This window comes from Lytechinus pictus, chromosome 12 (assembly GCF_037042905.1).
Source record: "Lytechinus pictus isolate F3 Inbred chromosome 12, Lp3.0, whole genome shotgun sequence".
NCBI lineage: Eukaryota > Metazoa > Echinodermata > Echinoidea > Temnopleuroida > Toxopneustidae > Lytechinus > Lytechinus pictus.
Genome location: NC_087256.1, coordinates 27329650 through 27401738, shown reverse-complemented (window position 1 = coordinate 27401738; position 72089 = coordinate 27329650). Strand labels below are relative to the sequence as shown.

General features: G+C 37.4%; 3 protein-coding genes across 3 annotated transcripts; all 3 read left to right on the top strand.

Moving 5' to 3' along the window:
- Positions 1-14945: 14945 nt before the first annotated feature.
- On the top strand, positions 14946-15488 carry LOC135156084 (uncharacterized). The gene has a single exon (XM_064107212.1). The coding sequence runs from the start codon at positions 14946-14948 to the stop codon at positions 15486-15488; it is 543 nt and encodes a 180-aa protein (XP_063963282.1).
- Positions 15489-19693: 4205 nt separating this feature from the next.
- Positions 19694-20572, top strand: LOC135156083 (uncharacterized). Its single transcript, XM_064107211.1, has one exon. It carries the CDS (start codon positions 19694-19696, stop codon positions 20570-20572), a length of 879 nt encoding a protein of 292 aa, XP_063963281.1.
- A 7498-nt stretch (positions 20573-28070) lies between these two features.
- LOC129272665 (glycerol-3-phosphate acyltransferase 4-like) lies at positions 28071-57958 on the top strand. The gene is made up of 13 exons (XM_064107976.1): positions 28071-28224; positions 29675-29717; positions 30963-31017; positions 39851-39916; positions 42944-43018; positions 45938-46027; positions 47635-47728; positions 49337-49455; positions 49821-49876; positions 51212-51297; positions 52776-52904; positions 53356-53435; positions 54054-57958. The coding sequence occupies exons 1-13, from the start codon at positions 28141-28143 to the stop codon at positions 54139-54141; spliced, it is 1065 nt and encodes a 354-aa protein (XP_063964046.1). The 5' UTR covers positions 28071-28140; the 3' UTR covers positions 54142-57958.
- The last annotated feature ends 14131 nt before the right edge of the window (positions 57959-72089 follow it).

The window sequence follows — 72089 nt, the reverse complement described above, 5'->3', positions numbered from 1 at the left end:
AGAAGTCCTAGAAGTTTTGAAAGTTGCACAAGTTAATCCAGTGCTGAAGAAGTCAAAACTGGATCCAGAGAACATGAGCAACTATCCAGTGGCGTAGCTAGGATTTTTTTCCCGGGGGGGCACTGGGGGGTCCTTGCTTTTTCAGGGGGGCACCGGCCATTTTTCCGGTGTGTGTGTATGTGTCCACAAGGGCGGATCCGACTTTCGCCAATAGGGGACGGGGCCCGAAATTATCTTCAGACTTCCCCTATATCAGTCACTTCTTAGTTTTATTCTTACAAAACAACATAAACATAAAATAATCTCATAAGCCTTATAAAAAGTGCGAGCGCGAAGCGCGAGCGATTTTTTTTTTTACTTTTATGTATTTTTTCCTGAAAATTTAATTTTCTGGGCAATGTTATAGTAAGATCCTGAACAAGATTCGTATGTAACTAGATGGTTACTGTGAACGCCAAGCGCGAACAGAAATTTTTATCAACTGTTCTAGCATTATCGAAAAGGGACCCGTGTTAAGGACTGCTTACAGTTACCCACGAAGACGGTATATATTTAAATAATGCGAGCGCGAAGCGCGAGCAAATTTTTTTGACATTCCGACCTAAAAAATGGTAATTCTAAGCACTTTTTGTATTAATAAATGGGATAGGTATGTAACTAAACAATTGATGCGAGCGCGAAGCGCGAGAGAAAAAAAATTGAATTTTAGACCTAAAAGCAGGACACTCTATTCATATTTTGTAAGTCATAAATAGGATATAGTCAATTGGGTATCATTAATAATGCGATCGTGAAGCGTGAGCAGACAATTATTGATATTCTGATGTGAAACTGGATAATTTAAGTAAAGAACATGCAGGGTATCGCGCATGTTTTCGATTTAGACCTAGAATCTTGGCATTCTGCATACATTTGTTTAATGGAACATTATGGAATACGCGTAGACAATATGAACTTGGCAAATCAAACAATGTGACCACGCAGCGTGAGCTTAAAATGCTGATATTAGACCATAAAACGGACATTTTACAGAGCACTTAAATTTGTAAATGAAAAAAAAATAATGAAAGCTCGATGTCCGAGCTAAAATATGTTTTGCATATTGACTTCAAAACTTGTTCCATATCAGCCTATTGAGCAAGATAAAAATCCCATCGAACAGGCAATTCTGGCGCGAAGCGCCAGCAAAAATGTTATATAATAGCATGAAAAGATTTTTTTTTTAATTGCAAGTCTTCCCCTCACATTATTTCATTCACTCATCTTCCTCCTCTTATTTTCCTCTTCTTTTTTCTTCTGTCTTTCTTCTTCTTTTCCTTTTTTCTTTTCTTCTTTTCCTTTTTTCTTTCTTCTTTCTCCCTTTTTTTTTTTTTTTGGCTCTGCCAATTTTTTTCTGGGGGGGGCACCAGGGGGGGCACACCAAATCTCAGGGGGGGGCACGTGCCCCCCCAGGCCCCCCCCGTAGCTACGCCACTGCAACTATCGCCCGATCTCCAACCTCAGTTTCTTGAGCAAGACACTGGAGCGCGTCGTGATGAACCAGTTGAGTTCCTACATCACAGATAATTCTCTCCATGATACATTCCAGTCTGCCTATCGTGCCAATTATAGTGTCGAGACAGCAATCCTCAGAGTCCAGAATGATCTACTTTCCGGCATGGATCAAAAGAAGATATCGCTTCTAGTCCTACTGGACCTTTCAGCAGTATTCGACACTGTCGACCATGATATTCTTCTCCATCGACTTAGTGACCTATATGGAATCAGCGGAGTCGCACTACAGTGGTTTCGATCGTACCTGATAGGAAGGACGAGCTATGTTTCCGTCGACGGTGCCAGATCCGACTCATCAATGCTGAAGTATGGCGTTCCTCAAGGCTCAGTCCTCGGCCCGCAGTTGTTCAGCATGTACACTTCGCCCATATCTCACATCATCAAGAGGCACGGACTCCAGTACCACCGATATGCAGATGATACACAGATTTACTGTACCGTCAACTCATCTCAAACTGAGGTCAATTTAGGACTTCAGCGCATTGAATCCTGTGTAGCTGACCTCCAGGAATGGCTGTTTAATAACTATCTTAAGATGAATGAGGACAAGACGGAATTCCTTGTTGTGGGATCTCGTCAACAACGAGCCAAAGTTACAATAAACCATCTAATAATTGGCAACTCTTTAATCAAGCCTTCTGATCAAGTGAGAAACCTTGGAGTAGTGTTTGATTCCTCACTTACAATGGAGCAGCATGTCACAGGCACTTCCAAGGCTGCCTGTATCTCTATCCGTAATCTTGGAAGGATTCGCAAGCATGTAACTAAGAAAGTTGCTGAACTCCTTGTTCATGCCTTTGTAACAACCCGACTGGACATTTGCAACTCGATTTTGACTGGTTTGACTCAACATCAACAGCACAGACTTCACCGTCTGCAGAACATGGCCGCACGTCTTGTGTCCCTTCAAAGAAAGAGAGTCCACATTACTCCAATTCTGCGTGACCTACATTGGCTGTCTGTCAACCAGAGAATAGCCTAAAACTTTGGGTCCTCGTATTTAGAGCGCTTAACGATAAATCTCCACCCTACATATCAGAGCTCTTATCTCAGCATAGACCAACACGCAGTCTCAGATCAGCAGATCAAGCATTGCTGACAGAATCTCTCAGCCACACAACTTGGGATGACAGAGCCTTATCTACATCTCTGGACCAAAGCTGTGGAATAGCCTTCCCCAATTCATCAAGAGAGCAGAGACCCAATCAACTTTTGAGTCTTACCTGAAGACTTTTCTGTTCCTCACTCCAATATTATTGCAAGAATAACTCAATTGTAGCATTACTAGGACAGTACTTGAACTGAATGATGATCCTAAATACTGTTTGAAGACATTGAAATTTGTGAGATATTTCCTATTTTTGAGCAAGCGCCATGAGCGCCCAGCTGAGGCGGATACCGGCGCTATACAAGAACCCGTCATCATCATCCATTTCTTTCACAAAATATTTAAATAAAAGAGTTGCCAAAGCTGTTGTACATGTAAAATTTCACACATTTGTATACTATCTCTCATACGTGTATTGTATCAAAGCAATAGCTTTGATCCAGCTGAGGCATGGCGGCTTGCCATTGTTCAAAACCCACCTACACCCGACAAAGGAAATTGTAATTGGTTTAGTGTCGAAAATCTGTCTATCTGACGGTCAATCGGATGGGGGTCGCCCTAGCAACTAACCCGTCTCTGTGGTCTAGTGGTTAAGGCACCGGCGTTCAAAGCTGGGGGCCCGGGTTCGATTCCCGGCAGAGACATTTTTTCGGCATTACCAATTTTACCCAGATAGCTCTGGGGAACCTTGATTTAAGCTACGCCTACCATTGTACTCATCATCCATTTCTATCACAAAATATAAAGAGTAGCCAAAGCTTTACGTTGTACATGTAAAATTTCACACACACATACCGTATATATATTTGAGATCAAGAGTATGGAGAGGGCCGTAGCAAGGTCATAACACCGTTTTTTCATCAAGCTTTCGGGCACATGCCCTTCATCAGGATCGTAAGGTCCGTAAGTAAGTGTATTGTTGACAGTAAAGTTAAGTGTGAAGACTTCACACTTAACTTTACTGTCAACAATACACTTACTAAAAAAAATAAAATATTATATGATTTAAACAATAAAAAACAAAAGAAATAGTGAGGAAGGGACATCATCGACAAATTGCATGTCACTGAGATGCGGATATCACTTTGTGCAAAATGTCATAACTTTCTTATTTTACATCCGATTTGGATGAAATTTTCAGCGTTATGCTAGTTTGATTTTTCTCTCTTATTCAAATGAACATTTTTCTGGGGTGAACTTGACTTTTAAGGTCACAGGGTGCTACATAAGCACTTGCCCAATTGCCTGGGGCAAGTAAAAGTTAGAGTCGGGCAAGTGTTTTGAAGTAAATACCAAAACTACTTGCCCGAATTGGGCAAGCAAAATTCACAGAGTAGAAAGCAAAATTCTCACAGTAGAATGACCAAAATTGGGGTCGATATAATATTATATTGACCCTAATTTTCGTCATGGCGTGCAGGATAAAATCACTTTGGAAAAAGAAATGTAATAGATCATCAGTTCATGTCAAAAGATAGAAAATGTCAATGGTTTATAACACAGCAATAAGAGGTAAAACCTTTTTTTTCAAGGATTTTTTCGGGCAAGTGAAATAGTTTTTTGGGCAAGTATATTCCAACTATTTAAAGATTTACTTGCCCGACCGGGCAAGCGCTTCTAAAAAGTTATGTCGCACCTTCGATAAGTTACCAACTCAATGTTTGCAAAGTGATGACGCCCTCTCTCTACAAAAACTTTGGCAGACCGTCACCGTATGCGTATAGCGTACCGTGCGTGTAAAAGACGACTGGGTCAAAGTAGGGAATGGGTGAACACTTCGCAAATAAACTCTCAAATTCTGAAACTGAATTAGACGTAACATCATGTAATTCATCTGTATAATATCAATCTGTTTGAAGGCAGGAGTAATTCCCTTTTCAAATTCGTCTTCCTATATTAAAATGGCTGTTTCGGAGCAATTTATTTTCCTCGTTCTTGGCTTCATCGTGTCGCCTTTCTTGTTCGTGCTGGCTATCATTATCGTCCCCGCCTGCTTTGGCGTATCTCTCGGCATCAGGAGACTCTACATTAAAATTCTGCTGAAAATATTTGAGGTTCGTAATCGTATCGGCTTATTTAAATATATATATAGGCCTACCGGTATATGTATTCATAATTTGATCATGTAGCTTTAGCTTAGTTCTATTTTTTCCTCTTCATGAATAGGATCGGGTTTACATTGTACTTTGTAGGCATTAATAATAGCAAAATAAATTAGGAGGATTTCTAACAAAATCTAATTCTATTTCTAAGTTTAACTTTACTTTTGCTTCACTTGTACTGTAGTGTACTACCGTAAGGGCACTAGTATTCAACCCGTTTGGAGAGTTTCCTCAAATATTATAGAAATATGGAATTTACCTTAATTTCGGACCTGTCTTATTTCCAAGAGCAAATGCTGGTCATGCTGGTTATTCTTTTTGCGTTATTTTTTTTCTCTAACCCATCGACTGTGTGCGCGGGTGATCGAATTTAATATACGGCGATGGTTTTTTGCACTAGTATTCAACCTAGCAATGAAAGATGGCCCTGTCTCTCCGACTATGGACTAGACCATTTGAGATGAGACCAAACAGGGATTAGTCAAAGCCAGAGACTTGCATAGATCTAGATCTAGTTTTGCAATCTAAACCATTTTGAGATTCGCTATCTATCATCACTAGGTTGAATACTACTACTAGTGCAATTCAGAGCAAAAGGTCATTGCCGCATAATTCGATCCTCCGCGCATACAGTCGACAGATTGATAAAGAAAATACCAACAACAGATTACCCTGGCAATAACAAAGGTATGAAATTTAAGATAAATTCCCTATTTCTAAATATTTGGGGGAATTTATCCAAATCTTTGAATTATGCCGGGTTGAATACTAGTGCCCATACGGTATGTTGTAGTTGTATAGTGAGTGATTGTATTACCGACCGGCCTTGTAAGTATTACCGAACCACGCATCGGTACGCGTCAGAAAATAATTTCATACGCTCAAAACTTTGCAACATCCTTCCAACTTTAGGGAACTTGAATAGAATTAGAAAGATGATGAAAATGGTTAAAAACACATTTTCAATGTATTAATATTTTAAAAATAATAAAATATGGTCAAAATAGCTCATCTGTGATTTTGTTGTTTTCTCAATTTTTCCCATAGAACACACGTTCGGTAATATGATACCTTTTCCAAATAACCAAAATGTTTCACATGCGAAGAGGGGTCCAAATGGAAGCCAATATCGTCAAAAGGAAAAAATGATTTTGGCAAAATTTTTACATATTTATATTTTGTAGGTAATTGTGTATTTAATAATGGTGAAATTTTAATGAATTTTATGAGAGTAATGTGTTGATATGATTGAATTCAGGAAAAGTATTCGGTAATACAATCCACTACCATACTTGTCTTCAGCCCGGGGCGGTATTCTGAAAGCACAATTAGCAGTCAATTAGCATTTTGGTATTCTGAAAAGTCACTTAAGTGTCCCTCTCCTTATTTGGTAAATGCCGTAATGGTAAGGCCCTATTAAAGGGTGCGTTGTGGGCACTTGCAATATGCGTCATGACCACTCAAAGACTTAATAATTGAGTAGAACTTTATACGAGACTTGTACGATACTCTGAAATTAAGTCTCGTCGTAGACGTAGGTCTAACTTTTTTAGCGCTTCCAATGGGAAAAGATATTAATAGTGATAAAAGGTCCATTAAGCCTCATCATCTCTTGCTAATTGTGGCTTTCATTTCTGGGGCGGTATTCTGAAAGCTCAATTAGCGCTCAATTAACATTTGCCTTTTGGTATTCTGAAAAGTCACTTAAGAAGAACTAGAAGAAGTTAAGTGACCCTTTCCTTATTTGGCAGGGGTGCGTTGCGTGCACTTCAGGGTTGGCGATTTTTTAATTATTTTTTTTAATAAAAATACAAATTTATTTGATTTAAATCATATTTTTTTATTTAAATCAAATAAACAATATTTTCTAAAACAAAGTGAAAACACCAAAAATATACATGTACCCTTACATTGAAATCATTTTCAAAATCATACATTAGTAACTAAAACTATTAACTTATTCTATTTCATAATTAAATCCAGTCAAAATAGAATTTATATAGAATATGTAAGTCATAACGAAGATGCTGTTTCTGCATCCTCTCATTGTAGAGTATTAAGCTCCTACTGACTGGTTTTGTCCAAGTTGAGGAAAGTATTAAACTACCTTGCTACAGCTAATACTGCAAAATTAGTGTTCCTATTCAAACATGAAATAAGGTTCAGTTTCTTTGGAAGAATTCCATGACTCAGAGACTCACAATCTCGAAAGAGAAACTTGATTTTCAAGCCTAGTACTGAAAATCATGTGTTTAATAGAAAAAATTACATTTCTTTTTTTTTTATTAATCCTCCTTTGGTATTTGAGCCATGGTTGGAGCTTTTTTATTGTTTAAAGTGCTCATTGATTTGCAAATCTGTGACTTATTTGGAAAAAAAGTTGAAAGTTTATTTGAATTATTACTTTTGGTACAATAAACCTGGAGTTGTACATTATACACATGTATACATGTTTCAATGAAAGTGATTTAAATCAATGATTAAAAAAAAATCATAGTGAAACTGGAGTAGGGGGCTAGTGTTAACCACCTATGAAGGATTTAATCATGTTTAATGATATAACGTTGATAAAATCTTTCTATTTTTAGTAAAAAAATATATTAAAAATCTGCCACAAATAAAAATATTGTCAATCATTTGTACATGTTTGAATGGAAGTGATTAAAATCAATAATTCTTTTTTTTAATCAAAGTGAAAGTGGAGTAAGGAGCTTTATAGTGTGTATGTAAACAGCTAGATGAAGGATTTATTTATGTTTTGATGATATAACGTTGATAAAATCTTTCTATTTTGAGTATTAAAGAATAAAATAAAACTGCCACAAATAAAAATATTGTCAATCATTTGTACATGTTTCAATGGAAGTGATTTAAATCAATGATTTAAAAAAAAATCATATTGAAAGTGGAGTAGGGGCCTAAGTGTAAACCGTTTATAGGCTACATTGTACAAGATCAACCTGATTTTATTGACATGATTTCAATTGTTTTTTAGTATAGCATTTATTTATGTTTTGATGATGTAAATTTAATAAAATCTTTCTACATGTATTTTGAGTATTAAAAAAATGAAACTGCCACTGAAACTGTCAGTCATTTGTACACGTTTCAATGGAAGTGAGTTAAATCAATGATTAAAAAAAAAATCATAGTGATTTAAATCAGCCAACCCTGGTGAATAATTATTTTATAGTCATTTTCAAAGTCAGCTCTGCTGGCTTATTGATTTGCATAATGCAGGCGAGACTGCCAGAGGCGTTCCACTTGTTAATATAGATATGCATGTAGGCCTACCTACACTAACAGTTGAAATTCTTTAACTCACTAAATTATAAAAGCACAGAGCAATAGCTTTGGTCCACTGAACCTGCAGTACTTGGTCGCATTTCATAAGTTGGGTATGCAAAAAGGGTGGCGGATGAACAAATTTCCACGCAGTGCCATGGATAAATTGTAGCTACATCATATAGCCCCATGGCCAAATTTGTTGTGTAAGGTCTCATTTTGAAGCTAGAACTATGGGCTACATGTAAATGTATACATTCTCCGTCTTTATAGTGTAATACAGTAATTTAGTGAGTTAAAGACTTGTGATTGGTAGTGTACTTACAGTACATGTAATAGATCTACATTTATCCCGGGGGGGGGGGGGCCACTTACATTGACGAGTGGATACCATGCGCGACCAAAAAAACACGTAAAAAGGATGTCTTTTTCAAGATAGGGCACGTTACGTACGTAACGTGATAAGGGTGTCAAAAACACAAAAATATTGAAAAAAGGGTATCTATTTCGCTCGGAAAAATATACGTGTTTAGGGTCAAATATGCGGGGATGATAAAACAAAATCAAAATGTTTTATAAAGGATGTCCTTTTTGCCCCAACACTACGTGTTTAGAGTCCGATTTGCGCAAGGTGTGGAAGGTGGGGCCGTTCTAAACCAAAATAATGGTGTCTAATGGTAAAACCGACGACCGACGGACGCGTGACATAATAAAACTTGCTAATAAGAGTATCGTTTTGTTTCCAATACTTGTTAAGGGGTGCATTTTCAGAATATGGAAAATACATCGCTGAACTTGTTTAGGGGCTCAGTTCTGGGAATACTTGCCAATAGTATTTGTTTCCAATACATGTTAAGGGTAGGGTTTCACACGCCAATACTTGTTAGGGGTGCATTTTTAGAATATGGAAAATACGTGTTTAGGGTGCTTTTCAAGACCCCGTGGTCGCGCATGGTATCCACTCGTCAATGGAAGTGGCCCCCCCCCCCCGGGACATTTATATGTAGAACTGAGAAGCCTTGATCGCTTTCTTTTTAGAATTATGAAAGGGGGGGGGGCATTAAAACAGTCAAGGCCCCTGATACATGTATGTAATTCACTAAAATAATATCTCTGAAATTCCATTAGAGTACAGTACATTCTGAAAAGCTACATAGTCTAAGCCCTGTCTGCCAATCGTTCATGTACACTCCCAGTAAATAATTTCTTTTCCACGATCTATTTCCTTGTATTTTTAATGTACATGTTGATCCTCTTTGAATGTAGCTTGCAAAGCAATCAAGCTCCACAATCATGACATCAGTGAGTAATTTTTTTCATGTTTTATGTTTAGATATTGTGTCGTATGAAGTCAAATGGACTTTCTTTTTTTGTTTTACTGTGTAAACCTCTCCCCCAGTTCTCTCTGCTGCTACATGTATGTGATTTGTAGCATGTTACAGTAAGATTTATCGTTAATACTGTAGAGCTATAGACATTTCTGTGAGATCTTTGCTTTGAAGTTGCATGATAGTGTGATATTAAAGGGGAATGAAACCTTTGGAACAAATAGGCTTGTGTCGAAACAGAAAATTCAAAGAATAATATCAAAGAAAGTTTGAGAAAAATCGGACGAATAATAAGAAAGTTATGAGCATTTGAATATTGCAATCACTAATGCTACGGAGATACGCCCATTGGCAATGCGACAAGGATGTGTGATGTCACATGTGAACAACTTTCCATTTGATGGACTCTAAAATACCCCAAAAATGTCTCTTTTTGCTTTTTCTTAAGGTGATACAAACTCTTTATCCACGGATGTATTTTTAAAAATCTGTATTACATGCCCTCCTATAGAAAGAACACATGATCTACTGATTAAATGTGATAAAAGAGGCAGTTTAAGTGAAATATATACTAAAGTAATGGGGAGAGTTGTTCACAAGTGACATCACACATCTTTGTCGCATTGCCAATATGAGGATCTCCATAGCATTAGTGATCGCAATATTCAAATGCTCATAACTTTCTCATTATTTGTCCGATTTTTCTCAAACTTTCGTTGATCCTTTTTTTTTCTTCTGTTTTCACACAAGCTTTCTTGTTCCAAAGGTTTCATTCTCCTTTAAGTAATCTGAATGTATTTGTATGTTTAAGTCAAATGTGCAGAAAAAAGGTTTATTTTCAATTGTCTAATGCCAATCGTCCAATTACCAAAAATTTGGTCTACCATCAGTCCGTCCAGCTGTCCACATGGTTTAATTGCCATTTTGTCCATTCACCAGTTTGTCTAATGACCAGTTGGTCCAATAGCCATTTAGTCCATACCATTTGGTGTAATTGGACTAAGTGTTTATTGGGCAAAATGAGTGAAAATAAAAGGGATTTTAGACCAACTGGTTATGAGACAAAATGTTCATCATAGACAAACTGGTGATTAGACAAAGTGATGATTCGACCAAATTTTTATTAAAACAAATGGTTGTTAGACGAAATGTTGATGGACAGAATGGCATAAGAAGGTGGACGAGTTGGCAGTATATGGCTATGTCAAGCAGCTCCATGCAATTACTTAAAAATCGGAAATGGTTCAAAGTTTAAATCATAGTCGGCCATAACAACACTGGGGGAAAAAACTTTTAAAAAGGGCGCGCTTGATTTGACCTCGCTTTCCTGCTCAACAAAAATAAAGATGTGAAGCCAGCTGCCGATCTCGATATCGCCTCTGAAAAACTAAGCATAAACAGCACAGCACTCCCAGAACCATGTTTGCGATCAGTGATCTGAAACGACGTTTGAAAACGCTGATTCTGTCTCCGCAATGGAAGCATAAACACACCCTTAACAGAACATAAATTTGGAGACGGGGGGGGGGGGTGTTTCACAAAGATCTAAGTATGAATTAGGTCGCACTTACATGCCGACACGTACAAGATATTCAACGCGCAATCTTATTGATAGATACGCAGTAGTGCGCGTCCTCATGACACGATCTGACCAATGCAGTCAAGCCTTTCATACCATACGCAACCCCGTATTTACATGTAAGTGCGACTCTAAGTCATACTTAAATCTATGTGAAACACCCCCCACAGGTTTCCAAAACTCTGGATTTGGCGATACTTACATACAGGACCATTTCATGAAACAAACTAGTCTAGTCACTTTTATTTCCCCTGACTATTTGTTTATATACATGTAGGTATTGAAATCCTTGTATCTGATTGGCTCAGAGCAAACTAGATAGTGGAAATCACCCACTATAGGCGGTGCTGCACCATCCCGAGTTTGCTCAATCTTGAGATTTTAGCCCGATTGGCCCTCTTCGCGATTAATCTCGAGATTCAAGAAACCCCGTCTCCACCATCGGAAGAAGAGCTATTCCTGCTCGAGCGAGGCATTGATGCTTTATGGTCTGACGCCGTGAATAAATAATCCCGAGTGCGTCTGTACCTACGAATTAGCGCGATAATTCGTAAAATAGCGCGCTATTTTGCAAATAATCCCAAGTTGACTTGGGATTGCAATCTCGAGATTAATCCTACGAACTAGCGCGATAATTGCGTCTCCATTGCAAATAATCTCCAGATTGTTCAGATCGGGATAATTTGCCAGATCAGAAATAGCGTGCTAATTTGAAAACTCGGGATGGTGCAGACGGCCCTTCTGTGTTTGTTTCATGACCGAAAGGACCCTGGTTTGTGGATTAACCACCTACATGTACAGTACAATGTGCATACTCCTTCCCCACTTTCATACAAATGTATATCTTGCTGTATTCACTTTTACCTTTAATAGAGCTTATTTCTGTCAGATTGTACGTAGTATATACATGTACATGTTTGCCTTTAGTTAGAATAAGAAAAAAATCTAACCTTGGGCATGGAGTGACCTGAGAGCAAAAATATAAGGAGAAAAAAATAGAATGATGAAAGTTGTAGGAAATCTGATATTAAAGCAATATTAATTTTATTATGAAAGTAATTGATGTTTTGTATATGATGTACAGTACATGTATGTTATACATGTAAAACCCAAGTGGTTATTGAACAATTAGAGATACATGTATTTTGTGTATTGATGCATGTGTACATGTATGGCACAATTGTGGAGAAAAAAAAAACTGAACAAAAATAGAAGTCTTACATGTGACTATTTTATTTTGGATAGTAATGCCAGAATGCCAGTCTCCTGGGCCCCTGTTTCATGAAAATGTGCAATCGATCGCAATTTTCAAAACAACAGATATTGCGTCAATTGGCTAACTGTGCATTATGCATGCAAGTGTAATTTCAATACATGTAGCCATCTAAATTGTACTTACAGTACATGTACAGATAGTAATATATATTTTGCATTTTTATCTCGAGTGTATATTTCTTCAGTAAAAGCTGCAATGCAATAAATCCGAAAAGTTTTTTTGGGTTGCTCTTTTGCATGCATATTTTATAATAATGAAAAAACTTGGTTCAGTCATTCTTTACTCATACATGTAGTTTGGGAAGCAAAGATTGGAAGTTGCGATCAAAACACCAGAACCTCATGAAGAAGAGAATGAAGAAGACCAATCAGAAGAAACAAAGCAGACACACCTTACTAAAAATGGTAAGTACCATGTTATGTCTTTTGCCGTATGAGAAACCACCGATTTCCTGGAAAACCTGGGCCCCGTCTTACAAAGAGTTGCGATTGATCCAATCAATCGTAACTGTATGGAAATCCATCAGTGTCACAATCTTTTCTATAGGCCAAAGATTTACATAACTACAATTTTTTTTTTATAAGTATACATGTATATATATACCGGTGTATATACACAATGTGCATGTAAATTCTTTACATTCTGTACAGCATGATAGGCTCTTTGCACAAATAAAGTACATGTATAGCCCATGAAATGGAAGAGATAGCCGCAAAATTTCAGCAATGGCCCATAAAAATAAAACAATTTCCTGCCCTGATTGTTCTAAAGTAAACGTTATTATTAAAGTTGTACATGTAGAGCTTTCTTCAGTGAATAGAGAGGAAGTTCCGGGGGGGGGGGGGGGGGGTGGGTACTGTAATCAAATATGGTACGCACCGCAGCAAAAGCTAAAATAGGGGGCTCTGGATCTTGATCTTAAAACGGGAGGTCTTCGGAACGGCTCTTGGATCAACGATCTCTAAAATTCCAATGCTCAAGAACTACATTTTATTGACCACACCAAAAAAGGGGGTCTAAAAAAAAACATTTTCAATTTTCTGAGAAAATTACTTTTCATTGATTTTTTTTAACCATTCGCTATGTAGGAATGCTGCTCGATATGACGTCACAAATCAAATAATTAGAATTCTGATAACTTTTTAATTTCTGATGGACTTATCTCAAAACTTCAGCAATATATTTTATTACTTTTTCTGCTGTTTTTACAATAAACTTTTTGTCAGGATTAACTTCCCCTTTAATTGTGAGTCACATCATTTGATACACACTGTACTATATGATTTCCCATGATGGTGTAGTGACAATTTCTGAGTTTATTTTAGGATATCAAAGAAGCCTGAAATACTTTTATGTGATACTGTGTAAAACAAGAATCAAAAACACTTTTATGTGATACTGTGTAAAAAAAGAATCAAAAGCAATTTGGATTTTTCAGTTGGACGCCAAGAAATATCCACCTGTTATTATTAAAGACAGTATTTCCGGAACAGCAGGTGAATTTCAAAAGAAAGCATTCCCAATACGTGTTGAACCCTAAGAGACACGGACTTAGTAATAATATGTAAATAATGTTTTCTTGGTTACGAAAAATGACCAATTAGATCTCGCCCTGTAAGGGCGGTTTCGTGCGTTCTTAATTAACGATACGGGACTCTTAAAAAAAGCCCGGTTGCTGATACTTCAGCAGAGTCGTCTGTGTTCAATTTTGGTTACATCTTTTTCTATGGGGATTTGAACCAATATCTCCCCCGAGACCGTCGGCTTAGCTCCCGACAGCGTACTTCACCGATGCTGTCTGGGCTCGTCATTTTGTAAAGGAGAATTAATGGACTCCTGGTTTAGCTGACTTTTTACTTCTTTTTCCTGATGTTTATCGGGTATGTTCCACTGAGACCCTCACCATAGACGAGTTTTTGTCCTACATGACATCGATCGAGGATCCATCTAGACTGCTTTTCCACTCTCCGTTGTATACGACAGGCCTAGCTACGTATTCCACCATTCCAAGTTCAGGTCGAACTCAATTCGCCAAGTAGATCGAACTGTCAACTTCTCAACGCTTTGGCCTATTTTGGAGTTTATATCCTATTTTATTAAATAATTAATTGCTCTGTTATAATTCCTTTGAATATACGACATAACTTTATTTACTGTCTTCAGATATTTGATATATCATACAGGCATTTATTTGAGTTGTAAACACTCTGTAAATTTGTCAAAGAAAACATTCGAATCATTTTAATTATAAATCGAAGTCATCGAACTAATTATTTTGTCAAGTGCTTATTTTTCTTGAATGATCACGTTTAGCTAAAAAGTTGGGGTGTTTGAGTCGCCGTGCTTGTTGTTGCTTGTTTAGTTTTCCCCCTGTTTTTTCCTAGTCCCATTGATTGGTGTGTTTGATTTGTCTTTGTTTTTAAAAAGAAACATAATATTTTCTCCACCAAATTCACCAAAATACTCAGATCCGTCCCAACAAAATGGTGATCCCGACGTGATCTGAAAGGGAGCTACAAAATAGTAACCCTTAACCCATATAGCGGCGAAACAGATTTTATGTAATATACATAGTATATTTAAAGACGTGATCTTTCAGGATAGATAACGCACATTGGAGTTGAAGGAATTAGAATAAGACTGTCATATTCTTAGTAATATAGGAACAGTGTAATAGGTAAGTGCAGTGGTTGTACGCTCGCGCTCTTTCACAATGTCACAAGAAGATGCCGGAGCGAAGTCTACTGCTGACTCTGAGAGCATACTTGGAGCAGTTGCTTTAAAGCTGCCGCCATTCTGGCGAAACGATCCGGAGGTATGGTTCGCGCAAGCGGAAGCCCAATTTGCCACGCGCAATATCGTAGTTGAGAGTACAAAATACTCTTACGTTATCGCGACACTACCACCCGAGGTAGCACAGGACATTCGCGACGTCCTGATAAACCCCCCTGTTAGTGAGCCATACACGACGCTAAAGAAAAAGATCATAGCGCGAACGACGGAATCGGAACAGAGAAGAGTACAAATGTTACTCACAGAAGAAGAACTCGGAGACCGAAAACCTTCTCAATTATTACGGCGCATGGAACAACTCGTCGGAGATCAGAAATTAGAAAGAGGTATACTTAGGCAGTTATTCTTACAACGCTTGCCGCATAATGTTAGGCTGATCTTAGCCTCCACGAGTGAGTCGCTGGCACTATCGGATCTGGCCGTATGGCAGATAGAATTCTCGAAGCGCACGTGCCTGTCGTGAACACCGTGGCGCCGGTGACTGATGCAGGGTCACATGCTATCACGGTTAAGCCAGCCCAATCCGGAGATATACAGGGTGCGAATTCAAACCTTGTAAGGCAAATTGCGGATTTGACAAAGCTCGTTCGCGAGTTAGCCACAGCCGTAGGGCAATTGAAACACGACCGTAGTCGTAGTCGAAATCGTAGTAGAAGCAAGACTCGTGATAAACGTGATTCCACGCCTGTTAGCGAATCGCCCGAAGATAGAGGATATTGTTGGTATCATTCTCAATATGCTGAGAACGCGCATCGCTGCAAGGCACCCTGCAATTGGAATAGTCAGGGAAACGCATAGACCAGAGGGTTGGGGCGATAAACCCCACTGGTCAACCGGATAGTCGCCTATTTTACATTCATGATATTAATTCGCGAAAGAAATTTCTGGTTGACACAGGTGCGGCTGTGTCGGTAATCCTCCCGACAAAGCGACAGAGGGTTAAACCTTCTACCTTGAAACTACGCGCAGCTAATGGTTCGCGCATCACAACTTACGGACAACAGTCGCTTACGCTAGATTTAGGCCTACGTCGTAGCTGCCGTTGGATATTTATCATAGCTGACGTAACCATGCCTATTTTAGGTGCGGACTTTTTGCACCATTTTCAATTTCTTATTGATATGGCAAAGCCGAGGCTTATTGATCCCCTAACGAACATGCAAGTGTCGGGTAGACATACGGACACTGTGTCACTTAGTCCCGTATTTGACACGCCTGAAGCTATTGATGCGTACACGAAGATGTTGCGTGATGAATACGCTGATATCACGATACCCGTATACCGTTCGCAGGACGTTAAGCATAATGTGGTACACCACATTGTAACGCGAGGACAACCCGTTACGGCTAGGCCGCGTAGACTCACCGGAGACAAGTTAGACATAGCTCGTAATGAATTCCAGCATATGCTTGATTTAGGCATAATTAGGCCGTCTAGTAGCCAATGGGCATCGCCGTTACACATGGTGCCGAAAAAGACTGCCGGTGATTGGAGACCTTGCGGTGATTACAGGGCACTTAACAAGGCTACCGTACCCGACCGCTACCCTGTACCCCATATTCAGGACTTCACCGCGAACTTGAATGGAAAGCGCATATTTTCCAAGATAGATTTAGTTCGTGCGTATCACCAGATACCCGTCGCGCCAGACGATATTTGCAAGACGGCTATATGTACACCTTTTGGCCTTTATGAATTCGAACGAATGCCGTTCGGTCTGCGTAATGCTGCGCAATCTTTTCAGAGGTTCATAGATCAGGTCATTCGTGGATTACCGTTCGTATATGCTTATATAGATGACTTACTTGTAGCTAGCAATAGTGAGGGAGAGCATGAACGCCACCTACGTCTGCTCTTTGAAAGACTTAGGGAGTTTGGTGTTGTCGTCAACCCAAACAAGTGCGTTTTTGGCCGATCGGAGCTAGAATTTCTAGGTCACCGTATCAACCGCGATGGAGTCAGTCCACTCCCGGACAAAGTGGATGCGATTCGGAACTGCACTGTCCCAACGACATTGAAGCAGTTGCGAGGATTTCTCGGCTTAGTGAACTTTTACCGTAGATTTATACCTAACTGCGCGCATATCCTCATGCCTCTCACGGACCTCCTGCGCAATCGTAAGAAGCGATCCAAGAAACCGCTAGATTGGTCGCCTGCTTGTACGGCCGCTTTCGTTGAAGTCAAAGAGAAACTAGCGCAGATTACGTTATTGGCCTATCCAAATTCAGATTATCCTCTGAGTTTGATGGTAGACGCATCAGACCGTGCTATTGGTGGAGTTATTCAGCAACTCCACGACAATGCATGGGAGCCGATTGCATTCTTCTCGCGGAAATTGCTACCTGCTGAAACAAGGTATAGCGCATTTGGGCGAGAGTTGCTGGCCATTTACTTGGCAATTAAGCATTTTCGGTATATGCTAGAAGGGCGTCCTTTCTGTGTTTATACCGACCATAAACCTTTAACATACGCATTAAACGCCAAGCCAGATCGTCATAGCCCCCGCGAAATTCGGCAGTTGGATTTCATATCGCAATTCACCACAGACATCAGATATGTCAAAGGTCAAGACAATGTGGTGGCTGACACCCTATCTCGACCCGATATCAGCACCTTGCATACCGAATCTCGGATAGATTTCACGGATATTGCGGAAGCACAAGAAACCGATTCAGAATTGCAAGCGTATCTCAATTCAGAGGTCAATTCTAGTATGGTGCTCAAAAAAGTACCAAGGCTCACCACTGGTGGCTCGATCGTATGCGATACTTCTCACGGACTCGCCCGTCCTTTCGTCCCGAAGATTCATAGGAGGGCAGTTTTCGATGCTATCCATGGACTATCTCATCCAGGAGTCCGAGCAACACAGCGTGCGATTACCGCTCGTTACGTATGGCCCGGGATTAATAAGGACGTACGCAAATGGGCCCGGGAATGTCTACCGTGTCAGAGGTCAAAGACTAATAGACATGTAAAAGCCCCACAAGGGACTTTTAGTACCCCAGATGCGCGTTTCGCACACGTTCATCTGGATCTCGTTGGTCCGTTGCCCCATTCGAATGGTTATACATATCTACTTACGTGTATAGACCGTTTTACCAGATGGCCGGAAGCCATCCCGATAACCGATATTACCGCGGAAACGGTTGCCAAAACCTTCGTAGAAAGGTGGGTTGCCATGTTTGGTACACCCAGCTCTGTCACCACCGATCGTGGTAGGCAATTCGAATCACGCCTTTTCGCGGAACTAACTAAGTTGTTAGGTACAACCCGCATCCGAACAACCGCCTATCATCCTGCGGCAAACGGGATGGTAGAGAGATTTCACCGTCAACTTAAGGCTGCTTTGAAGGCTTACGAGGATCCTTCTCGATGGAGTGAACAATTACCTTTGACACTCCTGGGTATCCGTTCTACCATTAAAGCAGATTTGTCATGCTCATCAGCAGAGCTAGTTTTCGGGACAACTCTGAGATTACCCGGACAGTTCGTTACGGCTGAGCGAACTGATGTAGATCCGAGTGACTACATATCCCGGTTACGTAGACACATGGCGTCATGTACACTTACCCCTACTAGAGCGAAGCAAGGATCGACGCATATCCCTAGAGATCTTTTCTCGTGCTCGCATGTATTTGTTAGGGTAGATTCTGTTCGCAAACCGCTACAACAGCCATACAAAGGACCGTATAAGGTGCTAAAGCGCAAAGACCGCTTTTTCACGCTTGACATTGATGGCAAACGCGATCAGATTTGCATAGATCGTTTGAAAGTAGCATACATTGAAAATCAAGAAAGTCTGGAAGAAAGCCTATCAAAATCGAAAAGTATCGTTAAAGGCAGAATTCCAAGCTCTGTGGTAAAGAGTGCAGTGCAGAGTTCGCGCACGAGTACACCCACTGCACCTATCCGAAAAACTCGATCTGGACGATATGTTCGATTTCCAGAACGTTATATTGCAGTTTGTTAATTAATTATCATAATTGTGTATGACTATTATACTGTGTAGTTATGTTGATAGTAAATAGCTTGTCGTAAGTAGACATATTCATGTCTTTTTTTCTTATTCAGTGTCTTATTCAGTCCCACAATGTTCACTATCAAATTTAGCCTATAGTAAAAAGAGGTATTTGATATAACTAATTTCTTGACAAAGTATTTGTACTGAAGAAATTATGCTGAGTACGTTTGTAGACAACTTTATTTTTGTATAAAGTGTCATCCACATGAAATGTCGAATATTATAAGCAAAAATAGATCTTTGAAATTATTTACGTTGATTTATATGTCATTGCAGACAGCTTAGTATTTAATCGATCTTCAGTTGTCGGTATTATGGAGAGTTTTCCGATGTATGCTATACTTGATAGTGAACATTGTTATTTGACCTTGACATTATGAAAGTCATTCTCGTCGAATTTCTTAAAGGCATATAGCCTGGTGATCCCGACGTGATCTGAAAGGGAGCTACAAAATAGTAACCCTTAACCCATATAGCGGCGAAACAGATTTTATGTAATATACATAGTATATTTAAAGACGTGATCTTTCAGGATAGATAACGCACATTGGAGTTGAAGGAATTCGAATAAGACTGTCATATTCTTATTAATATAGGAACAGTGTAATAGGTAAGTGCAGTGGTTGTACGCTCGCGCTCTTTCACAATGTCACAAGAAGATGCCGGAGCGAAGTCTACTGCTGACTCTGAGAGCATACTTGGAGCAGTTGCTTTAAAGCTGCCGCCATTCTGGCGAAACGATCCGGAGGTATGGTTCGCGCAAGCGGAAGCCCAATTTGCCACGCGCAATATCGTAGTTGAGAGTACAAAATACTCTTACGTTATCGCGACACTACCACCCGAGGTAGCACAGGACATTCGCGACGTCCTGATAAACCCCCCTGTTAGTGAGCCATACACGACGCTAAAGAAAAAGATCATAGCGCGAACGACGGAATCGGAACAGAGAAGAGTACAAATGTTACTCACAGAAGAAGAACTCGGAGACCGAAAACCTTCTCAATTATTACGGCGCATGGAACAACTCGTCGGAGATCAGAAATTAGAAAGAGGTATACTTAGGCAGTTATTCTTACAACGCTTGCCGCATAATGTTAGGCTGATCTTAGCCTCCACGAGTGAGTCGCTGGCACTATCGGATCTGGCCGTATTGGCAGATAGAATTCTCGAAGCGCACGTGCCTGTCGTGAACACCGTGGCGCCGGTGACTGATGCAGGGTCACATGCTATCACGGTTAAGCCAGCCCAATCCGGAGATATACAGGGTGCGAATTCAAACCTTGTAAGGCAAATTGCGGATTTGACAAAGCTCGTTCGCGAGTTAGCCACAGCCGTAGGGCAATTGAAACACGACCGTAGTCGTAGTCGAAATCGTAGTAGAAGCAAGACTCGTGATAAACGTGATTCCACGCCTGTTAGCGAATCGCCCGAAGATAGAGGATATTGTTGGTATCATTCTCAATATGCTGAGAACGCGCATCGCTGCAAGGCACCCTGCAATTGGAATAGTCAGGGAAACGCATAGACCAGAGGGTTGGGGCGATAAACCCCACTGGTCAACCGGATAGTCGCCTATTTTACATTAATGATATTAATTCGCGAAAGAAATTTCTGGTTGACACAGGTGCGGCTGTGTCGGTAATCCTCCCGACAAAGCGACAGAGGGTTAAACCTTCTACCTTGAAACTACGCGCAGCTAATGGTTCGCGCATCACAACTTACGGACAACAGTCGCTTACGCTAGATTTAGGCCTACGTCGTAGCTGCCGTTGGATATTTATCATAGCTGACGTAACCATGCCTATTTTAGGTGCGGACTTTTTGCACCATTTTCAATTTCTTATTGATATGGCAAAGCCGAGGCTTATTGATCCCCTAACGAACATGCAAGTGTCAGGTAGACATACGGACACTGTGTCACTTAGTCCCGTATTTGACACGCCTGAAGCTATTGATGCGTACACGAAGATGTTGCGTGATGAATACGCTGATATCACGATACCCGTATACCGTTCGCAGGACGTTAAGCATAATGTGGTACACCACATTGTAACGCGAGGACAACCCGTTACGGCTAGGCCGCGTAGACTCACCGGAGACAAGTTAGACAATTCTCACTGTCATTATTATGAGATGATAAAATATCTTTACACGTTTTGAGGTCGTTTATCCGTGTTCGACGACGATAAGTGTATTAGGACACTGTTTGTTTTATTTTGATAATTGTCAGGTTCCACTGAGACCCTCACCATAGACGAGTTTTTGTCCTACATGACATCGATCGAGGACCCATCTAGACTGCTTTTCCACTCTCCGTTGTATACGACAGGCCTAGCTACGTATTCCACCATTCCAAGTTCAGGTCGAACTCAATTCGCTAAGTAGATCGAACTGTCAACTTCTCAACGCTTTGGCCTATTTTGGAGTTTTTTATTCCGGGATTTTATTACATAATTAATTGCTCTGTTATAATTCCCTTGAATATACGACAAAACTTTATTTGCTGTCTTCAATTATTTGATATATCATACAGGCATTTCTTTGAGTTGTAAACACTCTGTAAATTTGTCAAAGAAAACATTCGAATCATTTTAATTATAAATCGAAGTCATCGAACTAATTATTTTGTCAAGTGCTTATTTTTCTTGAATGATCACGTTTAGCTAAAAAGTTGGGGTGTTTGAGTCGCCGTGCTTGTTGTTGCTTGTTTAGTTTTCCCCCTGTTTTTTCCTAGTCCCATTGATTGGTGTGTTTGATTTGTCTTTGTTTTTAAAAAGAAACATAATATTTTCTCCACCAAATTCACCAAAATACTCAGATCCGTCCCAACAAAATGTGGATGACACTTTATACAAAAATAAAGTTGTCTACAAACGTACTCAGCATAATTTCTTCAGTACAAATAAACTGCACTAGGAGGGGATTTTATGTAGTGACAATTTCTGAGTTTATTTTAGGATATCAAAGAAGCCTGAAATACTTTTATGTGATACTGTGTAAAACAAGAATCAAAAACACTTTTATGTGATACTGTGTAAAAAAAGAATCAAAAGCAATTTGGATTTTTCAGTTGGACGCCAAGAAATATCCACCTGTTATTATTAAAGACAGTATTTCCGGAACAGCAGGTGAATTTCAAAAGAAAGCATTCCCAATACGTGTTGAACCCTAAGAGACACGGACTTTAATAGTAATAATATGTAAATAATGTTTTCTTGGTTACGAAAAATGACCAATTAGATCTCGCCCTGTAAGGGCGGTTTCGTGCGTTCTTAATTAACGATACGGGACTCTTAAAAAAAGCCCGGTTGCTGATACTTCAGCAGAGTCGTCTGTGTTCAATTTTGGTTACATCTTTTTCTATGGGGATTTGAACCAATATCTCCCCCGAGACCGTCGGCTTAGCTCCCGACAGCGTACTTCACCGATGCTGTCTGGGCTCGTCATTTTGTAAAGGAGAATTAATGGACTCCTGGTTTAGCTGACTTTTTACTTCTTTTTCCTGATGTTTATCGGGTATGTTCCACTGAGACCCTCACCATAGACGAGTTTTTGTCCTACATGACATCGATCGAGGATCCATCTAGACTGCTTTTCCACTCTCCGTTGTATACGACAGGCCTAGCTACGTATTCCACCATTCCAAGTTCAGGTCGAACTCAATTCGCCAAGTAGATCGAACTGTCAACTTCTCAACGCTTTGGCCTATTTTGGAGTTTATATCCTATTTTATTAAATAATTAATTGCTCTGTTATAATTCCTTTGAATATACGACATAACTTTATTTACTGTCTTCAGATATTTGATATATCATACAGGCATTTATTTGAGTTGTAAACACTCTGTAAATTTGTCAAAGAAAACATTCGAATCATTTTAATTATAAATCGAAGTCATCGAACTAATTATTTTGTCAAGTGCTTATTTTTCTTGAATGATCACGTTTAGCTAAAAAGTTGGGGTGTTTGAGTCGCCGTGCTTGTTGTTGCTTGTTTAGTTTTCCCCCTGTTTTTTCCTAGTCCCATTGATTGGTGTGTTTGATTTGTCTTTGTTTTTAAAAAGAAACATAATATTTTCTCCACCAAATTCACCAAAATACTCAGATCCGTCCCAACAATGGTTTATGTGTAGTCCAACATATTCATCCTCATGTTGGACAACCTTCAGTGACCATGTGTCAGTAAGAAAGTGCTCCATGTTTGCAGGTACTGTTAAACCACAGTTTCCCCATATATTCTTCTTCACACTATTGCAATTCTGTATATTAAGACCTGTAACTTTCTATATAAAGATTACCTGCTTGTAATCAAAATTAAAAGAAAATAGGGCCTTTATGTATCTTGTCTTCCTGTGTTTAGCCGTTCTATTACACTGCTTCTTGCGCTATACAGTGTAGACCTTCATAGTAAACTTTACATTAATGATGTGCTGTATGAAAGGTCTAATAATGGACCACAATACTCCATTTATGTGTACATTTTAAAAGAGCAATACATATATGTTATAACAATATGTTATAAACTTTGAATGGTTTGCGCTCCCCTCCCCCCCCCCCCCATTTAGTATTCACTTTTACCTGTGAGATTTCCTTTAATACCCATTGAACATGTGCCTGCTATTACTACAAGTCGCAAAATGTACTTTAAGTTTGAATGTGTGTTGAGGTTAACCACTTCAATCACTGGACTTTGTACATGAATTGTAGACATTATTGGCTGTAATATCAACCAAATAGATAAAGATGACTTCAATTGCACTAATTGAAATGTAGATAGGACATCTGTGTTTACTTGACTAATTGAAATAGATTTAAAGGTAATCTAGCATCTAGCTTTTGACCTATGTCAGTTTATCTTTTTTGTTCATTTAAATACTTGAGTATTAAAGCTTTCAAAGTCAATGTACACTGTATAAAGATGATGAAGTATACCACTCTTGATATGGGCAAGTCCAAGAAAAGGTCACCCAAGAAGGCAAAATGTTATCTTTAATTTAAGAAGTTATCTTTGGTGGGGTAAGAAAGCCCAAATGTTGAATGTTAAAATTTCATTAAGAAATTTTTTTGATAATATGCATATTTATGCTAATTTGGGGCACCTAATTTGCATAATTGATGAACTGGGCGTTATGTATGGGACAATTATAAAAACTCATAGAAAATATTAAAAAAAATTGTGAGATTTAGTCATAGGTGGGACATGGACCCCCTAACATCTTATTACTTTTGGGGGAAAAAAGTAGTGTCATCTAATTAAATATGCAAATTAGGTCTTGTCCAAGGAAGAAATGTCCCATACGTAACATTTTGAGGATTTTTTAAAAGTTATTTCTCATATTACAATACTTGTATTGTTGCATCTCTGAGTTAAGTTCTAATTTATTAAGTATGAAAATGTTATACCACAAAAAGTTTCAAAAATATTGTTCACTTTTTAATCAAAAGTTAATTAAAAAATTGTTACGTATGGGACAACATGTTACGTATGGGACATTTACACACAATGTCAATGAGGAGATTTGTGTACAAAGTGAATGGAGAAAAACAAATTTCAAGAGTGCTCTAAAAAGTGATTATTTACCTTTTCTTTAGTTTTTATTTTTTGTTCATGTTGTAGGCATTAGATAAATAAAATGATTATGTTTTTTAGATTGAAAGGTCATCCTCATCTGTAGACATGTCTGTTTATTTTTTCCCCTTGTTAATATTAATTCTAACTCTTAAAATACTATTAAGAGCTTACAGCTCTATTGGATTAATGTGAATTCAGCGCCTCAATATATTGAAAATTGTAAAAATGGAGAATCATATATCAAATCAAAGGAGAAAATAAGGAGAACACGATGGTGTACATCATTTATCATGGAGACCGATGGAACTCGGTTAATTGATAGTTTAAAGTTCTCTCTCTGAATGCTTCAAACACGCAGAATTACGTCCGCGAAATTGGGGATTTTTTATGAAGTCACTTTCTGTATGAGAGGCGTGATTGGCTCTCCCACGTGAAGCTCCACTTGCATGCAAAACCTGTTGCGAGGGTACGTTTTCTCCACATTGTCACTGAATACTTCGATCACGAAATGAAAGAAAACCCAGAATTTTATCTAGATTTGGATTTTCAAATTGATGATTTTGAAGATGAAGAGAATGATGATGAAGTAAACAACAAAGTGACGTAGTTGGGGGTAAATTGGGGGAATCGATGATGAGGAGTCGGACAATTCAACTTGCAACACGATCACATGCCGATTCGCTACCAACTCATGCAGCTAAGTGCTAGCTACACCGCGCGTGCCAAATTGAATTCACGAAAATGACTTACCACACTGTCCAGATAGAGTCTCTTACTTCTGTGACTATGAAGAAGGAAAATAATGATAAAACTGTACTTACAAATAAGTGAATGTAATCCGAACCTGAAGGCAAATCAACTCAACGAATAGCAGCAGACGATATGCACCGCGCCGATGATAAACTTCATGTGGCTGGGATAGATTGTCACTCGTTCTGTTAGATGTAATTTTTATCTCATTAATTTGACAAAATTACGAAACTCGGGGAATTATTTATCTATATAAAAATATAGTAACATCTCGTATAATTTTTAAATTACGATAAAACGTTTTTTGAAGGAAAACGTTGAGGTAAATTAAAATTGGATGTAAAAGATCCCCAACATGCCTAGCTTGATTGAGAGCTGTGCAACACGTGCATAGATCTACTCTCTCAGCCAAGGCGAGCAAGCAATACGGCATGTTTGTGATTTTGATTACGATCACATATACGAGCTTTTAAAAGGTTTTATCGTAATTTAAAAAATAATACGAGATGTTACTATATTTTTGTATTGATAAATAATTCCCCGAGTTTCGTAATTTTGTCGGTTGAGGCACAAGGATATGGTTGGGCCTACACAAACCAATAGAGCAGGGCTAGGCATGAATCCAACCCAGTACTTCTTTAAGGCAAGCACAAAAATGAAGCGGAAGATGGTTTCTGACGAAATCCGTCACAAAGGGGAGGAACGACGTGTCGCTAAAGCAGTTGGCCTTGTGCAGCAGGGAGCTTGGTGTCGATGGGAGTGTGTAGAACCAAGGTCCCTATCCTGGAAAGACATATGGAAAATGGAATCAGGCACACTCAAATTTTTGTTACGAGCAACCTACGACGTTCTTCCTTCTCCTCATAACCTGAAGAAGTGGGCCAAGACTGAGAACGAGAATTGCCATAAATGTGGAAAGAAGGGTTCACTCAGACACATTCTATCAAATTGTCAGGTGTCTCTGGTAGAAGGCCTGTATACATGGAGGCACAATGAGATCTTGAAAGAACTGAGCAATGCCCTAAAGATCACTATTGAGAAAGCAAACCAGACAAAGCCATTAAAAGCTCCAGCGATGATCTCATTTGTGAAGGCTGGAACAAGTACTGGAGCCAACAGAAAAGCTAGACAACACACAAGTAGGCTCCTTTGTCTAGCAAGAGATTGGCAATTGGTCTCAGACTTGGATGAGCAGATGACCTTTCCCAGTGAGATTGCGACTACCAACATGCGACCAGATATGGTAGTCTGGTCGAAGCAGTCCAAGTCTGTCATCCTATGTGAACTGACTGTGCCATGGGAGGAGAACATTGAGACGGCCCATGAGTACAAGACGTCGAAATATGCCGGACTTATCCTAGAATGTAAGGAGAGGGGATGGAAGGTAGACTACTACCCAGTAGAGATTGGCTGCAGAGGTTATGCGACAAAGTCTCTCCATTTCTTCCTCTCAAGAATGGGGACAACCAACAGAAGGAAGCTGGCTTTGGACTTAATGGAGATCGCCACAAGGTCCTCAGCCTGGATTTGGAATAAATATAAAGCCAACTTACCAAACAAGCAGCTGGAGGTGGCATCTTGTCTTGATGCTGCTGGCCCGCCTCCTGCCACATAGCCATATCGAGGATAATGGGCCGAAATGGCTGGCAGGAGGACCTCGACTGAGGATCCAGCTGTTCTGGAGGACATTTCTCTGCACAAGGTGTGTTTTGATTATCTCAAATTAATGAGATAAAAATTATATCTAACAGAACGAGTGACAATCTATCCCAGCCACATGAAGTTTATCGTTGGTACATATCGTCTGCTGCTATTTGTTGAGTTGCCTTCAGGTTCGGATTACATTCACTTGTTTGTAAGTACAGTTTTATCATTATTTTCCTTCTTCATAGTCACAGAGGTAAGAGACTCTGTCTGGACAGTGTGGTAATTCATTTTCATGAATTCAATTTGGCCCGCGCGGTGTAGCTAGCACTTAGCAGCTGCATGAGTTAGGTAGCGAATCGGCATGTGATCGTGTTGCAAGTTGAATTGTCCGACTCATCATCATCGGCGTAATTCCCCCAATTTATCTCCAACTACGTCACTTTGTTGTTCATTTCATCATCATTCTCTTCATCTTCAAAATCATCAATTTGAAAATCCAAATCTAGATAAAATTCTGGGTTTTCTTTCATTTCTTGATCGAAGTATTCAGTGACAGTGTGGAGAAAACATACCCTCGCAACAGGTTTTGCATGCAAGTGGAGCTTCACGTGGGAGAGCCAATCACGCATCTCGTACAGAAAGTGACGTCATCAAATTCAAGTCAATTCAGAGACCGATGCGAGGCATATTTCGGAGAGGCATTTTGAGCGTTTTTAATCGGCGATTTTCACCTTATGTATTATTTTCGTTATTTTTGAATGACCCACTGATAATCCCCACATCATTACCTTTCCATTGACATATAATAAGACCACATTCATAATCAATATAGTTCTCCTTTAACAATGTTTATTTCTTATTTTCCGTAACCTTTGACCTTTTCCCAGGGACCAATTTAATTCACAAGTATTCTTTCAGGTACTTAGCTGATGGTATCAAAGCTGAGGCCAAAGGAATGCATTATAACAGGTTCTTTCGCACATGTACAATGTATTCAGGAGATTATTTGAGCAAGATTTTAGTTTGTTATTTTCTGTGATCTTTGACCTATTCCCAGGGACCAATTTAATTCACAAGGATTCTCCCAGGCACCTGGCAGATGGTATCAAAGCTGAGGCTAAGGGAATGCGTTATAACAGATCGTTTGATACGTTCAGAAGAGAATTTGAGCTTGTAGATGTCTGCTATTTCTGCAAGAAAGGTGTTGAGGTAAAATTTGACATGTTTAAATATTGCTTTGATACAGTTCATGAAAGTTGGACATACATGTATAAAGAGTAATCAAGTTTCAGTGAACATCCTGCATGAGTTTTAGGTCACATGACCAAGGTCAAAGGTCATTTAAGGTCAATGAACTTTGGCCAAATTGGAGGTATATTTTTTATTGCTATGAAAGTTCATGGATACTGTTTATGAAATGTGGAAGTTATGTAGGGGAAATCAAGTATCACTGATCATCTTGCAACAAGTTTTAGGTCACATGATAAAGGTCAAATGTCATTTAGGGTCAATGAACATAGTATTTTATTATCATATGATTGGTGTTTTTTGAAAAATTATTCTATTGTCGTTTTCAAAGTCAGCACTGCTGCTATATTGAATGCAGGCGAGACTACCAGAGGGGCACCACTTTTTTTTAAATACACAACCCTATATATTCATATTGTCTGATTTCAATAATTATAATACATGTACATAAGCCACAACTAAAAAGAAAGGGGATATCTGCTATTTTTGCCAGAAAGGTGTTGAGGTATAATTTTAGATTTTTATGTTTTAACATATTAGACTGCAAATTTTTGAGGTAATATTAAAAGGAAAACTATAATTTGCAAGCTCTGTGTTGATATGGGAACCGGTATACTTAATATAAACATACATAATTGAGATTCAAGGCATATGAGATCAAACACCTTTAGAATGTCAAAAATAAAAGGGTAAAATATCAGAAAAAAACGGGGTTGAGAAAGTTTGAGGTTATTTTTCTCCGATTGTGCAATGGGTTTTTAATGGAATGTGTAAATTTCAAATTTAGAGTGTAAAATCACTGGAATAGGGTGTACATTTTACCAATAAATTGAAAAAAAGTTATAAGAGTGGTTTATACAAACTTGTGGTCAGATTTAAATAGTAATCTAATTATTTGAAATATGCTTGTAGACTGCAGATATTTACATGTAGCTTGAAAGATGATTAAATCTATTTTTATAAATGTACCCAGGGGTGCTAATTAGTTAGCAAGTCAGTCGTTGTTTATTATAAGTGGAAAAGCATATGTGAAAGCGAATTGCAAACAAATTATCTCATGTACATTAGTTTCCTGTTTTCTTGCTTAATATGTGAAAATTAATTTGCTTGGATATTTATATTCTAAGGAATATTAAACAAATAATCATCAATAACATGAAGTAGTGAGAATGACATAAATGTAGATTTGTTCATTTAGTTACCGTACCCATTTTTCCTGCTATTCACTCTTGTCTATAGTTAGAAAATTTGTTGCAAAGCCTGTCTAAGAATATACACACAAAATGCAAAATTGGATGAGGTTCTTTTTTTTCAGTCTTTATTATTGTTTTCTGTGCAAGATTTTTCTATTAATCATGACTTTGATACTAATTTTTTCTGTTTCCACATCTTTTACCTGTTTTATTTGTAGGCAATTTGTGATGATGAAGTTACAAAGAGATTTTCTGCAGAGGGTGAGTTCCATGGTGACGCACTTACATGTACTAGAACTTTTGGTTGGAAAATAATGAGTACTTCATATTTGTCAGACTTCGAGTGCGATGTACTATTGCAATGAAATAATGCACAATGAGTTTTTCAGTGACAAGACATTTGCTCCTGTGTCAATTTGTCCGGGCTATATTTCGTCTAAGATATAGGGTAAGGGTTAGGGTTGCAATAGGGTTTTATGTTAGGTTTAATAAGATAAAGTATAGTGTTAAATCCGGAGTTGAAGTTGGTTATTCCATTAGTGTATGGAATGTACAGCGGAGCAATTGTCGCCGGAGCAAATGTCGTTGAATCTGACAAGGCTTTGAAACATTTGTTTGGCATATGATACTGATAGTGAATTTCAGAGAAACACAGAACAGCTTGTGATCCCTAAATATGGCTCATTGGAAACTGAACTAGGATCATGCCTTTATCGAATGACATTGACAGTGCTCAGGGTTTTGATGAGCTGATGTACAGTATATCCACAAGCATACAGGAGTTGAGTAAGAACATGAATGGGTCCATTTTATAACCTGTGATGGTACCAGCAAAAAAGAATTAGTCAAAGAGCTGACAGCACCGAAATCAGGAACCTGGCTTAAGCCAGGGTTACACCAAAACTGAATTCCCCCGAATAGATTCAAACTATTTCTTGCCGAATCCGGCCTAATTCAGATGGTTTCGGTGGATTCGAATGTTCCCGAATCCTTCCTGAATTTTCTCGCATTCGCGGAGGGAGAACAGAATGCTCCCGAAACCACCCGAATATGTGTATTCGCAGCTGATTTGGTTCAGGTGTGACCCAGGCTTTAGCTTGGAATGTAGGAGCACCTTGAGCACTTAACGAGGTAGATATGTGTGTACAGTAGGTTCCGTGACCTTTACTCCGGCGACTATTGCTCTGCTCTAAATTCCGCACACATTAATCAAATGACCAACTTCAGCCATGGGTTGAACACCATACCCTACCCTAAACCTAACTCTCAACCTAACACAAAAACTCTATTGCAACCCTACTCCTAACCCTACATCTTAATAGAAGAAATTAAGCCCAGAGCAATTGTCGCAGGAGCACGTGTCGTGTCACCATGTGTGTGATATGATACCCTCCGTTTATTTGCATCATAATTGTTATTCATAATTGTAAATTGTTAATCATATATGTAGTCGATTTTGGTAACAATGCCATTGGAATAATTCTCTTCCTTTGATGATTTCTTTAGAATTGGGATCTTGGAATCTGTTGACTAGGACAAGTATGAGATACCAATATTTAAGGTAAGCTGTGGGAGTTGATTCTTTAGTGTTTTTTTGGGGGGAGGGGGTTCTATCATATGAAGCACCATATTTCTAATGTGTATCTTTTAACAGGTAGTTTTCCATTCGCCAAGAGTTTGCTTGCTCGTGAAATTTTAGCTCGATTACCCCATTTCAGGGGAGTATTTCATGTGATTTTTCACTGGCAAATGGTTATAAGCTACTGAAATCCTTGCATCTGATTGGCCGAGAGCAAATTCGTCAGTGAAAAGCACTGATTAATTGCTCAGTGAAACACCAGGATTCATCTCCATAGTCTAGAAAAGCCAATTTTTCATCAGCCCAAGTCGGGTTTTCTTACTTGAACATCAAGTTTGAGCTGAAGAGCATAGACACTTGGCTGCTTGTTTGAAAACACATGCGATAATACAATTCTGTTACATGAAATGAATTATTATGACAGGCATGATTTTGTTGTTCCAGCAGATCTGCAGATTTTTTTAATTCTGAAGAAACAAAATTAATAGTGATGTACAATTTTTGTATGTTTTTCATGGCCAAATAAATAATAATAATAATAATGAAAGGCAGGTAAATGTAATACACCCTCAATATCTTTTGAAATGCATTTAAACCTTGAATTGTCAATTCCTAAATTTGCAATAAAGTTGTGTACATACCCCCCAGGAGGCCGTTTGGGTATTTCATAAAGCTGTTTGTAAGTTATGAATGACTTTACGAACGACTGGTGATCCTTTCTTGTGCTATATGATATACCCATGTAGCTGACTTTGCTCCTAAGAACATGTTACAGTCGTGCAAAAAAGTTGTGCACAATTTTACAAAGAGCTACACCCACCTGTTCTCTCGCAAGCAGCACTTTTCCTCTTTTTATATATATTTCCAAGACTTTTTTACATGTACAGTGGTGCCCAAAGGTAAGTGAACCCAACCAGAAAATGAACGTATAAAAGTGTTCAAGTTCTGCCATAAATCACAATGCACAGATTAGAGGTCATTGTCGAAGGTCGGTGAACCGGGACAGCACATCTTCTAAACAGGGAAGTGGAACCTCCCACTTCCCTGGTCTAAAGATTCGGACCGAACAAAAAATTCCAAATATGTCATTTGTCCATAGTCCAGGATGACGCTGCTGAACTTTTGATTCACTGATTTTCGACAAAGACTGCTTTGTTATGAAGGGCTCTTGACCAAAGTGTCTCTGGTTTACAGAAAGTGTCTGCGAAGTAATTGCTAAAATGCCTAATAGGGGAAAAAGGAGTATCACAGATGTTTTAGAAATCATTCATGCGATCAATTGACTTGAACCATTGACTTGAAACTTTGCATTAAAAAGATGTTGGTTCCATGTCCCTCATTATATTAACCCATTGTACAGTTATATATGCAATGAATCGAATATCAGGGGGCCACTTCATAAAGCTGTTCGTAAGTTAAGAGTGACTTTAAGAAGACTGGTGAAACTTTCTTACGCGCTAAATAATCACCATTGAACATTTAATGGTGAAATTATTTACCATAAGAAACGATCATCAGTCGTTCTTAAAGTCGCTCTTAACTTACAGACAGCTTTATGAAACACCCACCAGGACGGATCCCAGGGTTTTTGTCTCACCTGCATAGCAGAGTGAGACTATAGGCGCCGCTTTTCCGACGGCGGCGGCGGCGTCAACACCAAATCTTAACCTGAGGTTAAGTTTTTGAAATGACAGCATAACTTAGAAAGTATATGGACCTAGCTCATGAAACTTATACATAAGGTTAATCAAGTATCACTGAACATCCTGCATGAGTTCACGTCACATGACCAAGGTCAAAGGTCATTTAGGGTCAATGAACTTAGACCATGTTGGGGGAATCAACATCAAAATCTTAACCTAAGGTTAAGTTTTTGAAATGTCATCATAACTTAGAAAATATATGGACCTAGCTCATGAAACTTATACATGAGGTTAATCAAGTATCACTGAACATCCTGCATGAGTTCACGTCACATGACCAAGGTCAAAGGTCATTTAGGGTCAATGAACTTTGGCCGAATGGGGGTATCTGTTGAATTACCATCATAACTTTTAAAGTTTATGGATCTGATTCATGAAACCTGGACATAATAGTAATTAAGTATTACTGAACATCCTGTGCAAGTTTCAGGTCACATGATCAAGGTCAAAGGTCATTTAGGGTCAATGAACTTTGGCCAAATTGGGGTATTTGTTGAATTACAGCCATAAATTTGAAAGTGTGTTGGTCTAGTTCATAAAACTTGGACATAATAGTAATCAAGTATCACTGAACATCCTGTGCGAGTTTCAGGTCACATGATCAAGGTCAAAGGTCATGTAAGGTCAAAGAACTTTGGCCACGTTGGGGGTATTTGTTGAATTGCCATCATATCTCTATAAGTGTATTGGTCTAGTTCATAAAACGTGGAAATAAGAGTAACCAAGTATCACTGAACATCTTGTGCGAGTTATAGTAGTTTTCAAAATCAGCACTGCTGCTATATTGAATCGCGTGATGCAGGTGAGACGGCCAGAGGCATTCCACTTGTTTTTCCTTCAAATCTTGTCTTATTTTTTATTTCTTCAAAGAATAACCTTCATGGTTGAACTGTCAAAATACTCTTTTTGAAGTTAAATATTTGCCTGCCAACAGATGACAGATTGAGGAAGGAAAAATTTAGGTCAATAATTATAGATCTGTATTTATATTGTCAACACATTGCCTGCTGGAACTGGGTGGTCGGTCCCTGTACAGAGCCTATACATGTAGGTATTACAAAATTCAGACGTTGATAGGTTAAGTGAAATGAAAAGAATGCTACATGTATGTTGTATATTTCTTTGTCAATGTCATGTAGTTTCAGGATGTCTCCTCAACAGTATTATCAGACCTGCCAACCAGTACGTTTTTGGCGTATTTAGTACGTTTTTACAACCAAAATACGGCAGTACGTTTTTTCTTTTAAAAATACGATTTTGTAAAAAAAAAAAAAAAAATTGTTTTTTTTACAAAATCGTAATTTATTGAGAAAAATCATCTCTATATGTCTTTATTTCATAAAACCTACACAAATATGGTTGTTAGATCAATATAATTTCAGGTAACTTGTTTTTTTTTTTCAGTAATTTTGTTAAAACCAGGGTGAGATATACACATGTTTAAATGTTTTTTTGTTCATCTGCAAGAGCAGTGCGCAGTTTAGCTTGCATGCAGCTTGAGCGCCGCGATGAGCGAGTGCGCCATGCATTTTATTATGAAATGCACTTTTTAGGTGAAAAATACACTTGTTTATTACAGAATACACTTTTTCATTCCCAGAGGTTGGCAGGTCTGTATTATGTATGCATGGGCGTCAATCGGTGGGGGACGGGGGGGACGTGTCCCCCCCATGATTTTTTCAGGGGGGGGGACACAATATCAAATGTCCCCCCCATGTTTTTGTCACAAAAGAAGTGTGACCATCTGGGGGGGGGGGGAATATGTGCATACCTTCTCAAGGAAATAAGAGTTGATTCCCCTTAAAAAATATAAAGAAAAAAACAACTGTCATGTAACTTTTCGATGCAATTAACGGTGGGTAAATTCGCATTCAAAAGCAGCGCAGCTAGCCGTCTATGAGCCGTTCCTGTACGTACGACGCCGGGGTACACGCGAGCACCCACATGGAGACCCGCACGTGCCTGGTGGGTTTTTTTTTCATGTGGGTATGCACGGCATGACAGCATAGGCGGATCCAGGGGGGCCCAAGGGGCCAGGGCCCCCCTATTGGCGGAGCAAAAAAAAGAAAAGAAAGGGAAAGAAAGTAAAAAAGAGAAGAAGAAGGGAAAAGAGAGGAGAAAAAAAGAAAGGGAAACATAAAAGGAGGAAGACGAGTGAATAAGAAAAGGGGAAGACTTGGAAAGTAGGCCTAATGATAAAAAATCTTTCATGCCGGGATATAAAATTTTTGCTCACGCTTCGCGCTCGCATCGCCTTTTAGGTGATTTACATATCTTGCTCAATATGGAGCTTAAATATCAAATCTTGAAGTCAATACACAAAACATATTTCAGCTCGAAAATTTATTTTTCATTATTTTGTTTGATTTGCAAATTTGATTTTTAAAAAGTGTTCTATAAAAATGTTTGTTTTATGGTCTGAATATTAACATTTTCTGCTTGCGCTGCGCGCTCGCAAAATTTGATTTGTCAGGTACCTATTATTTTCCTGTATTCCATAAAGTTATCAAAATATCCCTATTCAGGTCAGATTGTGAAAACGTATCAGCTAGCGATGCATGCTCGCATTTTGATTGGTGAGTTATGTTTATCTCAATATTAATTCTAAAACAAACTACTTAAAATCCCCATTTGATCACATGCAGTTTATCAGAAATTTCGGCTCGCGATTTCCGCTCGCATTGATTGTTGAAATATATCAAACCATGCATCTCATTCATAATTACAAAAATGCTTTAAATGTCCAGTTTTCAGGCCATAATATAAAGAGATTTCGCGCTCTCATGCTTAGGAAGAGAAATAGGAAGATAGTCATCATTTTCATATGATGACATATAATGTCCCGGTCCTATGTCAAAACTGAAAGTAATAATACTAAAACTTATCAGCTCTTTTTAACTGTGATCCATATCCACCTCACAATTTTCTCACAAAGTGGTTGAAAAACAGAGCTTAAATTGACCCTTTTCAGAGCGGAATATCATATATTTTTAGCTCGCGCTTTGCGCTCGCTTTATTGATTTTCATGATAAGAAATGTAATTAAATTACCCTAATTCTACATGTTCTAGGTCGAAATCTGAAACACGCGTTTATTTAGATACGCAGTTTGTTCTCTATTTAAATCCTTATCCAGTTTCAGATCACAATATAAAAAATTGTCTGCTCGCGCTTTGCGCTCGCATTATTAATGTAGGAAAATTTCCAATTACTCATTTTCATGATTTACAAATCATGAATAGAGTGTCCAGAATTTTTCCGCTAGCGCTTCGCGCTCGCATCAATTGTTTAGTTATATACTTATCATTTTCACGATTACAAAAAGTGCTTAGAATTTCCATTCTTGAGGTAGAAATGTCAAAATTTCTAGCTCGCGCTTCGCGCTCGCATTATTTGGTAGTTACAATATGTAACGTCATCATGGCTAACACGCAGCCGTTAACAGATCAGATCAAAGCGTATATCAAAAAATAAATAAAACAATTTGTGCTCGCGCTTTGCGTTCGCATTATTAATGTAGGAAGCCGATTTCCAATTACTCATCATTTTCATTATTTACAAAATATGAATAGAGTGTCCAATTTTTAGGTTTGAATCTCAAATTTTTCAGCTCGCGCTTCGCGCTCGCATTGATTATTTAGTTATATACTTAACCTTTTTCCTTCTTCAGGTAAAAATGTCAAAATTTTCAGCTCGCGCTTCGCATTATTTGATAGTTGAAATATGTAACGTCTTCATGGCTAACAAGCTGCCGGTAACAGATCCTTTTTTATCAGATGAAAACGTATATCAAAAATTTCTGCTCGCGCTTCGCGCTCGCAGCAATTATTTAGTTAGATACACATCTCGTTTAGGATCATAAACATTGCCCAAAATGTTTGAATTTTAAACCAAAATACATAAAATAAACAAAAAGCTAGCACTTTTTAAATAAGGCTTATGATATTATATATCATATGTATAAATATATTACCCCTTCAAAGAAACAAACAAAAATTAACTTCGAGCGGCCGATCGGGGAAAATGTGGGTGAAAAAAAATTCCGGCCCCCCCCCCCTATTGGCGAAGGCTGGATCCGCCCCTGTGACATACGGTACATGTAGCGGTGGAGTATGACGAAAGTGTAATGGATCTGGAAAGTATGTACCTATAAAAGTGACATGCTTGCATGTTGCTATTGTGTCCCCCCCATGCTCAAGTTTGGATTGATGCCCATGTATGTATGTTAGTATAACAATTGACATCTAGATCGATCCTTGTCATTTGATTGGTTGTTTGATATTGATCATTCAGCAGCTTGCATTTGCAGTGCGCGTGTTGTACATGTACATGCATGGGGCAATAAACAGACCGCGCTCGCACTGCACACACATCTGCATCCAAATTCATAAAAAATGTCAAATGACAAGCATCTAGTTTAGGTGTCATATAAATGAAATAAGGAATGTTCTTTTCATTTGTGCAATGGACAGAAAGCTTTATTCAGTGAAAGATGAAATGAAGGATCCATTTTACTCAGCTACGCCTCGTTGAATGGATCATTTCATATTTCACCTCATGACGTATTCTGTCCATTGCACTCCATTACACATTCATTATTTGTATATAAAGGCAATTCCTGTACATTCACATACATGTATATGTACATGTACCACATGTGGGTTACATATCTAGGTTAAATATTCTATAATAAGCGCTAAAGGGCACCTGTCTGGCAATGTCCTTGATCTATTTCCACATGAAGGGCCTTTTCACACGTGAATCTTGAATCATCATTGTAATGATGATTGCAATTCGTCTTTAGAATCATCGGACCTTTCACACGGAAAATTTGTACCGTAATTTGAGTGAGACTTATTACTGGAATTCATCTCCGGGTAGAATTTGAATTCGTGATTGCGATTAGCGTTCGTGATTCTAGTTTGGTTTCACACGTGCTAAAAATTTGTCATACTGTAGCCTTATTTTTCAGTGGAATCATCATTCAAATTATGATTTTTTACCGTGTGAAAGGGTGGGAAGTGTATTTGCTTTGATCAACCAGTGCTGAAATACAATGCACAGGTATGGATTATGCATCGCAACCCTGGAGTGAAGCAACATGCCATGCATATTCACAATAATGATGTTATTAGAGCATATCAACAATGAAACTTATTAAACCCTAATAATCCAGTTTTTTTTATTATTGTCATTCTGGCTGGGGGGGGGGGGGGTCTCATGGCCCCCTTAAGGTCTTGTTGTGGATTGGGCAACTGCGGTGAAAATTTGCACAATGGTAGAGAGTGGTCTTATCTACACATGTACATTGTTGCATAGGTAAATTCTACTAGATTTATATGTTTTGTTTTATCTGAATTAATTATGCTTAATACTTATTCATGAAATCATACTTTTTGCTCTAATTCACTATTCACTAAATAAAGCTCCTAGATTGCTAATGTTTGATGAAAAAAATTCAGAGCATTCCTGACTATTGTAACTGAAAATGAAATTTTGGTACCAAAATCTATTTGCTTTAAGTTTAATTGTTTTTTCAAGAAAATTTGTTGATGATGTTATTACAGCTGTAAATAGCATGAAATTAAATGACTGTTATCAATAAGTAAAAATAATCACTCATTTATGAATTTTACATGTAGATGTAGCTGAAAATCCATTTTGTAATGACTTTGTAGACCTCCATGAAACTACGATGTTGAGCTATTTTTGGTCTGACATGCACCAATACATACCCAGGCATCACAAATTTGGTCTCAAGAGTTGTGCGAAACTTGAAAGTGGGAATGTCAGCGAGCAGTGCAGTCAAACTATTTTTTTGTGGCAGATTTATCGTGAAAAATGTCATGGGGCATTATACCCCCCTCGGGTGTATTAAACTTTGGTCATTCCCTTAGTGTGTGAAATTTACAGCAGAGCAATTGTCGCCGGAGCAAAAGTCATGGAACCATGTAAATCACCTTTATGTGTATTGTGCAGCCCTTTTGCGCATGATGCACTTCAGGTGATATGAACTGTATTTTTTAGGGTAAACATGGGGAACAATGCGAGTGTAGGCATTGCCATGCACCATGCTGTGTATGAACAAATATGTAGTATTTGGGAGAGAGAGAGAGGAAGAGAGAAAGAGAGCGGATGAAAGAAGAGAGAGGGAGAGAGATGGACTGGGAATTGTGTCACAGATCAAAGTTTACCTATCAATGTCATAGCATAATTCAAGGTCATTTTGCAATGCAAAAACAAATCATACTCATCCTACATCATGTACTTGTGTACCGTACATGTACAGTAGATGTACATATCATGTGTTAAAACTTTAATACATGTAATGGCCCAAATTCACAAAGGTGGTTTTCAAAACCATTGGTTGAACCCACGGTTTATGCAGATTTCCTTTATAATTTATTTACCACGTGTATTAAAGAAAAATGTCCAATGCTGATGAGCGATTTTGTCACAGTGCACCAAAGTGATGCCTGTTGCCATGGAAAAGTACGCTATTTCATTCAGGAGTCTACTATTTTCAAGAGTGGATAAATAGAAGATATAAATAATTGATTTTAGATGTGGAATTATATATTAAGCAAACAATCACCTCTTGCTTTCAGGTGATGGATCAATTATCACTTTCATGCTGAACTGGATGAAGTCGAGTGAAAAGTTGAGGGATAAGGGCAATATTCCCCCAAAATCATGAAATTTGCCTCCTAAGTTGCACATAGCCGTCATTTATCATCGTTGGCTTCAATATTATGTCTGTAAGAAGTAAGAATGGTATTTCCCAGAGGGAGAATCTCAATACTTGTTGGATGCAGCTGGTTTCTTTCTGAAGCTATACATCCAGCTCGCCAAAGAAGTGATTGTTAATACCCATCAACTTCACCAATTGTGATACTGTACCAACAAAATTTGGAAAAGACTGAAATATTTTGGAAGGACTTGTTTTATTGGCAAACTTCACCTTTATTGAGTGAATTATATAATTAATCTTTGTTTATTCCCTATCTCTCTCCTCCCTCCCTTCTTCCTATCTCTCTCTCTCTCTCTCTCTCTCTTTCTTCATCTCTCCATCTCTCTCACTATTAAACCTACATCTTTCTTTTCCTCTTCTAGTTTACGTCTGACAGTGCTTTGGTTCATTGGAGGCCTTTTCCGGTACTGCTTCTTGCTCCCTCTGAGGTACGTATGATCAAGAAAATATTTATGTTATTTCGTCGGTGGTCATCCGAACCATCGTATCACATATACGACGGTGCAAACCCATTTCAGAGAAAAGTTTACTGTAATTTTCACACTTAGTTCCCCAGCCTTGCAACTTATTAATTGCTAGAAAAATACATGGTTGGAAAGACCAAGGCAATTACTTGACATTGGTATCTTTATTTTTACGCAAAACCAAGGATCAGAGAAAATATTGCAAAACAGCTACATGCTTGTAATTTCGGTTATAGCGGTTTAGATTTTCCCTGTACAAAAATGCCATACATGTAGGCGATACAACAACCCTGACCGCGATATCAATGCACATGGTCAATCAAAACGTATTACTTTTTTACGTGCAAAGTCAATGCAGTACCGATACAACGGTTTCACTGTCCACGCATTGTTATGTTAAAGCGGTGCAGCTGTTGTTTGCTTTGCTACAGTACACATTGCCTATGGGATTTGCGCATTTTTTCAACAATTTGCATGGCCTCGCCATGAAAATCCCCTCATATCTCAGAAGCTAAAATAAATTGCTGCCTAGAAATTTAGTTATAAATAGAATAGAACTTGTACTTTCATTTTCTGCCAAAATCTGAAAAATTGATTATTTGACCAAAATTGACTGATACAACGGTTCGGACGGACGCCAACGATTCGTCCCGTGGACCCTGGGCAAAAGGTAAATCGCCACTTGGTGTATTATACGTATGGTCTCAACCCTCATGGCTATCTTAGTTCGTCTGCATCCAGTTTGTCCACTGAGTATTCGGTCTAATTGCCATTCAGCCCCTTTGTCAGTTTGCCTAATGTCCAGTAATAGGCTATACCCATTGGCCCGTATTCTGAAGTCAAGTTCTAACTCTACCAAAATTATGGGGATTCCAAAATTATGTTTATATTGTATATTTCTTATGTTGACTATTTTCTTTCCTTTTGCTTTCATAATGAAGAAAAATACTTCAGTTATCATTCCCAGACAGTTCTGAATGATTTAAGCGTCAAATGAGTTAATAAATTGGATTTGTACTGTCAGGGATTTGTGCCCCCATTGGCTATCCATAGTTGAACCACAACTTTAAATCAGGGTTTAATTCAAACCTGAATTCAGAATACAGGCCATTTTGTCTAATATCCACATGGTTTGTTAAACACCTCTTCTTTGTGATAGGATAGACTGGTTATGAACCAAATTTTATTTGACAAAGTGCAAAATAAAAAGTAGCCAGGGTGGGAATAGACCAACTTGGCATAGACTAAATGACGGTTAGACCAAATTGACAGCGAACCAAATGGGTTCAGCCGTGACAGTTGAAGGCGATCTGCAAATTGCATCATCTGCGAGAAGACGAAGTGGATTACAATGGGACAGAAGACTGTTAAAGGGGAATTAAACCTTTGGAACAAATAGGCTTGTGTCAAAGCAGAAAAATCAAAGAATAAGTTTGAAAAAATCAGACAAATAATGAGAAAGTTATGAGCATTTGAATATTGCAATCACTAATGCCATGGAGATCCTCCTATTGGCAATGCGACAAGGATGTGTGATGTCACATGTGAACAACTTTCCCTTTGATGGACTATAAAATACCCCAAAAAATGTCTCTTTACTTTTTCTTATGGTGATACAAACTCTTTATCCATAATGTATTCTTTAAAAATCTGTTTTACATGCCATCTTATAGAAAGAACACATGATCTACTGATAGATGTGATAAAAGAGGCAGTTTAAGTGAAATATATTCTAAAGTAATGGGGAGAGTTGTTCACAAGTGACATCACACATCTTTGTCGCATTGCCAATGTGAGGAGCTCCATAGCATTAGTGATCGCAATATTCGAATGCTCATAACTTTCTCATTATTTGTCCAATTTTTCTCAAACTTTCGTTGATCTTCTTCGTTGATTTTTCTGTTTTCACACAAGCTATCTTGTTCCAAAGGTTTCATTCTGCTCTATTATACTAATTCATTGACTAGTTGCCTCTCCACTCAATTGGCCTCTATTATAGCAGTTTCTCATAAAAACAAGCTATTTTTTACTTTGATAATTAAATACAGGAAAAAGGTCCACTTTCAGTTATTGTTCAGAAGAGGAAAAGTATATTTTTTGGACATGCAACTGCATTGTCAGCTAGAACATAAAATGCTAATATTGATGTTAGATCCTTTGTTTTCAACATACAGTAGATGACATTTGTTTGAACAAAATTGGTATGGAAATAATTGAAGTAAATTAAATAGAAACATTGAGTTTTATGCGTTATGTATCATACAAAGAGCTACATGTACACATGTCTAAAACCAACAAGGTTTCCTTTCCTGCAAATACAAATTATGTGTGCAATGTGTGTTCACATTTTATGCTGTAAAGCTGACTGCAGAAATGACTGCATTGTATAAACTGACCTTTGATATACATATATGCTTACTTGAATTCTGTTTCTAAAATGTCACAAGGTATAAACATATGAGGAATATCAAATGTTTCATATGGATATTAATAGTGGAATTTAGACAGTATGAGAGCACTTTCACTGAGGATATGTAATATACTGTGTTTAGAATATTACCAGGGTTCCCAGCCCATCAGGGAAAATTATATTACTTTTTTCCAGTCAGGGAAAAATCAGGGAATTTGACAAAAAATACATCAAATCAGAGGAAAATGCCTCAATGAGGTAAAAGTCAGGGAATTTTGATCGGCCCAAAAGTCGAAAGCACGGTAGTCAGTCAGACTCTGATATATTTTGTTGCATATCAAAACAACATCCATTGAATGACTGGTTATAGTGGTACTTATTAGTTTTACATTATTGTTTTTATACTGAAAATGCAATTCACGGTAACGACTTAGAAAACATGCAAAACTGGGAATGGGTTTAAATAATTATCAGGGAATTTTTTAATTTCATCAGGGAAAAACCAGGAAATTTTGTTTTCTTGAAAAGCTAGGAACCTTGTATATAGAATGATACAGCTGGTTTTTTTTTAATACTTTCAGATTAGCAGTCCTGTCCATAGCGATCACATATCTAGTGGTTTCAGGAGCTTTCTTGGGCTACTTTCCAAATTGGAAGTAAGTACAATAAAAAATCTATTAAAAGCAAAAAATAATCTATACACTGTGCTGCTCAAAAGTTATTGAATCCCACCAGAAAATTAATATACAGTTGAGTCCAGAAGTTTACATACACCCAGGAAATTCAAAGAAAAGTTGACACTTGCCAAACATCATAAAATTTACTGTATCTTATAGAATATTTGTGCTATAATGACGAATTTGAAATCAAACATATGGGTATGTCATGGCCCCTTCATTACATTGCTTTGTCATCAGGAGCTGAAAAATATTTAGGTGTCATTTTTTCCCAAAAAATCTTCAAATTTTATACAAATTAGAAATGAAAACTTGACATAAACATTTCATATTTGTGCTAGTTACTTCTCAACACAATCATTTCTGATTACATTTTTTTGTTCAGTGGTGACATATCATGATATAAAATGTAATATGAATTGTAGATTTGACATTTATATATTTCTATGAAACGATGTTTGAAAATATATCAAACAATAGAATACATTTGGCACGAATATTACTTTTTTTCTTCAAAGAAAAGTCCACTTGAAATATACTTTAATCCAACGGCATCCAATCATGGGAAAGAGCTTAATACATTCTTTCATTTGATACCAAATTTGTCATGGTGGTATTTATATTTCTGAAGATATAGTAAATTTTTACAATGTTTGGCAAGCGAACAAATCTCACTGAATTTCATGGATGTATGTAAACTCTTGGCCTCAACTGTATATTTAGTGGTAAAATTCTGCTATGTTTTCAATTGTGAAGTCAGGGCCCGTCTTACAAAGAGTAATGATTGATCCGATCAACCTGAAGTACATGGAAATCCATCAATATCATAATTTTTTCTTCAGGAAATTTGCAGTATATGGAAATCCATCAAATTTCTACAATGTCCTTTGTAAACAAAGAAAAGCATACTGAATTCTCAAGAAATATATGAATATACATCATATCTAGAAATTACTCTAAACAAGCTTGTATTTTAGACATTGACGTTGCTGGCTTTTCATAGCTGTGGTTGATTGGATCAATCGTAACTCTTTGTAAGATGGGGCCCTGGTGATGAAATATTACATTCAGTATAAAAGTTTATGTCACTGGGCTCGCCAAATACTAGTATTGTAATGTTGTTGTCTACATTCAACACTCGGCATGAAGGAGTGCATTTTGTGGTGAGGTTCACTAACTTTTGAGCACAACTGCAGTAGCAGTAAAAAGCTCTGTTATATACTGCATTTCACCTGTAAGGGACTGAGTGATTATGCTATAGTGTACCAAAGTGTGATGTCGGTTACCATGGTGTCATGGCGGGCTGGTTCTAAACAGAGTCGCAGCAGACGATCTGCAAATGACTTTGGCTGATAAATAGGTTGCGAGCGATCAAATTCGGATAGCAGCCATTTTCTCCTATGAGAAACACACGCTTTCATTCGGCGGGTTCATTTGTTTAGAACCAGGCTGCCATGATACCATGGCAACTGACGTCATCGCTTCGGTACTCTCTAACATGCACTTTCCACAGACCCATGCCTGCATTTATGCAAGCTCAGACTCCAACGAATAGCTTTTTTGGTTTGTTTGAGAAATAAGTAGGTACATGTACGTTTTATTGTTCTTCAGTTGGTTTATGAACTTTTTGATTAGGCATGTTTAAATTGAATTTGCAAATGGTTTTATGAGATGACATGGTCTTATATCACATTTTGAATTATATGTAAGGATGTTTTAGGGCATTGACAACCACTTCAATTAGTGGTGATGACTGGTGAGCATAGTGCGATAAGACCATATCGCAAACAAGATTTTGTGTTACGTTTCCTAACTTTTTTTTGGTTAATTCATGCACAACTCTTAAAGGAAACCAAAACCCAAGAAGAGAAGTAATCTTATTGGAAAGAGTAAAATGAGAGGAACAATTTAAAAAAAGTTTCATCAAAATTGGTTATGAAATAAGCAAGTTATTGGAGTTTAAAAACTGTTTTTGTACTTTCTATGGGCATCCTCAAATTGGCAAACGTGCTTCAAAATGGCTGATTTTGTGGACAACTCTCCATTTGTTTTGTACACAAATTTTCAGATTTTCCTCATTATCTTTCAAATTGCATCTTACCTCTTTCTGAGCACAACATATGTCATGGGGAAAATATAATCCACATAATATATGCCAAGGTCAGGAGGAGATAATGTGAAATATGTAAAATAAAGGGGAAAATCTGAAAATATGTGTACAAAACAAATGGAGAGTTGTCCACAAAATCAGCCATTTTGAAGCACGTTTGCCAATTTGAGGATCCACATAGTATGTACAACAAGACTTTTTAATCGTCCATAACTTGCTTATTTCATAACCAATTTTGATGAAACTTTTTTTAAATTGTTCCTCTCATTTTACTCTTTCCAATAAGATTGCTTCTCTTCTTGGGTTTTGGTTTCCTTTAAGGCCAATTTGTAATGTCCAGTTATACAAGTCCAAAGTTATGCCACATTTTGTACGTGCATGTCAGACCCGATTGCCCTGAAACACGATTTTATGTGCAAATCCCCTGTAAATGTGTTTCTAGCTGTCATTTATATTTGTCTGATTATGTTTAATATTACTGCAATAAAATCTATAAATGATTCTGAAGATGACCAGGATTTCTACTGAATAAAATCAGGATCAGAAACTGATCACTTGTCTGCCTTTTGTAAAGAATAACCATACACTTGCCTCATGGAGTCATCCAGTGTTTACAAGACAGCATATGAACATATAGATGAAAGCAAAGAAACAAAGAAATACATAATGAGATTCTTGCTAGCAGAGTTTCATGTGATAGAAATTAAGAAGATCTTTTTCAAGAAAGTGACCCTGCGTGATAGATGTAATCAACTTAATGAAATCAATATTTTTCTTCTTTTTCTCAGAATCAAGAAAGTTTTGAATAAGTACATCAGCTTGACAGTCTACAGGATAGCATGTAGGAGTTTCTCAGCCCTCATCACATATCATAATAAGTAAGGTTCTCATGTAGTGTCAACTGTATGCACTAGAACAGAAACAACGGCAATATCATTATTATCACTGTTACTATTTATTAGCACAGTTTTGTCATCATCATCATTATCATTATTGTCACCACTTACATTATCTCAGTAGCACCAGCATCATCATCTTTATCACCATCATCATCATCATCATCATCATCATGACCATCAACATTTTCCTCATCATCATTATCATCATCATCATCATTATCATCAACATTATCATCATCAACATTATCATCATTGTCATCATCATCATAATTATCAACATCATCAAATTGTCGTCATCAACATTATCATCATCGTCATCATTATCATCAACATCATCATCAACATTATCATCATCATCATGTCCGTCATTGTCAGTATCATCTTCATGATCATCGTATTCATTATCAATTGTCATCATCAACATTATCATCATCCTCACCATCATCATGACCTGAACATGATTTGACCAATATGATGATGTGTACCATAAACAACATTTACAGCAATATCATTATTATTACTGTTATCACATTTTTGTCATCATCATCATTATCATCGTCACCATCACCATCACGTCACATCACGATAATAACGTCAGTAGCACCAGCATCATCATCGTTATCAACATCATTGTCATCATCACCTTCACCGTCATGGTCAGTATCATCATCCCCGCCATCATCATCCTCATCATATTCATTATCAATTATCATCATCGTCACTATCATCATCAACATTATCATCATCGTCATCATCACCGTCATTGTCAATATCATCATCATCACCTGAACATGATCTGACCAATATGACGATGTGTTCCATGCCAGATATAGATTGGAATTACAGTGAATTGAAGTGTGAGTGTAAGTTACACTTTGAGTCACACTTACATGTTAGGTACCCCCCCCCCCCATCCCCAACGTGCCCCAAGGGTCTTAGAGTATGATAGATGTATGTACATTTTAAAGATTTGATTTGTGACCCGCCACCCCAAAACCATTGACCTCGGTATCGTGCGCTTGTAATAAGTAGTATTTTTATTTTGGGGAGAGGCGGCTTGATTCCTGCGTGAGGCCAACTCCATGAAACCGGCCCATCAGACCTGCCAACCAGTACGTTTTAGCCGTATTTAGTACGTTTTTGCAACCAAAATACGGCATTTATTGAGAAAAATCATCTCTATATGTCTCTATTTCATAAAACGTACACAAATATGGTTATTAGATCAATGTAATTTCAGGAAACTTGTTTTTTTTTCAATCATTTTGTAAAAAACCAGGGTGAGATATACACAAGTTTCAATGTTTTTTTTTTTTCATCTGCAAGAGCAGTGCACATTTTAGCTTGCATGCAGCTTGAGCGCTGTGATGGGCGAGTGCGCCAAGCATTTTATTATGAAAATATTTATCTCACACAGTAAAATACTGATTTTTTGGTCAAAATACTGATTTTGGGGGATAAGAATACTGAAAATGCAAAATACAACTTGGCAGCTCTGGCCCATGTGTAAATGGGATCATTTATTCTATTGTTTTTGTCAACACCCAATATCTTATCTTCTCTCTCTCCTATTTTATTTATTACAGGGAGAATCGAGCTGAAGGAGGGGGAATCTGTGTAGCCAATCACACCTCACCGATAGATGTTCTTATCTTGTCAAGTGACAACTGTTATGCTTTTGTAAGTCTCGCTATTATATATATATAATATAATAACGCAGTTCTTGTATAGCGCATATCACATTATGTCATAACGTCCCTATGCGCTTCCAAAGGATTTGGATATTATTTCCCCGGCTTTAGCCCTGCAGCCTTTTACAGCGCGGTGGCATTTCAAGGAATAAATTTCTGCCAGGTACCCATTCACCTTACCTGGGTTGAGTGCAGCACAATGTGGATGAATTTCTTGCTGAAGGAAATTACGCCATGGCTGGGATTCAAACCCACGACCCTCTGTTTCAAAGTCAGAAGACTAATCCACTGGGCCACAACGCTCCACATCTATTCCTTCCTAAAGGGTCTGTTCGAGAAAGAGTTGCTTTTTAAATATGTCTTTAATTTCAAGACGCAACCTGAAGGGGGGGGGGTTGCGTGGACTATGCTAATTCAGCTCACAATGGCTTTTGATTGGTTAATTGTAAAGAAAGGCTTGGTGTGTACACAACACAATGCGATGCACACACCACTATTGAGTATGAGTGTATGAACAATAGACTTTATGCACTCTGTGTGTATTGTGACTTGAGTCGAACTTGGCAGTCTCCTGTACAGTATGTGACGTTAGTCGAACAAAGCGGGCAAAGAGTTAAGGGTCAATAATGTGAATTATTAAAAGTTTGAGTATCATCCAACTTTGCAAAAGTAGAGTGGACTTTGAATCTTTATTTGTCTGTTTATTTTTAAAATGAAAATTCAATATTGTAATTTTTTTTTATATCTTGCAACCTCTCTGAGTAAAGTTTTCATTTTACTTTAAAGAAGTGTACTCTGAGCATTTATCTTATAACTTTAGCGATTGAACATCAGGAAGCTACAGACGAAGATTATATCGTGACATTGTCAGCGTTTTCCCTTGAGAGTTATGAAAAAAAGGGTGCAGGCACCCAGCCAAAATAATTCCTTGTAAAATCCAAGGCCCGAATTCACAAAGGTGTTTTTTATAACCCACGGTTGAATCCATGGTTTATGCAGATTTCCTGTATAAATTACGCTTAATTTAGCACGTATCGGACGTGTTAATAAAAAAATGTCCAATGCTGATGCGCGCTTTTGTCACAGTGCGCCAAATTGACGCCTGTTACCATGGTTAGATACGCTATCTTATTCTGTTTGAAGAGTGGACTCATTAATTCAAAACAGTGGACTCGTGAATAAAATAGCGTGGATCACCATTGTTCATATTATCTATACTGTACAGTGTTATTCTATATTGATGCTAGACTTGATTATGAAATAATGTTACTCTGACAACTCTGTATATGTATGAAATGCTTATAATCTACCAAATAAAAATGATAAAAAAAGAGAAATATATATATATATGCCTACATCCTACGAAAGGGCGAAGTCAATGAATGGGTTTATTCCGTCATAATACACATATAGACGTAAAGACGAAGGTAGAGGGCGTTAAGGCGCATTACGAACAACGAAAGAAGACCCAAAAAATCGCCTTAAACACAGATGTAGAGAAATATATATATGTATATATGTATGTATATATGTATATATATCATTAAATAAAAAAATGATAATAATAAATTGCTGTATTTCCACCTATTACTTGTAGATTGGTCAGAAGCACACCAAGTTCTTAGGTATCATTCAACAAGCCATGAGCTGGTCTGGTATGGATCATATCTGGTTTGAAAGATCGGAGATGAGGGACAGGAAAAAGGTTACGCAAACGTAAGAATAATCATACCTACCCTTATTCATACAGATAATAGATGTTGTGCATGAGGCCATGCAGTAAGCTAAGGCAAAGGCCAGGCTGTATGAGACCAAGAACTGCTTGTTGTGCTATGGACTTCCGGGTCCCATTCCAGGAAGAGCTAAAAAAAGATAATGCCTAATTCCTGAAAACACATGTATTATTGGTTGAAATTCAAGTTGCATTTGATTTTTTTTTAGTTGCGTTTGATTTTTTATACGCCCATCCTACAGGACGTATTATGGTATCACGCTCGGTGTCCATCTGTTATATAATATATAGAATATATAGAAATATTTTATTTTCTTCGATCTTCAACTTTTTTTTATATGACCTACAGGTTAAAAGAACATGTAGAGGATTCATCTAAAATGCCTATGCTGATTTTCCCAGAAGGTAAGTTTATATTTTTGAGATGTTATCCATTATAATTTCAATTCTTTTGACAACTGACAATTATTGACAATTATTCTGACAACTTGTGAGACATGGGAATTTATCCTTAATTGTACCAGTCTTGTCAAAACTAGATCAGTAAAATCCTAAAATTGTTATATTTTTTTTATTGAATAAAAGATTATAAATGATATACTCATTGCATTTGAAATTAATGTATATGGCAATACCATAAAGTATGTTTGTCCCATGGTCTGAATACTGTATGTTGTTTGATTTTACAGTGCGTCCCATAAATAAGGAAATCGGGATTCCCATGTCCATTTTTCTTCAAAGGAAAATGAATTATGATATTTCATTTACATCGTCATACAATTTAATTAATCCTCTATATTTTGATACCTAATATGAGACGAACATTCATGCAATAATTAGCAAGACGAGTTTAAAAATAAATGTAAAAATCAGGTTGCGCAGAAAAGTTGAAGAAGATCGGGTCATGAAACGACGACCGTGCTTCTTCAAAGATTGGCTCATTCGTATTTCTTTTGTATACTTTGTTAGATTTCTCTCACTGATCCCTGAAATAAGAGTAGATTCAGATTCACATGTAAGTTTCTGCGCAAATCATTTCAGACATGCTTCAATATTTATTGTTTGTAATCTGCCATGCATGAATGATTTGCTGAGGTGTTGGTCTCATATTAAAGATGAGATTCCATTATATCAAATTTATCGTAAACACGTATTTAATAAGCCTGTTCACGGTTGTAAACTGTGCACGAGCAGAAAAAGGTCATTGGAGACAACCATGAAGGTGGCTTTCAAATTCACTGACATAGGCATTTGTGATTTGATGATTATTCATGTATTCCTTTCAAAATATTTATCACATCCAAGCTGAAGAGTAATAAATAGAGCCTTCATAATCACTGGTATTTGACAGTAGCCTAAACAATAGTCAAATGTGCCAAAGGCATACAATAAAACAGATTTCCAAACTTTATCCCTGATGTACTATTCTAGTCACCTGGTCTATACAATGCCTTTTGTTCTTAGAATTCGAATACTATACCGGTAAAGCTCACGCAACATCTACATTTGAAAATGAAAGTGCTTATCCTAATGAAAAATCACAAAGGTCATTTGAGAAAAGTTGATAATGAGCTAACCGTGAACTGGCTTATTATTGTGAAATCTGTCTCTGAAAATGGGTTTCTTTTTTTTGTGGGATGCACTGTATATAGATGAATTATAAACCTATTTTAACACCACTATGCTTATTACCTTGTCACTCCTATTGTTTTTATTTCATTTTTGAATGCATATTTTCAGGAACCTGTATCAACAACACATCAGTTATGATGTTCAAAAAAGGGAGCTTTGAAATTGGTGGCCGGATATACCCAGCTGCAATAAAGGTAATGATGATTGTATGTATTTTAGAAAGCACCTAATTCTTACTATCAGAAGTCATCCATTGCCTTAATAAATCCAAAGTAAACTAGCGTACCAAGTGGGCTTCGAACCGTGGTCAGTAATTAATTACCTTGGCTTTGGCAGGACAAGTGTTGTACTATTTGAGTTTCAGCGGATGGTAACGCGCAGTTCCAAAAAATAATGAAATTTTTCTATGTCCAACCCCTATTTTACTTCATTTAATTTTCACATCATTAACTGCTCAAACCGTAATAATTTGAGATAATAGAGCAATATAAGTTTTCATATGTAGAAAATAAAGACAAATAATTTCATTAAGGTCCCACATATTGAGGTTTGGACGTATGAACGCTATGAAATCACTCAAAAAATGATACCTCGTTATTTTTACCCACAGTAGTCACTTCAAATTTTTGTTTGTAACTGGAGGGCCCTAAGTAACATAATATTTTGTCATTAGCCTTATCCATTCAATTACATACATACCAAGAAACTGGCTAGAAGGTCAAAGGTCCCAATTTTGAAAATCTTTGGTATGGCTTTGAGAGGGATTTAGCGGCATGCTCTTTTTCACTGAGCCACATTGGCTATGTTCCAGGTGGGTGTTTCATAAAGCTGTTCGTAAGTAAGAGCAACTTTAAGAACGACTAGTGACCCACCCTTACGCACTAAATTATCACCGATGGACAATTAATGGTGAATATCATTTACCACATGAAGGGATCACCAGGCGTTTCTTACAGTCACTCTTAACTTAAGAACAGCTTTATGACCCCCCCCCCCCCCCCCCCGGTGATGTAGACAGAGACCCCCTAACCCTTTATCGCACCTGAGCCGCAAGCTGCACCCTGTTGATGAGTAACATCCCCACAATCATGACCATTTTTGTCCCTTTGCGCACCATTGGTGGTGCGGAAGCCATTCTGTTGTTTGGGGGAGTTGTCCGTCCATCCTTTGTGTTCTCACAAAAACTAAAGAACCATTTGGTGGTTCAACTTTGAACTTGGTCCAAGTATACACATACATGTAGGAGTGATGGTGACGTTGGACTCCATTTCATAAAAACTCTCACTTTTCTGTTATAGAAACTAACATGGTCACATGGCTCAACAGCCAATCAATATCAAGGTTTCCATGGTAACAATAATGGCAAAGTAGCCACAATTGTAAAGTTTTATGAAATCTGGCCCTGATTAGATTTTGGGGTCAAAGAATCAAGAGGTTAACTGCTTCCATTTCTACTATGTACATTCCCATTCTCACGGACTGCCGCGCTGCCGATGCTACCCCATCTACGGCAATTCGGCGCTAGTCTGAAGAAGCCTGCAGAACGAGTCGGCGGAAGGTCACAAGGTAAAAACAAAATTAATTGTGGAAAGACAAAAATTTGTTCTATTTGAGTTCTACCAATCGGATGAATCTCTTAACGGATATCCTTCCATTGCTTTTCTGACTGCAGTATGATCCTCGGTTTGGAGATGCCTTCTGGAACAGCTCTCGGTATTCCATGGTTCGTTACCTGCTGATGATGATGACCAGTTGGGCTCTGGTTGTTGATGTTTGGTACCTACCACCAATGGATAGATTAGTAAGTGTGATATATGTACAGAGAATGAGTCATTTGGTTTACATTTCTTGATGGAAAATGAAGGTTCAGTTACCTTCTTGCAGGACACTTCCAAAGTTATTCAATTGGTTTTTTAATATACTACATTAGTGTGTGGAGTCAATCAAAAGCGGTGGTAAATGATGATGATGGTGGTGGTGGTGTTGGTAGTGGTGGTGATGATGTTGATGATGGTGATGATGATGATGATGATGATGATGATGATGATGATGATGATGATGATGATGATGATGATGATGATGATGATGATGAAGATCATGGTCATGATCATAATTACAATAGTAAATTGGAGGGTTAAACTTCAACTGTATTTCTTAACAATTCACAGTGACATGACAAGAATATTCATATATTTTGATGAAGTCCCAAATTAATTATTGTTAGTTTTTCACCTTGTGTTTTTGCTTTGAAGGAGAACGAGTCTGCAGTTGACTTTGCTAACAGGGTAAAGGCAGCAATTGCCAAGCAAGGAGGGTTGCTAGACCTTGTCTGGTAAGTGAACATTTCTGAAGACATCAGTTTTACCTAACAAAAAAAAAAGGAAAAAAGTTAGGATGTGTTTAATAGGGCTTCCTGTTTTCAGACCAGGTTTATATTTTGTGTGTACATGTAGTTGAAAACAAGGTTACGTTTTTTTCTTGTTTTTATTTAAACACCAAATGTAAATTTGCAAAAACGTGCATTTATGATCGGTGTTTCTCCCGAAAGATGGTTTTCGGGGGAAGTGTTAATCCGGGTTGGTTGGTGCAATAGTGCCCTTTGGTAAGGCATTTATTCTCACTGCCAGGTTCCTCAGGGAGGACCTTAAGCCTTTGGTTGCTTGTTTTCAAACATTTGGCATGCTTTCCTAGTACATGTAAAATATTACCACCATCATGATTGTCCAGAGGCAAAATCTGTTTTCACCATCTAGATTCTTTATTCCCTTAAAGATAAACCCAGATGATTAATTCAAATATCTTAATGACCCACTCATATTCTGGAGATTTTATATTTACGTTTGTCAAAATCATTTCTAGGAGGCCCATTTAGGTGTACCCTTGATGAACATTACTCTACCTTGCGCCATGTACTTATATTCTTAATGTTATTCTGTATCCATGGTTACAGGGATGGACAGTTGAAGAGGATGAGCGTCAAGCAAGAGTATCGTGAGAAAGAACAGGAGGAGTACAGTAAGCTTCTCAAGGCAGATTAGACCAGAATTACACCATTAACACGGGCTCAGGACCTTACCATTGGACCTGCCATTAATCTGGCACTGGAATTACATTTGGACCTGCAGTGGATTGCGTCCAGGTCTACTATGATCCTGGTTCAGGAATTATTGCTCTTTCGTAAGTTAGGTCCCAGAATGTATTGTTCTACTGCAGGATTGGTCCAGGACTTCTCATTGGTCTACTCCCAATCTAAGTATCATCTGGTGGGTGTTTCGTAAAGCTGTTCGTAAGTTAAGAACGACTGGTGATCCTTTCTTTTGGTAAACGTTATACACCATTTGCGATGGTTTAGCGTGTAAGAAAGGTTCATCAGTCGTTCTTAAAGTCGCTCTTATCTTACGAACAGCTTTATGAAACGGTCCCCTGGTCCAGGATTTAGCTAGTGTCTGATGTGTCACAAGACTAGGTCTGTGCTCTGGTTCTGCCCACAGCATATTAGTGGTCCACTTTGAGTCGTGTCTTCTCTTATAGTCTGTGGAGGAAGCTTTACTTTTGATGAATGTTAATCTATGGTCTCAACTATGATCAGTTCTTGGGATGGTGAAACTGAGTCTATGATATAAATGTAACTGTCACTGAAATCTAGGAAAGCAGCAACTCTTAATACTTAAAGGACAAGTCCACCCCAACAAAAAGTTGATTTGAATAAAAAGAGAAAAATCCAACAAGCATAACACTGAAAATTTTATCAAAATCGGATGTAAAATAAGAAAGTTATGACATTTTAAAGTTTCGCTTAATTTCACAAAACAGTTATATGCACATCCTGGCTGGTATGCAAATGAGGAGACTATGACGTCATCCACTCACTATTTCTTTTGTATTTTATTATATGAAATTTCTAATTTTCTCCTCATTGTCAAGTGATACGACGATTAATTCTTCCCTTAACATGTGGAATTAGCATTGTTTAATACTATATGCTTCAGTCAAGTTGGTCCTTATTGTCAAATCTATAAAAAATGAAATATTGTATAATTCAAACAATAAAAACAAAAGAAATAGTGAGTGATGGACATCATCGACTGAGTCATCGAGTTGTGCATATCACTGTTATGTGAAAAATAAGCGAAACTTTAAAATGACATAACTTTCTTATTTTACATCCGATTTTGATGAAATTTTCAGCACTATGCTAGTTTGATTTTTCTCTATTTATTCAAGTCAGCATTTGCCTTGGGTTGACTTGACCTTTAAATATCTGATCTAATCTTTAGAAATTTTGCTATTTTCATCCATTTCAACTCTGATATGATTTGGGTTATTCCTATCTCTTCATATTTGGATTCAGAGAAAACTGCTTTCATCACATTTTGTGAAAGTAACAAATGAGATTCCAGTTTTCCCTTTTTGTTCTGTATCTGTATACGCAGAACTGAATATATATATTGAATCTAATATACTATAAAGTGATTTCACAAAAATTATATGATTTGTTTGTTGATTATATGAAAGGTAAAGGGTTGATTAAATGAAAGGAGTGTGGGTTATTTGAAATGGAATAAATACATAATGAATTTATTACTGTGGTTGGTTTGTTACAGGAAAACATCTTTTATTTGAGAAAGGAAATACAGTCCCAATAAAGATGAAAATATAGAGGTTCAGAAAATACAGTTTATGAAAAGATGGCCACCATCTTTGTAGTATTATATTCTTGTATTTAAATCTGAAAGGTACTAAATCCATTTCATTGAAAATTATGAGTGATGTCAAAGAGCGGTTTTCATATGTGTCTTAATCTGAACAAAAGCATTATCTTAATTGTTAGATTTTGATTTGATTTTTGATATGATTTATTGTTTCACATTACACCAAAATACATACATCTTGAACAAATAAAAACATAATGAAAAAATAATTACATTCACTGTTTAACAAAGTAATTGAATTGATTATGAATGAAAAGGAATGATCCTTACAATACATGTACCACTTTTCCCCCAACAAGAACAGTTTTCCGTCATAAGCCCAAATCGGAAATTTGGGTCAGTCTTTTTTTTCTTCTTTTTTTTATACCATCTCTTCTGCGCTGCACAAAGAAAATCATGCACGTGATGCAGTCAAAGATGTCAAGATGCATATTAAAGTGCTCTTTTAATCCAATCAATAAACATTTGAATTATTTCCTAAATCTGACATTTTGTCATAAAAATATTGCATTTGTATATTTTTTGCCTGCTTAATAATAAAATAGCAATCAAATTTCCCGCATTTTACTATAGGTCAGATGAGGGCAACATACCAATTTTTTTTTGTTTAGGCTGTAACACAGTTATCTGTTTCTGGCTTGTCCGCTATAGAAGAATGAACTTTCTCCACTCCCAGGGGAGCATTTTAGAAAAGAGCTATTGTGCTTGAATTGCTATTAAAGAGAAATTCCAGTAGTTGCAGTAAACACTGATTTCATGAGAAAGTCTGTAAAAACAGGCTTAATTGTCAGTATATCATCGAGGATCTAGATCTGGTACAGTTACATAAACTGAACTTTGTGAAATCTTGAAATCTACGCTGAAAAATGTTCAGACGGAACTTCCCCAACACAGATAAGCGCACATGGGACAGTGTATAATTATTGCTTTGAGCGTCGGGCCCGACGCTCTACCCGAATCCTGTGCTTATTTGCTGATTTCTCAGCAATTACACAATTTATTCCAGAATCCTTTGGCACATGCGTTTTATTTATACAAACAGACACTTTGGTGGTAATTTCATTGGATTCTGTACGAACTCATTTTGATATCGTTACCAAAACTAGCATTTACCTTTAAAGCGTAATGGGCTTTTGCAACCTTTCAGGAACCCATTCATCACCTGGTTGGAGAGTGGCAAAGAGTTGTAAGTTACTTCTTCCCAAAGGACACTAGTGCTGCTGCAAATCATGCATAACTGTCCAAAGGAAAAGTGGAGTTAGTGCCTTATAGAAATAACCTCTTCAGGTGGAAATCTGATAGCCATTGTTCTGTTAAACTCCGGGTTAAAAACGACCACACTTTTATGGAGTTGCAGTTGTCGACTCATTCTCAAGTAAAAAAAAAATCATTCTAAATTTGCTTCATAACGGTTGCCAAAGAATTAATGTATGTGAAATGAGAAAATACAACAATAGGATAATACAAAATTATAATGACTTTCAATGAATTTGTACATTATCTTTGCCATGAATATAGAAAAAGTATGGTTATGAAACTTAGCATTCCATATAAGTGTGGTCTAAGATTCTAGTTAAGACTCTGGTTAAACCGAGGTTTAATTATCAGAATTCCACCTTTAAAAGTTTTTGTTTATGCCTGTATTTGTATCTCCAATATGATGACATCCAGCTTGATGGAGTGGATTTTGATAAAAATCTATCGAGAAATAATACTCTGCTTTAGATACTGAATTTTAATTTGTATATATTTCTTATTTTGTATAATTTGTCATTAGCTCAAATTATTTAGAATACTGTTATATCCAGCTTTAATTTCAGACTTGTGGTATAGAAACATTCCTGATATAGCTTTATCATCTCTGCCGGCATATTTTTATCGCAATGCAATGTCTTATTAGTTGTTGTTTTGTTTTTGTTTTGGGTGTTGTGGTTAATTTATACTGCATTTATCATCCAGCTTTTTGATATTCAAGACTTTAAAATATCATCTAGCTTTTGTTTTCCTTTTCCTTTTCTTCCATTTTTTTTCATTTAATTAAAAGGGAGGCTTGAAAGAGAATAACACGAAATTGCATGCATTTTAAAAGAAGCAGAAATTTTGTCAATGAAAAACATTTAAAATGAAAGGTTTACCCCCCCCCAAAAAAAAAAAAAAGCTTTTGCATTGATTATACCTAGAATTTGTGAAATATATTTTGATATTTTGCAAATGAAATGACATCAGTTTTGTGAGCTATACCCTTTTGGATGATAATATGTGGAAGGCGATCTGATTGTATCACTAATACACGTGAGCGTGGGGACATTATTATTAATAAGACCTCCAAGTATTTTTAAAATGCGAGTTCATCACAATTTGTTCCCCAATTTCATTTCACTTCCGTTCCCATCATCTTCTCTATGCAGCATTTCTAAAGTTTGTTTACTCTCTTACGGAATGTTTTATACGTGTTTGTAAATCACTGCATTCTAGAAGTGTTCTTTGTTTCATGAAATTTCCTTCTTTTCATATTCTTTCCTCTTCCCTTTCATATTCTTTCCTCTTCCTTACATTAACTTGTAATATTATTTGTATTGGAAAGGGAGACAAGGTATTTTGTTATGTATTCAGGGACAAAGATTGGTTTATATATATATATATATATATCATGAAGTGTGATAGGTATAGTCCAATTGAAAAAAAAATAGTGAAAACGATAACTTAACTCTTTGTGACAAGCCACCCTGGCCTGCCATAGTTTCAAGACTTTATTGGGCACATGAGAGTAATTAATCCGCGCGCAAAGCATGCCGGACAGGCGTAAGTAAAGATCACATGACTTTATTGATTAAAATAATTCATTAGAAATAAACAAAATGTTTGTATATCAAGATATAAATGATAGAAACAATGTCATGTTCATACTCTTTCATAATTAAGGCCTTTGGGGAGGCTCGACTGCATTTTTATATTTCATTTTAATTAATGAACTGGCCGAAATTATGGTTAGTCTTATTTCAGGCCATACAACTTTTGATTGAGCTGGATAAGTACCCGATTAACATATCTAGTTTTAATGTGCTGTTAATTGTGACTGATGTCGGTGAATTAAAACAAAATCGATTGTGGGGTTGATTTTTTGATGAGCTATGAATTAGCACGTGAGTGAATGGGGGTCCGTGAGCCCTCTTCCCCAGTAGTGGGGAGAGTTAGGCGCGTATGGCCTTCCATAGTTCTGACTGCACCCCCTTCAATAATCTTATACCGAGGTTCCTCTGTATAATTATTTTTAGGAAGGCTAGCATTAGTCTTATATTAATTAGATTAGTCATAAATTATCAGAATGACTGAAATAACCAAACAGACAGTAATGATGTGTGTGATTAGCCGTACATGTAACAAACAAATGTGAAATTTGGTATATTTTGTAAAAAGATTAACGATGCAGCTATTTCATCAATGAAATGTGTAAGATATCATTGATCGTGCAACATGTATTGATGTATATGGGCCTGTATTCTGAAGTCAGGTTTAATTTATGGTTAAAAATTAGTAAAGTCTGTGCCGAAATTATGGCAAGTTGTAGTTCTTACAGACATTGTTTTTCTGTGTCTGCTTAGCCTATTTCTTCATACATTGATGGTGAAGAAAGCAGAAATTTTATTATGAATTGAACCTGTTTTGTGTCAAAACTTTCTTTAGACTAGGCTTAACCCTAACTAGGCCGGGCTTTTTTGGGTGTTCTGTGGCCGGGGGGGGGGGGGGGGGGGGGGGTTGATTCAACCCCCCCCCCTGAGATCTCGGCCGCCGATCGCGCAAGCGCCGCAAAAATTTGCACGCTGGTAGTGTGCGACGTAATCTACAAGGCTGTATGGTAAAATTTTCCAAAATAATGAGATTTTAGTTTATATGAATTATGCTAATTTATGCATAAATCATACTTTTTGCTCTAATTCACTAAATAAAGCTCCTAGAATGCTAATTTTTGGTTAAAATATTCTTTGTAGCATTCTTAACAATGGCAATTGAAAAAAACTTCGGTTTGGAAATCAATTTCTTATGTATTTTATTGTTTTATGAATTTCTAATGTATTTCTTTGTTTTTCAACCTTTTGTTTTTCTTTGTTTTTTTCTCCAGATTTATTGCACAACCTTTTTGAAGCATAATTATTCTAAAATCAATTGCTTTCAGCTGTTTAAAGTAAAAATAATCATATCTTTATGAATAAGATGAGAAAACTCAATTTGCATTGACTTTGTACACAAAATCACGTTGCAGAACAATTTTTGGTCTGACATGCACTTACAAATGTTGCGTAAGTTTGGAACCGCGTACCCGGCGGTCGCGCATCTCAAAAGATGCGCGAGACTTAAAAGTATAAACTCTGCGAGTGGTGCGGTCAAAAAATTTCACGCGGCGGAATGATCGCAGAAAATGTTGAGGGGGGGTTGATTCAACCCCCCCCCCCCCCCCCCGGCCATTTTAGGGTTAAGTTGGACCGGAGTTCAGAACTCAGGCTTTGAAGTTTAACTTCTGTAACAACAATTACGTAGTGTGTCTGTTTTTCTATGAGCAGTGATATTGAACAGACTTGAATCATGACATGGTGTTGTATTGTAAGTACTTGGTTAAGCATTGCACTTGTAAATCAGACTCCTTTTGACTTTTTTAAAAATATCTACTTATACAAGATCATTGGATACTACATTGTAATTGCTGAAGTGTCACTCAGTTATTACTAGTGCTACTAATAAATATGGTTCCATGTCACTTCTCCAACGACAATTGCTCTGCTATAAATGCCACCAAGGAGCTTGGAATTATCAACTTAAGCCTTGGATTTAACACTATACCCTATTCTAAACCTAACCCTAATCCTAAAATGAAGCCCTATTGCAACTCTAACCCTATATCTTATATGAAATAAACCCCGGGGGGAATTTAGAGACTCTCGAACCATGTAGTCTCAAACAAGATCATATTTAATTGAAGGCTTCAATAGTCTCAAGTTAATGAAGGTTGAACATGACAAGACAATTAAGTATGTTTGAGCCAATAAATCAAAGATTTGAATCTTAGCACTCTATGAACTGCAGCTAAACCCTAAAAAGAGCTTCAATAAATTGAACTCTGATAAATGTCCAGTCAGAAATATTTAGTCGGCCATTTTATTCTTAACTTCGTCACTTTGCCCAAGGACCATGTTTGACTAAGTCAGGTGTTGCAGCTGGTAGAGACTAGAGGAGTCAAAATGACTCGTGAATGGCTTGATTCAGTTATGGATCAAACAATTTTTGTACATCATTAAAAAAAGATAATATAAGCAATGGGTTCTATATTGTAAATAATTAATAAGAATGCTGTATAAAGGAATCTAAGAATGTTTCAGTGGTAAAAAGGATGAAATCCTGTATGTTACAATGTATTAATGCTGTAGGATTGTTAATAAATTATTTTTGTTATACTCTCGGTCAAGGATAATAGAAATTTGGAGGATGGTGAGTGTTGTTTGTAAAGGTTTGCCATATATTTCGAAATATTATTTCATTTGGGGAATATTATAGATTTTAATATGATTATATTTCATCCAACTTGCCATCCTATTAATAAGTTAATGTGCAGCTGGTGTCATGGTTTTTCTAATGTACATTTGGGATAAGTAATGAAGTGTGTTATAGTGATATGTTTTACCAACTATCATTAATTATGAAAGACAGATGATAAACAAAAGTATGGTATTGTCAAAGAAGCAAATGTAAATATCAGGGTGTTAAAAATAAAGCAAAAAAGGTTTGTGTGGTTATGACTTATGGGCTTTAATGATATAACTGTATCATCATACTGTTTTCACATCATCATCATGAATGGAAATATTAAAAGTCTCACCGTGTCAGATCACTGCTTTCTAAGAGCTTTGAACAAAGAAAATTTATTATGGTTTTGTAATGGTTCTCTGAGAAATGTCATTCCCTCGAAAATATACACTGAGCTTTGCTCGAGTCAAATTATTTTGTACTTGAAAATTGTTTTTGATGTAAATGCTTATTATTATTATGTTTGGGTTATTTGCTTTTGAGATGTGAAATTACAGAAAAGGGAAAAAGGGACTTTATAGAAGACCATAAAGTTGGGCACTTGTCTTTTGTTCATTTTCATTTTACCTGTGTGAAGATTACAAAGACATAGTTTTACTATAATATGAACTCAAACCTGTAATTCATATTTTAAATGGATTGTTGTTAAGGTTTTGTTCACATTGCATTGTTCGCTAAATTGTTATGAATGTATTTGCAGCCTACCATGCCATCTGAATTTAGTTTGTTTACTAATATGAATAATATATTGTGTTGTTTACTGATCATCATTATTTGGGGGAAAAGAGTGATCCCTGTATGACAAACAGTTGGGAATGATCCAATCAATGTCAATATGGAAAATCATTGTCATTATTTTCAGCGCTTATCTTTGAAGGTTGAGTAATTTTGGGATGGATACGTGGGATATTGTTGCAAGGGCATTTGTAGTTCTGTAAGAACACCATTTATTGCATGCGCCACAAAGGAAGAACCTGGGTAGGGTTTCACAAAAAAGTATTGATTCAAGTCGTGCCTAGGCGCAATATGCACATGACAATTACCGCATAATATCATTGATAGATGCATGGTAGCGCATGTCCCTGTGTATGATCTAAAGAGTGCAGTGATGTGTATACCTCATGGGGTGATGGAAGAAAATATTTGCAATCAATTGCAAAGTACAGTTGTAAATTTACAAGTGATCGATCAATTTCAACCAAAGCAAATTGATGTACACTAGCTTGTTAATACAAGAAGCAGACCATCGATCAATCGGAAATTGGCACTGACTTGCAAGACTTTTGCACATGATGTCTAAAATTGATTTGCATCGATTACAAGTTTTCTTCCACACTCCGTAAGTGATTTTTAATCACACGTTGTGTTTTACAAAGACGTGTGATTTTTAATCACACCTCTTTGTGAAACACCCCTTGGATAGATTCCTACACTTTGATCTGAGAGAATCATTTCTCCAACTGTGGGCATATGGTTACCAAGTCTGGCTTCAGGCCTGTGTGTAGGTGTGTGTGTATTCAAAATATTTTGCAAGTGATGGCAGGCCGTGATTTAATTTAAAAAGGGATTTCTATATTTTTGATCTGTGCAGAAAGAATTAACGAAAAATTAATCATAATGTACAATTAATTTATCATCATGATCATGAATAAAAAGGTAATTGATGCAATAAAATCTCAAAATACAGCTTTGTTGTGTTAAATTATGTTATATTTCAATCTTGTATTGTATTTTTGTGACCCCCTCTCTCTCTCTCTCTCTCTTTTTCTTTTTGTATTTGCCCTTTATGTCAAGTCTGTGTCAGGCCCCTTTCATACAAGTCTTCTGGTTTTTCTCATCGGTGGTAAAGGAAACAGACTATAAAATATCAAACCCGTGGAGCGTTTCATGAAAGAACTTGTCAGATATTTCATCTGACAAGTCCCAGTTTATCTGACCGTTACCATAGTAACAGTGCTTCTCAGCCAATCAGAATGAAGGAAAGTTGTCAGATCTGACAATTTGGACAAAAATGTTGATGAAATTTCTCGTCAACCTTTTTCCACATTTGTTACTTTATTTACAATTCATTTTTCAGAATATTTCCTTTATTATATTTGTTTTGGTAAATGCCACCATAAAAATGATTTCTGTCAATCTGAAAAGTCTTTGCAGTCAAACACATGATGCAATAATTTATTTTGTCCATATTCATCAACATCCATTGAGATCGCTATGGGTGGAAATACCACGTAAACTATGTTCACGTAAAAAGCAGGTGCTTGATTTCAACTTTTTTTTTCATTACGGTCGGGTCACACGAAAAACACTTGATAAATGACTTGGATGTTTATAATAAATTTCAGGCGATTGATGGACTACAGTGAAGCTGTAGCTATACTTGATATTTGATGAAGTAATCCCTTTGGCAGCTTAAACATAAAGCTTTACTGGGATGATGAAGTGAGTCACTGGAAGGAGTATTATGAAGTGCAGAAATGGTGATGGATAGCCATTTGTACATACAGTAAAACATGCTATGTCAAGTGCAGGTAATACCTCGGTCACATTTCCTCTACAGCGGCCGTATGGCGAGTCGAAAACGACCGTTTTGACATTTTTAGCATCAGCTACATAATAGTTTTAATTTAAAAGTAGAGCAAATGTGACCGAGGTATAAAAACCAAGCTATTGACTTTACATCATTTGGGATCCAACAGGAGGCTGCATCATTCTGATGGCAGGGAGAGCAGCCTCCTTAAAACTGGACATTCATGTGGTGTTTACAGCTGAACTGGGTAGCTTGTTGCATTGACGCCCAATGGCGACAATGCATTGTTCTTGTTCCGTATTCCTATTCCGTCGTCTTCTTCTTCTGCTTCTTCCACAAAATCCCATTTGTTTAACACATGGTTTTTGTTAGCTCTACCCTGGCTCCGTCCCTCATCCAAATTCATCCAAACTTTGTAGACATGTTGTCCAGCATCCCTAGTTGTGCACCTCGTCTTCCATTTTCCAAAATCAATCATGCATGACCATCAAGGCGCCATTTTGTAAATTTCAAGTCCATTTGCATACCATTACTAATCTCGTCCTAACTCCCGCATCCTGCATGCTACAGACTTCTAACAAATTGCTATAGATAGTCAAAGAGTTGCTCCATCATTTGCGACGTATAACCCGACCTTAAAAATGCCATCTTCATACCCTAAATTCAAATCCGAAATAGCCTTCCTTCAAAAACTTGATATTTATTGAAATGTAAAGTCAAAAAATCGTAAAATGGCCATAACTTTCTTGTTTTTATTCAATTCAAGCCAATATTTTTTGGAATTAATACTGGCAACATATTATACCCACGAGTCAGTTTTCACGCATCATTGATCTTCCGGTATTGAAATAGCGCCCTCTAAAGTTTCAAAAACGCTTACCTTTGAATGCTCCTCATTGCGTCATGCATGGCCAAACCCGTACCCTTTTTTAGATTTAGGGTCTTCAAGTTATGCCCTTTCATGCAATTTAGAACAATATATACCTTACCACTGACAAAATATCTGAAAAATGCTCCCGAAAATCAGCAAAATACGCAAAAATGCACTATAATGCCAGCACAACTTCAACTTGCTCTTATTTCCTTATTATTGAAGCTTATCCTTTCTAACTTGGCATAAATGAGTATTGATATATACTTTAACCGTTCGTTAACCTTTTGTGACAGAAACTGACATAGAGCTCACGTCAGCTTGAAAATATTGTGAAAAACTGTCATTTTTAATGTCTTTCTTTATATGGTATTTACTTCCGGTCTATTGCCTGCGCACAAATAAAAGTGGTATCAATGTCACCGCATTGGAATACTCTTTCCACTGATACCAAATACGACATAGGTTACAACAGAAAATTTCAAGATAAATCAATCTGAACACATGGTATACTGTTTACAATGCACATATTATCAACGACAGAAATGTACACAATGTCTATGGCATAACGTAATATGCATGCACATCGTTCTGATACGTACTTTACAAATAGGTTACGTTAATGAACTGTCAGGGAAATTTGTATGCTTATTCATATAACTCTCTCTGTGTCTTTCTCTCCCTTCTCTCTCTTTGTTGTGCGGCCATATGGTCTAAAAATGGACGAAATCTGTTTGACTCGAGAATGTAACTTCCTATGGAGGGCAAAATGTACCAAAATCCACTTTGATTAACATGTAATTTTTGTTAGTCCTCCCCTGCCTCTGCTCCTCATCCAAATTCATTCCGATTTTGGTAGACAGGTTGTCCATGATGCATTATTGTGTACCTCTTATTCCATTTTCTAAAATCATTCATGCATGACAGTGCATGCACCATTTTGAGTGAGTGACATCATCATCTCTCTCATTTGGATGTAACTGGCTCGTTCATATAACTATTTTGTTAAAAACAAGCGAAACTTTTAAATGTCATAACTTTCTTATTTTAAATCCGATTTTGATGAAATTTTCAGCATTGTGCTTGTCGGATTCTTCCCTATTGATTCAAATCAACATTTTTCTGAGGTCGACTTGACCTTTCAATCAGACGCGTCAATGCATGCACATCGTTCTGAAACGATTGCAGTTCTAGTTCCATTTTCTTATCGCTCTTGGATAGAAGGAGAACTTGAAGGGGTCGATTGTGGCCTCGGGTATCATTATGAAGGCGAGGTGGGGCATGAGTTGCAAAACATATTCGAATTCATGGGCATCCTTTGATCGGATGGACCAGGGGCCTGTTTCATAAAGGACTTGCAACTGTTGAATCTTTGTCAATATGGCAAGTACCATGGTAACAGGGCTCAGCAGCCAATCAAAATCAAGGTTACCATGGTAGTTGCCATAATGGCAAAGTTACAACAGTTGTAACTCTTTATGAAACGGGGCCCCAGGTCTGCTTGCTTATTCTTATGTTTTCCAATATAATACCATCTTTATTCGCCAAATAATATGTAACATATATGTGGCACTTCTATAAAAAAGAATTTGTTCACAATAAATCACAAATTAAATACCCAAACAGGGGCGGATCCAGCTTTTTATAAAGGGGGGGTTGGGGTGGTATGCGAGGGAGCGTAGCGACCGAGTCCAAGCGAGCGGAGCGAGCGAGGGGGGAGGGTGTGGGAGGGGGTTGTCCCCCCTCCCACAGTAGGGAAAATTTTTGAAAATCTGTGTGTGAAAATGGCGTTTTCTTGCATCTAAAACACCACTCTTTTTGGTATAGAGGTCGTTGCCAAATTAACCCCCATGAAAATTTGTAAAATTAAGTTGCATTTTCCTGCAATGTAAGGCCAGTTAACAACACAGATACAAAGAATTGGGGACCTTGGAATAAGCACTGTTAGCCTAATACTTTTATTATGAACAGCTTGTCACTTCGGCGGTGGCCCGTGTCCTCAAAAAAGCTGATGGGGGGGGGGGGGGGCAAGGGACTCTGTGACATTTGTTCGCCCAACCCCCCCCCCCTCCCCCAAAAAGAAATAATAATAATAATAATAATAATAATAATAATAATAATAATAATAAATGAAATAAATACATAAAAATAGAATAAAATAAAATTACAAGTTTAAAAAAAAAGATAAGATTTAAAAAAATGGTCCCCGGATTTTTTTTTGGGGGGGGTTGCAACCCCCCCAACCCCCCCTCTAGATCCGCTTCTGCCAAATAGGGAGAGAAGATGGAGTAAATTGAAACTAAGAAATACATAAGAATTCTATCAACTGACCCACTTCTTCCCTAGTTAACGTGTTACATACACTTTCCTGATCTATTGCTGCTTTAAGTTCTTTCAGAACATTCACATCCATTTCTTTACAAGCCGGTCCATCACAGTTCTTACTCTTACCACTTTCACTAAGAAAATATTGCATCTTGTTTGAATTATCACAAAAAGTTGAGAAAGGGTTCCATTTGGCACATTTTAAAACAATTCTCATGAATCCCGAACCAGTGTTCACAATTACGTTATAAAACTTTTGAAATCTATATCTTAATGCATTCTCAATAGGATGAAAATCAGACAGTAAAGCTACCAAATCACAACGAGCCATATAATTTATTTTCCAAAATTTTCTCATTTTTTCCCCCTTCAACAGGTGCATACAGTGGCGTACCGTGGGTCACGGCATTGGGGGGGCACCAGAAAAATTTTGAGTCACTTAGTAAGCGCTCAGTTGCCAGGTTTACTGACCTAATAGAGACATTTTAAGGACAGTGCCATAAAACAAATATGTATCCCACTGATCAAATAATGCGAGCGCGAAGCACGAGCTGAAAATATTTGATATTCAGACCTAAAAAGGGACATTATAAGCAAATTTTTGTTATGATGATACGTACCTTTCTCGCTAAACAAACAATGAGAGCGCGAAGCGCGAGCTGAAATTTTGTATATATTGACCCCAAACAGGGACATTTTAAGGACTATATTTTAGGAATCCATTAGGAGTATACATATCTCACCAATCACCATAGTCATCTTATTCGAGTACCAAGCGCTTCCTGATTTTGTACATCTAAACACATGAAGCAATTGCACTCATTGTAATCATGATTATCATCCGCATCTCCCTAATCGAGTATTGCAAGGACTTTAGAAGGGAAAATTAAAAAAATTCAGACCTGAAGAGGGGCATTTTAAGGCTTGTTTGTAGGATTGCGCTAAGACCATACGTATTTTACTAACCAAATTATGCGAGCGCGAAGCGCGAGCTGAAAATTTGTGGTATTCAGATCAGAAAAAGGGACATTTTAAGGACTGATTTTAGGAATTCATGAAGAGCAGACACATCTCACCAATCCACTGATGCAAACGTAAGCACGGACAGGAAATGTTTAATATTAAGACCTTATAATGGGGCGATCACTTTAAGTAGTCATGAAAAAGAAGCATAATTATGTAACTATATAAAACAATAATAACTCGAAGTGCGAGAATTATATTTGGCTTATATTGACTTGAAAACGGGAGGTTTGAGTACAACAGGATTATATATCTTGTTAAACAGACAATGCGAGCACCAGGAACAATGAAGACATAGGCCCTGAGCAAATTATGTTTCATATAAAGTAATTTAAAAAAAAGTTTCTTATGTAATATAACATAACATAACTATAATATAACATTTAAATGAACAATAATTTCTTCTTTCCCACTACGTTTCTCTTCCTTTCTCCCTCTTTTTCTCCTTTTCCCCCGTTTTTTTTTGGGCCAGCCGATTGGGGGGGGGGCACGTGCCCCCCCATGCCCCCCCGTAGTTACGCCACTGGGTGCATAATTATGTTCAATACAGCTTTACTTCTTAATTGCCACAAGCATGCTCCATAGAAACTACAACAATTTTATTGTTTGAATAATAAACACTGCACTGGTGATTTAATATGGCAAAAATCTGATCTGATAATATTGAAACTTTAGTGTGTTAAATGGATGCTCCGGGCTGAAAATATTTATATCTGAATATGTAGAGTAAAATTCACAAAGCAAAATGCTGAAAATTTCATCAAAATCTGATAACAAATAGCGAAGTTATAGAATTTTAAAGTTAAGCAATATGTTGTGAAATCAGTGATATGAACATCGTCATGAATATTCATTAGGTGGGCTGATGATGTCAAATCCCCACCTTCCCTTTTCTTATGTTATTACATTAAATTATAATTGTTTCATTATTTCATACATGTGTGAATGATATGCCTCCCTTATAATGAAATAAGTTGCAGCAATGAATATCTAATGCACTTAATCAGTTTTCAATCCAATGTGTTAATTTTTTAAAGGAATATTTTTTAATAAACCTTATTTCATATAATAAAATACAAAAGAACAAATGAGGATATTACATCATCAATTTGCTCATTGAATATTCATGAAGACAAGGCTATTTCACCGGAATAATGCGAAACTTTAAATGTCATAACTTTGTTATTCCTTGTCCGATTTTGATCAAATTTTCACTGTCGTGTTTGTTTGATTTTTCTTTATCTGTTCAAATCATATTGTCCCCAGCCTGGAGTAAACCAAGTTTTCGCTCAGCAATGCGGAATGAATCCTGAAACGCAGCAAATGCATTGAAAACGCAAGTAAAATCACAATGAAGTCTTGGTCGAGGCTCGGTGAATCGAAACTGCGGTTTCGTCTGACGTTTCAAAGCTGACGAAAAATCACAAGTTTGTCCAGAGTCACGGATGAAACTGTTGTTTCTATTCACCGACCCTCGGACAAAGAATTCATTGTCATGAAGGGCATTTGACAATAGATTCTCTACGTTCCAGAAAGCGTCTGTGTAGATGTTGCAAAAATACCCTAATACTGCATTTTATGCAATCCAGTTTGTTGCTCTGTCTGGCAGGTTTCATTTGAAATTGACCTCCTTTTCACCAGTCTTTGTAATATGTACGTTCGTTGGGAGTATTGGTATCTAATGTTGAATGTCGTTCAGTCAATAGTATGCATACATTGATTTTGAATCATGCTTGCCCAACACATCAACAAGTCTTGTTTTGCAAAATTCAATCTCAGTGTTGATGAAAGCCCGCCTTTTGTAAATCTTCAGTACAAAATCCAACAGATTTGCATCGCTTCGTTTGTCTTCACAGTAAGGATAAAGTCTAGTTTTAGATAAAAGGAAGAAAAGTCTCCCGCAAAGATATAAATGAAAAGGGTCATTATCCTAGTATGTTTGAGGTGTATAGATTCGCCATGTATGTTGTTTGGCTGTAACTGACGTGTGTTTGCATAATTATGTTTGATAAAGTAGGCGAGAAGACGGTTGATCCATGGAAGAGGTCGACTCAATACTGTGGCCGTAGATGTAGCATAGATGCTCCGATAGCAATCTAACATGTGGGTAAATTGCCAATTTGTAGATTGCCAACTCGTCAACTCCCCCACATGGTCTACCCTTATTTAGTCTAATGCCATTCAAGACGTTGGTGAACCATAAGGTTTGAATACTCCGATGTAAAGAAAACAAATAATATCTTGAGAAGACAATGAAAACTGACATGTCGATTTGCCTACAAATCAGGCAAAACTTTACCAGGTCACTTGAAACTATTCCTTAATACTGCGACACTTTAGGCCTGATTTATCAGTCCAATTAGTCCAGCCAAAGAATATGGACTGAAGTTTATCAAGAAGCTTTAAGACAGAAAGCATCGTGGGGGGCAATTCCTAAAAAAGCTCACCAAGGCTTTCGAAAGCATTCTGCCGTCACAATATTTCTAACCCGCAAATAAACAAAAACAATCGGAATTGAAACAGATGTAAACGATCACAAACCGTTTTTGGAAGTATTTTCGCCGTCAACATTTTCCGACAAGCCCAAAATTAAAATAATGATGATAATAATTCTGTAATTTGGACAGTCGATCTCCCCCTTGCCCCCCCCCCCCCCGGTACACTACAGATTCCCTTAAGCAACGCCTATAACAGCAATTACAACGTTATCGGTCGCATAATTCTTTAGTAGATACCCAGCCAAAATAGACCTTGTGATCAAAATACAATAACATGTAGGTTCTTTAACGAAACCGTTTGTCAATTTTCATCAGCTGCTTGACCCATTGCCAATTGAAACCAATTGAGACGAATTGTTTCTCTTTTCATACATCCAATTGCCAATTGCAATCAATTCAATGGGGACTCAAATGGTTTTCATCCTTGGCAGAGATGGAAGGGGCGTCAAGATGATCGCTTGCCCTGTGCCGTGGAACAGTTTTAAAAGTGGGGGGGGGGGGGGACTGACCATGCACAAAAATTATAATCAGATGGTAATTTTTAGTATTTTAACACGGTTTGGAAAAAAGTATGGGGCGGTTCGCGTCTCCTTTGCCCTACATCGGTGAGGTACTCAAATAACTATTTAATGCTTATGTTTGATTTTTTTTTTCAATGTTTATTATTTTTTTATATTGTTTCAAGAATAATTTTAAAAAGTTCAATCTAACATCAGAAATCTTTTCTCCCCCAGTCATGATTTATACCCAAAATCAAGTTGGTAATTTGCAATCATTATAATAAAGCACTCATAGTTTCCATGAGGAGGTGTTGATGTTATATGATTTCTTTTTCTTTCTTTCTTCTTCTTTGAGAAATTTTAGTGCGATTTCACGAATCGAGGATTTCGCCTGATTCTGAAAACTTATCTTAACCAGTTAACTTTTTTTTAAAGAAAGCTAACTTAGGATCCCTTACGACACCCCCCCCCCGCTGCCCCGCGCATACACACACCCACGCACACACACCCACACACACATACACCCTCACTCACACACACCCTCACCCACCCACACCCACACGCACTTAATGTCACCCCTTCCCTTCTCCTAATCTGTGCGTGACGTTAATGTTTCTGCGTATTTGCGCTCATTAAGACACCCATTAATGCCACGAGGGGCCATCAGTGGATTGAAGGCAGAAATGACTTTCACCCATCAAGTTCACTGTCCTCTGTGCAATGTATAGCCTACTAGAATGGAACACTGCCAAGCTATCTGAGTCATAGCCGTGACTCCAGCTTGCTGATTGAGATGTATATACGGCGCTACCTTGGGATGCAAGCACGGCATCATATCATAAACACTGCACGTACACAATTTCCCTTCAGGGTATGGTGTAGATGTTCGAAAATGTCAAAATTATCATGAAAATAATGCGAATATTATATGCATTCATGTTCCGTGGAAT

Bases quoted from the DNA above. Each gene is read 5' to 3' on its own strand.
- LOC135156084 (XM_064107212.1), top strand. From the start codon at position 14,946: ATGTCACAAGAAGATGCCGGAGCGAAGTCTACTGCTGACTCTGAGAGC.
- LOC135156083 (XM_064107211.1), top strand. From the start codon at position 19,694: ATGTCACAAGAAGATGCCGGAGCGAAGTCTACTGCTGACTCTGAGAGC.
- LOC129272665 (XM_064107976.1), top strand. From the start codon at position 28,141: ATGCGTTATAACAGATCGTTTGATACGTTCAGAAGAGAATTTGAGCTT. The intron at 43,019-45,937 runs GTAAGTACAATA...TCTTTTTCTCAG, and splicing joins GGCTACTTTCCAAATTGGAA to AATCAAGAAAGTTTTGAATA. The intron at 49,877-51,211 runs GTAAGTTTATAT...GCATATTTTCAG, and splicing joins TATGCTGATTTTCCCAGAAG to GAACCTGTATCAACAACACA.